The sequence below is a fragment of the Papaver somniferum genome, chromosome 9 (assembly GCF_003573695.1).
Source record: "Papaver somniferum cultivar HN1 chromosome 9, ASM357369v1, whole genome shotgun sequence".
Lineage (NCBI taxonomy): Eukaryota > Viridiplantae > Streptophyta > Magnoliopsida > Ranunculales > Papaveraceae > Papaver > Papaver somniferum.
Window position 1 is genome coordinate 194090722 of NC_039366.1, and position 72089 is coordinate 194162810.

Genomic DNA, 72089 nt, shown 5'->3' on the forward strand with positions numbered 1-72089 from the left:
AGATTCATGAAATTAGGCCAATCAATGCAATTGAAATACATTCCGCAAACAATTCAACAAAGGTCATGGTTCACATATGACTACAAGGATGTATCACTACAAGTTTTAACCATATTTATAATGCTACTTGTATTCAAGGATTATTGCTCGATAATAAACCCTAAATTAGCTATAAATATGAATATGAGTTTTACCAATTTGCAACTTGACAAAACAAATACTCAAATCATGTTGCAATGCGTCAATCATGCAACTATATTTCTCGAGATTTGAACGATAAATATGATACATAACTAATTCATTAAACCCAAAATCATGACATGTGAAATCAACTTAATCCATAACCAAAAGAAAATTAGCTACTCATATTCATGGAGTTCATAACAAGAAGAAAAAAAAAAGATTTTCATGTTTCTAAACCCTAGAAAAAAGTGGTAGTAAAGATTATATTCCAATCCAACTCTCTGTTTAAACCCTATATAAGCCAATAACTTCACTTATCCCGACTTACGAATCCAGACCATATTTCCTACAAAACTCACGGTAGCCATCTCATGTTTTCTTACTAAAAATCTATCCCAATAAAAGCCCATGGCCCAATTAGTATTTGCTTGTCGGTTCCTAAGAACTTGTATGCTTGAATTGGGAGTTTTGAACAAATAACCATGATTGGATATAGCATAGTATGCGTACTTGTATGCTAACTATTGCAAGTTATTCCAAGTCCGGGAACAATGGTATGCATACGTGTATGCGTACTGATTGGTTTAGTGGAGGTCCAGGAACTAAGTACGCATACCGGTACGCGTACTGGCGTGAGGTTCAAGTTCCGGGTCTTAACTGAGTTTGGTGGTATGCGTACTTGTTTGTGTACTGGCGAACCCAAACTTAGTATGGCCTTATGTTCTAAAATCGGTTTGTTCATGAACTAATACATTTATATAATAAGGAATGCAATCTTTTGCAAACCGTGGCTATAAATTTTCATGAATTGATTCGAGTGAATCAAAATCGATTTTGCTTCAATTGTGTTTTGTATACTTCTATGAAAATATAAACAGCTGAACAACTCTAGATCTAGTTTCATTTGAGTCATTTGAACTAGTTATGGTTAAGATGAATGTGCTTGATATGAAAGTGTTCATATAACTTACTTCGATTAACTATTGTTGTGCCAAGAAAGGTGTACACGTTTAGGTACAGTTACCCATATCTAAATGAAGTCACTTTTCATTTGTGTGTAACAAGCTAAGTTCCATTTAACGTTTGAAAGATATTAGCTTGAGTCTAATCAGGTTTTCATCTAATGGTGAATATTGAATGCTTTGTTACCAAGGTAACATTGATTGCAAACCCTGATCTGAAGACTATATAAGGGAGAACTCTAGCAACTAGGAAACCTAATCCCCACACCTCTTGTGTGATACTAGTTACGACTAAAGTGGATTCTCCTTTAACCTTAGGTTATTCCAAAACCATGTAGGTTAACGACTTAAAGACTTTATTGGGATTGTGAAGCCAGACCCAACTAATTTATCTGTAGTTGTGTGTTCTGATGTAGCTTTTTTCTACCGTGATTGAGTATTATCTTCTTTAAGATCGGCTCGAGATTTAATCTCTGATAGGAAAGATAAAAAAACATCTTTGTCTCATCGTTTGTGATTCCTAAACCGATCTATAAAAAATCTCCAATTAGTAAATGCACATTACTATTTTTTTTATTCTAGAGTTATACATTAATTGCTCGTAATAAAGCATATAAAACAAAAAACCTTAATTAAAAGATTTTTAATTTATTTCGGCACAGGATCACCTTGATTACCAAGGAATATCTTTGAACAATAAATAATAAGAGTTGTTGCTCGTGTTCACAGTATGTTGACATCTTTTCACTGCAAATCCTAATTTCATATTTACATGGATTTGCTTTCTTAGAATCGGTTATACCACACTTCCAAGAAAGTTTAGAATTGGTTTGCTAGTATTTCAAGACTATTATGTGATCGGCTATACCAAATCACAATGGTTAGTTGTGATCAAATTTACCAAGCCACATACATGGGTTCGGATCGGTTATACCAATCACTAGGATCGGTTATACCTAAATATGGTACTTATTTGTGATCGGTCACACCAACCACTAGGATCGGTTACACCAGTTACAAGGATCGGTTCCATCTACAAATGGTATCTACTTGTGGTCGGTCACACCAGTTAACAGGACTAGTTATACCAATTACAAGGATCAGCCACACAACACTTATGATCGGTCACACCAATTACTAGGTTCGGTCACACCAATAACAAGGGTTGATCATACCATCACATGGTGATTACTTAGGATCGGTTACACCAATTACCAAGACCGGTCATACAAATCATAAGTCTAGGCATTTTGATCAGTTATACCAAGATACATAACCTGAGTTAAGATCAGTTCTACTAACTCACACATATTGGTCATCGAAAGATATGCAATGAATAACCGGACCAATAAGCCTATTTATTTCCCTTTCAATTCAAGAAGCAAGTTCATGAATGTACTTCCTTTAAGCAAATGTAAAACATTGTTTCCTAGGATGAAATCTTCAGCATAACTCGTTCACATAATCATAACACTATATACAAGATTATGTCAATGTCATATCTACGAAGTTCAAAAGATAAGTATTATGCTTCCTAGTATAACTCCTTAATACTATGAGCATACCATTATGATCATTTCACATCATTAGAGTATTATGTACAGTATATACAGCTTCGCACTTATGTTTTCAATATAACACGACTTGAAAGATACATTAGGAATGAAACAGTTCAATTCAATATTAATAACCTCAAGTGGAAGGATGATGTCATTGTTGTAGTTCCTTACTTCTTCACATTCTTCAGATCTACGAGTATTACTTGTATGTCTCAACATTCCTAGGATTTCTAGTCTAACCTCAACGAAGTTGACTCTAGTATTTAATCAAGCGACTCTAGATGAGTTTTGATACTAAAATATGACAACAAACTTGGCATACCAACGCTTGGTGAGTTCAACCGAGCTATGCTTTAACAAACCTTAACATGATCAACATCATTGTTAAAAACAATTTCCACTAAGAGGAGTGGTTACTAACGTGTTTCTATGGATCACCAAAAAAATATTTAAAACTAGAAACAATGGCTACTTAGAAGACATTGCTCACAGAGTTAACTTGAACTCAATGCCTTGGTTAGTAATAGATGACCTGCACATCATTTTTAATAGTGAGGAATAAGAAGGGGGTCTTTCTTCAATAGGAAAAAATATTGAGCCCGTTATCAATCTAATTCAGACCACTGGATTAGAAGATCTAGGATTTAAAGGTAACATTTTTACTTGGAATGGTAAAAGAGGATGGGAGGCTAATATCAAGCAAAGGGTTGACATGGCATTACAAAATGTTGAATGAAATTCACTGAAACATCCCGTGAAATCTTGGCGGAAATAGGCTCAAATTATGAGCCTATTTGTCTGACTGTAAACTCCTTGCACTTTAATTTAAATCATGCTTTCAAATTTTATGATATGTCTTAAGAAACCTTCTTACATAGAGGTTATCACGCAATCTTGGGAATTAAATTATGGAATGTTTGTATTGGTTCTTCTGAGAAACATCTCTGTTTTGGGTAAAAACTTAAGTGCTTGGAAGAAAAATGTTTATGGAAAACAAACAAACAAATAAACTTTTTATCAAACAAATTGGAAATTTATCAGCCAAAACCTAAAGAGGTCGCAAACACGGTCTTAATAAACACAAAGTTATTAGAACTGAAAGCTTTGTATGGCGTTCAAAAGGAAATCTCAAAACATCAACCTATAAACAATACAATAGGCTTGGGTAAAAGAAATACAAAAAATTTGATGTTACTACTCTTAAAACAAGAAAAGGAAACAATATGAACTACATTCAGGATAAAAATGACAAGGTAGTATCCTCTAAAAACAAAATTGAAAATATTACTTTTGTGATCTTTCTTCGGAAACATCTTCACATATGGAGGATGAAATATTTGCTCATATAAAACCTTGCATTTATATGGAAGAAAGCAATGCCTTAACTGTTATCCTGACACCTGAAGAAATTTGGGTTATGGTGAAGAAACTAAAACCAAACAAGTTACCCAGGCCATATTGACTCCCGGTTAGCTTTTTAAAACACAATTGGGATAAAGTAGGCACACAAATAATTGTTGTAATTCAGGATTTTCTTTTTAATACAGACATCTCCATAATTATCTAAATAACAATTTTTTATTTTTGATTCCTAAGTTCAGAAAAACCCAAAATTTCCAGCTGACTTCAGACCAATTGGTCTGTGAAATACACCTTACAAAATTATAGCTAAGATTTTGGGAAACAGGTTCAAAAAAACTCTAGAGGAAATAATATCACCTTTACAATCATCACTTCTCCCTTCAAGACAGATTTCAGACAACATTATTGTTGCTCGTGAGATTGTTCACTCTATGAAAAAACAAAAAAAAAACGGAAACATAGGAGTTAAGATCGACATGTCAAAAGCTTTTGACAGGGAAACTGGATTTTTTTTTATCGAAATGTTAAAATTCTTTGGTTTTTCTGAACATTGGTGTGAACTAATCTTTCAATGCATTTCTTCCTCTTCTATTGCCGTTTTACTAGATGGTAACCCTGCAAAGAGTTCAAACCATTAAGGGGGATCAGATAGGAGGGTCTATTTTCCCCTTATTTGTCCATCATATGCATGGAAGTTTTGTCTTGATTGCTTTCTATGACATGAAAGTTTTTTAGATTGTTAATTCACTTAGAGTCGGAGAAAAAAGTTTAAGGATCAAATTAACACAAAAATCAACTCCTATTTCACACTTATTTTTTACCGATATCTTCTGTTTTTCACAAAAGCTAATCTAGGGAGTTGTAAGAACCTTTTAGAAGCAATAAACATGTTCAGAAAAATCTTGACTGTTTTTTAGCAAAAAAGTACACAACAAACATCACAGAATCATCTTAAGACTAATAAAACTAAAAAAGATTAACATAAAAGATACTCATCTAGGGGTTTTTCTCTTCATAGACATGTCAAAACTAAAAACCTTTGATAATATTATTGAGAAATGGAATAAAAGTCAAATCCTAGCTAGGAAAAATCTTATCTCAACCAAGTAAAATTGTTTTCAACAGATCTATTTTATCAAACATGCCAATATTTAGCATCGCCTGTTTTGTTTTACCTAAAAAATTGCAAAAAGAATTAATGACATCCAAAAAGATTTTCAGTGGGGAAATCAAAAGCTTCTTGGATATGGAAATGCATCTTGCAAGGCCTTGAACATATTAAAAAGTACAATATTTAGGAAGTGGGTGATGGAGCCTCCATAAACAGTTGGGAGGATAAATGGTTACCAAACAGGGAAGAGGTTCTGGCAAAATCAATCCCTAAAAGTACAAATTTAACACTTGTCTCAAAATTAATCAATCCTGACACAAGGAAGTGGAATCAAGTTACATTCTGGTTTTGAGAACTCTCTGGTTAATGAAATTTTGAACATTATATTATACATAGACAGAGATGGGAATTTGAAGAAAAAAAACCAACTAAGATGGTCCCTAACCAGAAATGGAGAATAATTTATATTCGGATACTTGCATGTAAATGACATTTTTCTGCAGTTTTTTGAGTTATCGTTATTGCCCATAAAATGTATTGTAATTTAACATTGAATTATCGAAGTATGAACTAGTTCAAATCTTGTGTCTTTTGGGGATTCTGATGTTGAAATGTTACCTAAGGAATATGTTTTAAAGTTGGTAAGGAATTTCTCGTTTTTTTTTTTTTTTTTTTTTTTTTTTTTTTTTTTTTTTTGCTTGTGAAGCAATTGAACAAGAAGAAGACATGTCTCAACGGTTGAAATAGGAAAATCCCCCAAATTTATTCTACTATTCTTGTTATACCATTTCCAATGAGGGATTTGTACCCTTATTTAGGGGCAATACCATCTCCTATGGGGTTGGGAATTCCTCTAAACCCTTACTCGCTACCCCATATATAGGGAATTTGATAAGGGATTAGGGGAATAAGGGAATAAAGGGAAATGTTCGCTGGTAGATAAATCATCCATCGATAGGAGAATTAAACATCGGTCAACGAAATGTCCACCGATTCAATTTCCATCAGTATATGGTTCAGTGCTCGGTATATAGTTCATCGATAATCATTGAGTGACCATTAAACTTGTATATTATTATTTTATTTTATTTTGAAACTAAAAGAAGAGATATATTGAAAGTTCAAAGGGTTACATGATTTGCTTCCTCCTGTAGTTGAACAACAATTATTCTAGGGGTGTAGTTGCAGGAAATCCTACACTACACCCCTCATATGATTTCATAATTACTCAACTCATTTTTAGACTTACACTCTTAATTTTATTGATCAATCTTTGAATGTTCTTACAAGAAAAGATAAAGGAATCAAGAATGACCTCTTCTCTAGACTTTCTCTCTCCTATTTATTTGTTTCTTACTCAAAAAGATCTCCCTCTTCTCTTTACAACTTGAACGACTATTTATAGGGAAATACATAGTGGATGACAGCTAATTTGTCCTTTATTTTCGGGTATGGTCTGCGACATTCTCGCAACCTTAAAAATGTTAATCTCGCAAGCTCTCTAATTTTCGCAGGACTATCACATCTTTCTCGTGATTCTAACTGACGTCTTTTATCGTATCATTTCTGAAATTGTTCTGCGACGCTGTTGTGTTGTGTTGTTGATAATTTCACTGAGACATTATCGTTGCGAGATTCTGATCCTACATCTTTCGTCTTCTCATATCTTCTCTGCAAAGTAGAGAATGATGTGACAAATGCCGCAGCTGTTCATCTCTTCATATAATGCATTTATCACACTATTCTTTCTTCCATCTGTTTCTTGACACGTCTTCTGTAACCGCTGCTTTTCAACCGCTCACGTCTTTTCGTCTTAATGGTGTTTATTTCTTCGAGTAAAAAAAATCTCCTTTATACACTCTTCTTACTCTTCTTTCCACTTTCTTTTTACTTTCTATTCTCTTTTTATTCTCTCATCTCAGCAACTCTGTTATTCTTCTGCAAGTTCTGCTACTGTAATTTTTTCCACTTCAATCTTCTTACTTTTTATTCATTCCCATACTCTATATTCAAATATGCCTCCAAGTGGTCATAGACATGAGAAGAATTTAAAAGATGTCCAAAAAGATCTTGCTGAGAAAGGTTTCACACTCTCTACCATTCCTGGTGAAAGTGCCAAGTCAATTCTTTATGTCAAACTTTTCTCTGATCAGTATTGTGATGATCAATCAATCATAATTTCTCTAGGTCAGATTCTCGCAGGTCTCCCCATTCCTCTTTATGACCCAGATATTCCCCTATTCTATGAAATTCTCGCTCATTCGGGATTTTCGCGAGCTATCTTCCAACTGAGTGGGGACTGCATCCGTCTGATGCTAGAGTTCGCTAACCGTGGTGCTGGTAAAGGATCTCTATATTCCAAAGAACTTAGGGATCCCAAATTCGTAGACCTAGAGATAATTGCTCAGAAATACACAGTAGCGAGTTTCTTTGAGAACTATGAACTAATCTCCATGAAGAAAGAGAATACTCGCTGGGGTATTCGCTTAAAAGGAAAGATAACATTGATGAAGCTAAATATCTCATGCAAGACATTGACTGGCATTATGGTAAGAACACAACTCCTCGCCAATCCAAAGATGATAAATGGTGTGTTTTTCCTTTAATGTTAAAAGGACCTTACATTGCTAGGTCAAATGTTCTTCCTGCGAATCTTGCTGCTTATCAACCTTGGGTTTTATCTTGGCCCGAGAAGGAGAAAGAGGTATGTTTCTTCCCGTTTAGTTCACTTTATATTTCTTTATTTGTCTTTATTCTTTTATTCGCTGACTCTTACGACATTCTGCAGATCCAAAAACTAAAGGATAGCTATAACAGGACTGGGAAGGCTAGTACTCTGTTAGATCTTCGTTCATACACAAATAAGGTAAGAAATATTCTCTTATGATCTTAAACAGTGTATTGTTGCTTCTATTTCTTATTTTTATCTGTTGTGGGAAGATTATTGCTAAAATAGAAGAATCTGCCAATGTTGCGAAGATTGGTGATAAAGGCAAAGGTGTTCTTCGCAGAGAAAAATCAACTGCTCCTCCTTCAAAGAAAAGAAAAGTTCGCTCTTCCTCTCCTTCAAATATTCCTTCTCATGAAAACTCTGAGAATGATGAGGATGATGAGAATAATGACGTCCTTGCTGAAATAGAAGAGTCTCCATCTGAATCTTCTATGGCTAAGCTCTCTGGCCTCTTTTCTGATTCTTTGCAAGGAATGGGAGATAATCAATTCGCTAACACCTGTAAATCTCTCGCTATAATTTGTGATGTCCCTTTACTGGATGGTGATAGTTCTCTTCGTGGAGTTTCTAGATCAGTGACTCCCGACTTCTTGCATTCTCTTAATAGTCTGGTATACTTTCATTATTTTATTTCTTCATTGTCATAACTCAAAATCTCTTTCTATATTAATATTTTTTATATTTTCTCGCAGGCTGGAAAAGATTCTTTCGCTGTTGCCTCAGATCTAGAGAGGAGACGCGAAAATCTTGAAAAGAAGAATCTTCAATTTCGAACAAAGAATGAAGAATTGGAAGCTGAAGTTAAAGGTCTTCGCGAGAAAAATAGACAACTAGAAATTGATTCTTCTTCGTATAAGAACATAATCTCTAGTCTTCAGCAAGCTAATAATCAGCTTTACGGTATGTTACTTTTCTCTTTTCCCTTCATTCATTCATCCTGTTGTTTTATCTTATTTAAATGATCCTTTTTGCAGACATTTATGGTCTTTCTGATGAAGCTACCCTTCTTGAGCGTCTTAATAATTCCTTAAATAGTTTCTCAAATGATAGAATTTCATCTCTTTCTCTGAATGAGCTTAGATCTAAATTTCTCCTCTTAGAAATTGACCATAGATCTAGTTTAGGCTTAGCCAACCGATTTAAGCGTCTTTTTCTTGATTCTAAAGAGAAAACCAATGAGTTAAGAACCAAAATTAGCGGTCTCATAGATGATAAGGATCGCATCTCTAATCAAGGTGCTAAGGCTTTGGCGAAATTCCAAAAGACTCTTCTTGAAGTTCAACTTGAACGAGATGAAGCTAGCCGCAAGAACATCGAGCTCTGTGAAAGGGTAAACCAAATTCGTTCTCGTCTTCTTGTAAGTAATGAGGATGAATTTGTTTGGGCTGCGAAAATCTTAGATGATGCCAGAAAAGATTTAGCTGTAAATGTTAGTCTCCAAGTTGAGCATACAACCTTGATTAGAGATATGATTTTTGACAGAGAAGGTTACTAACTGCTCTTCTTTACTAATCTTTTGATTCTTATGAATTTTCATCAAGTTAATAATTGATTGTCTTTTGCTCGCAGATTCTGAAAGTAGATATCGTGAAAAGATTGAGGAACTCGAAGCTGAAGAGGAGGAACTCGCAAAGAATCTTTCTTCTCGCAATGACAGGTATTCTAGAATAAAAAATCAAATCAAGATCACTGTTGCGAATTTTAAGAATGATGCTATGCATTTTCGCAATCAAACTATCCAAATGGTTTGTGACAATCATAATATCCCTCATTCTGATTATCCTTGTCTCTTGGAAGAGATCCCACAGAATACTCCCAGTATGATTATTTCTGATAGCGAAGCTGATGATGAAGAATCTAATGGTGATGCAGGTTCTGATGGTGATGAAGATTCTGACGCAGACGAAGAAGGGAACAAGTCTAATGAAGATAATGAAGGATCAACTAAGAAGTAGTCTTTGTTTCTTTCTTTGATTCTCTGTAATACTTGTACATTTATTCCTTCTTTCTGTATATTTGTGTTTCTTTCATTTTGGCATTCATTAAACCAATTCTTCCTTGCAACACAGTTAATCAATATAATTATTAATTTTTGAATCTTTGTGTAAATCTACCATATGGAGACAAATAAAATTTTCTAATTTCATTCATTCCCATACTTGCCTCTGTTATTTGTATCCAAATGAGAGATTTTATAAATTTTTCTTATAATGTATAATTTCGCAATCTTATGCGAAGTGAATTTTGATTCTTTTCAAAATCTTATTCATGTGTGGTCTTATTTTGCCTTCCTAATTAAAGGTCTTATTATGCCACCTCTTGTCATTGCGACAAAATCGCAGGACGTCCTTGCACTTTCATGCAAAAACCCATTGATCTTGCCTTAACTTTTTCTTTTGTATTGTGGCCTCTTCAGGAATGTTGCGACAATATGACAGGCCTAAATATTCTTGCGAAAATAAAGCCCCATGACATTGTCGTCTTGCGACAAAATCGCAGGACGTCTTCGCACTTTCATGTGAAAACCCATTGATCTCGTCTTATCTTTTTCTTTTGTATTATTGCCTCTTCAGGATTGTTGCACAAATATGACAAGCCTTAATACCCTTGAGAATAAAAAGCCTCATGACATTTGCGTCTTAAGACACTTATCAGCTCCCTAATGGAGGGTGTCGCCCTTATATCCCCCTGGTTGCCCCTTAAAGGAGGCGTACTTCTACCATACAAGGTTAGATCCTCCCATTATGTCTTAAAAACAACCAGTTGTTTTCGCAGCCTCTTATCCCTTTTACCTATAGGTCTTATGGTTACGAGACTTCACCCTGAGTGGGATTTTCTTCAGGCCGAGTGCAGTATAAGACAAGACTTGTCAAGAATGGCAAATTACGCTTCAAAAGTCCCTGGCACTCTTGACTCAACCGTGTACCTCGGCGCCTTGATCAGATCTGCACTCCTTGGGAGAGTCCTTATTACCTTAGTCGCCCAACCTAAGTCATACGCTTAAGCTGAGAATCCAAGGTGCCTCTCCCGGAAGGGCTTTATTGACCCCAAATCTCCATGACTCAGGTTCCGGTGGCGGTGTAGCCTTTCCCTGAGCCATGAAACAGGTACCCCCTTATATGACGTACTTTAGGTCTTACATTTGCCTCTTGCGAAATTGTATTCGCGAACTAGGGTGTACGCCATAAAGGTTCGCCTCTTTCTCTTTTGTCATTTTTCTCTGATTGTCTTCTGTAAAATTCATTATCTCTGCGAGAGTCTCGTACATCATCATGTTGTATTTGCATTTCGCAATCTCAATTTTGTCATTCAATAAAATGTATTCTTGAGAATTTTTCTTATTGCGAGGGTGTCGCAACAACTTAATCATTCATACATTTCCTGTTTTTATTACCTTTTCCATCCTCTGCTTTTTTATTATTTTCTACTACTGCTTCCTTGGTAGTGGTATGTTCATCATTTTGTTTGCTCTTCCTTCGCAAGATTCTATCTCAGTTTCGTAACACCTCTTTCCTTCAACCCAATCTCCCTTTATGATTCCTACACCACTGGGGTGAGGGAATTTGATGCATTGGTGGAAAGTTGAAGCTATACCTAGAATCCCGTGTAGCCAAGGTCGAACAATTTATCTCATTGTAGGGTGATTCTACATCAACGACACAGAATAAGATTTCGGAAGATATTCCCTTCAATGGAATTCGCATAGTAACCTCCCCTTTAGGCTTGTTAGCAGTACCATTAAAACCATATATCTTATATGTTGAAGGTATAAGATCATCATTTCTTCCTCCCATAGTTTTATAATTATGATAAAATATGATATTCACAGAGCTTCCAGTATTGATTAGAATTCTATTAATTGCCCATGAATCTTCAGCTTCATCATGCTCATCTTCTTTCGGGTTTGGATTAATTTCTAATTTTACTACCAATGGATCATCATGCACCTCTTCACCTTCGGGAATATCTTCTGCGGTAAAAGAAATGATTTGTTTCTGCCATTCCTCTAGTGGCGAGATTTTCGCAATATTCATAATTTCTCTTCCATCGTTATCTCTTGCGAACACTCTACTCAAAACATTGTCATGAAAATCTTCGATTGTCTTATATGAATGTACGATAGAGTGACAGAATAGATTATTTGCTTTTGCACCAACTTCTATGAAGAATGTTTCCTTCTTTTTCATCGTGTTTACTTTGTGATGCTCTGGTGGTGGTGGTAATGGTTGAGATTGTGGGTGCCCTACCAAAAAGTGGTTTAGTTTTCCTTAATCTATCATTCTCAAAATAATTCTTTTTACATTTCTGCAATCATTTGTTGTATGTCCATGAAAATGATGATAATAACAAAACTCATGGCTTCTGTGGTTTGGAGGTGGTTCCCTTCCCATGTTCCATGGTGTTGGTATATTCTTCATCAAAATTATAGCTTCCCATATTTTCTCCACACTTGCATTTAGAGGTGGCATCTTGATTTCTTCCCATACTACCGTGTGACCTCTTTGTCCTCTATTATAGTTTTGTCTTTGACCTCCATAAGTTTCTTGTGGTTGATCGAGTCTTTGAATCTTGTTATTTCCACCACGATTGTAGAAATTTCTTTCTCTTTCATACTCTTCTTGATCTCGTCCTCCCATAGCCACCAGTTTCTGTTGATTGTTACCCGTCACCTTCTCTTGTTGTACTTGCGAAGTATTCACTACTATGTTTATTAGCTTGGGTAATAAGATTGCATTCGCTGTTTGTGAGCTGTTGTTCGCAACTGGATATGATTCCATTTCATTTTGCCTTTCCTCTAGAGCAAAGTATTCTTCTTGAAGTTCTCGCAATTCAGTCATTGTGATCGTATTCTTGACTCTAAAAATTTGGACATAAAATAGGTTTGTTGCAAACATAGCATTGATAAATGATAATATAAGATATCTCTCATCTACACGGCCAGCCATTTCGAGACACATAGTTCTCCACCTTTTAGTCAGGTGCTTCAAACTTTCGCCAATCCTCTGTTTTAATCCAAACACATCTTCTATACCAGGTCGCGAAGAATTATTACTTATATATACCCCTAGGAATGTAGTTTGTAGATGATTGAAGGATGTTATTGTATTCTTTGGTAGACCTTCAAACCATTTTAACGCCTCTCCTGTTAAGCTGGATGTGAAATATTTGCACAATACGACATCATGATTTTCCCATTGGAACATGCACCTCACGTAGGCTTTAATGTGTTGAATTGCACAAGTTGTTCCATCAAAAATGCTGGTTAATGCGGGCAAATTGCATTTCGGCGATATTCCTCCTAATTGTACTTCCCTTGTAAATGCGGTTTTCGCAGCTTCTTCTATAGCTTCATCCAATTGTCTTCTGCCTACTTCTCCTATATTATTTAGCATTCCTCTCATTTCTTCTAACTCCTTAAAGATTTGTTTATTTACACCTGAATTTTGATCCATTGGTCTTTTTAATTTCGCCTCTCTTCATGTCTTTCTTCTCTCGCGAAATTTTGCATTTCTTCTTCATTATTCTCATCTCGTCTTCTTCTGCGAGTTTCTTCTTCATCTTTATCTTGAATTTGCAAATGATTATGTCTTTCATTTTCCCCTTCATGATTTTGTTCATTTCTTATTAATTCCATTCGCTGCCTTTCAGCCATCCTCTTTATTCTATCGTACTCTTCATTGATATTACCGTTATTCCGGTTTTGTGTACGCCTTTTTTCTCGATTGTCGTGATTGTTCTGGCGAATTGTCTCCTGAAGATATTGTTCTTCCATTTCCGCTCTCAATCTTTCACGTTCGCAAATTAAACGTGCTTGTTCAGCATAATATCTTTCAATTTCTTCTTCAATCGTCTGTTGATTTCTTTGAATTTCTCTTTCATGTAAAATTCTTCTTCCTTCCTCTTGATTTTCTTCGCCATCTTGGTCATTTCGTCCCTGACGTTGTCCGTTCTCTTGATTTCCACCATTTTTCCCATCATCAAAATTTTCATTTTGTGGAACGTAACGATCATCAGCTCTTTCTCTATTTTCGCGATATTCTTTATTAGGATTTGATATTTCTTCTTGAATATTGTTTCCAGCATTAATTGTGGGTGAGTTTCGCCTCATTTCTATTCTAGTCGATCTTGAATATGATTTTGTAATACTTCTTGATCTTCTATTATGTAGTCTTATATTTTCCATCCTCAATTCGTGATTTTTCCTTGTTAGATTTGCATGTTCTTCTGCTTCAGCTCTTCTTTCTTCATGTATTCTTCGTCTCAATGTTTCTAACGCTCCAATTTTCTCATCTCCATGAATCATTCCTTCATCCGCTTCTTGATTTATCTCTACCTATCTATGGTTTCTAGTTTGTTGCTCTTCTTCTACTTCTTTTGCCGAATTTGATTGCCAAGTGTGTATACTCACCCTATCATAATCTGTATTCCTCTCTTGTACTAGTGTTTGTTGAATTGGTGATTGAATTTGATTTTCTCTATTACTTCTCATTCTAGTAGATTCTCCCATTTCACTTCTTTCTCTCCCAGCAATTCTCTTGCTTCTTCTAACAGTAGTCGGTTGTTCGGATGTATTTCTTCTTCTAGCCATTTCTTCAATGTTAACAATATTGCAAGAAATTATGTAAAATTCTTAATCAATCACTCTAAACCTTCACAAATCTCAATATTAATCTTAAATTTTTTCTAGAATAATCTTCAATACTCCCTGTTTCTAGCGCCATTATGTAGTTGCAGAAAATCCTACACTACACCCCTCATATGATTTCATAATTACTCAACTCATTTTTAGACTTACACTATTAATTTTATTGATCAATCTTTGAATGTTCTTACAAGAAAAGATAAAAGAATCAAGAATGACCTCTGCTCTAGACTTTCTCTCTTCTATTTACTTGTTTCTTACTCAAAAATATCTCTCTCTTCTCTTTACAACTTGAACGACTATTTATAGGGAAATGCATAGTGGGTGACAGCTAATCTGTCCTTTATTTTCGGCTATGGTCTGCGACATTCTCGCAACCTTACAAATGTTAATCTCGCAAGCTCTCTAATTTTCGCAAGATTATCACATCTTTCTCGTGATTCTAACTGACGTCGTTTATCGTATCATTTCTGAAATTGTTCTGCGACGCTGTTGTGTTGTATTGTTGATAATTTCGCTGAGACATTATCGTTGCGAGATTCTGATCCTACAAGGGGGATTCAATAACCAAACCTTCTTAAGCCTGTTAAATCTTGATAATTTAGACAATACATCTGTTAATTTATTTTTCTCCTTTGGCATGTAAACAAATTGCCAGGAGATAAAAAACTTTAGCAAATTTTTTACGTCTCTAAGTAAATTATGAATTCTCCAGTCACAATTATAGTGATCGGTATTAACTGCTTCTTCTACCAACTGAGAGTCCAGTTCAAAACATACTTTCTCCAAATTCCTCTCCTTTGCCCATAAGATCGCCTCCCTCAGACCCCTACACTTTGCATGCTCTGTACTTGAAACTGCAGCTATATAGATGCATTTAGATCCTTTATGAGTACCTGAACCATCAAATTTAATAGTAACAAATCCTCTAGGAGGAGGTAACTAATGCACATTAGTTCTAGTTTGTCTAGATGAGTTAACTGATTGATTGTTAGATAAATCAGCAAACTAAGATATGTATTTCTCGCATCGTTGAATAATAATTTATGGTGTAGCAGAAATCCCTTTGAAAACTTTATCACATCTCTGCATCCAAATGCACCATGTTGTAATATATATTCTACATATTACTCCTTCATCTATATGACCATCTTGCAGACTTGTAAAGTGAGAGCAGATCCAATCCTTGAGAACAATATTAGGTTGAATGTGAAGACCCATTACTGCAAACTAAACCAATTTTACCAGAGAGCAGTCCAGAATACAATGAGATGAAGTTTCAAATCCCTCTCCCAGTCACGACCTTCACTCTCTCTGAACAACCTATCAGAAAGGCAGTTCAATCCTTGGTCGAACATATATGTGAACTATAGTGGAATTAGAATTAGTGTTTCTTTCATTTGGGTTCAAAACTATGTTCAAGTCTCCTATCAGGACCCAGGGCATATGCACAGAAGTACTTAAATATCTTATATACTCCTATTGTTCTGGTTGTTCATCTATATATGTAGTACCATAAACACAAGATAAAAACCAATCCCCTAAGGCTGGGGCATTATTAATGACAACATGAATCATGTTTATGGAGGAATTGATAATTTCAATCTTGAAACCATCTTTCATAACAAGATAATTCCACCTGCTCTACCAATTGAGAGAACAAAACAGTGATTAGGAAACCTTAGAGAATTTGTAAGTTGGATAATACAATCATCATTAAGTTTGGTCTCACAAAGGAAAATAAGATCTAGAGAATGTAAATTGTTTAAGTATAAGAGATGATCACGTGTCGATTTACCAAGAAATCCTTGACAATTCCAACCAATAATCTTCATAATGGCTGCACGTAAACACTAAAAAAACTTTCTACACAAGTTTTTAGTATTATGGTTATTAAATGCAGCAGTAAAAGAACTCAAGTCAAATAATTTAAAATCAAGAAACAGTGATGAATCAACAAAATTTAATGCAGACGGAAAAATATAAAAATTGAAAAGGCGAGCGAGATTTTTTACCAGTGTATTGTTGGCCTTATTCATCTCATGGGACTGCTGACTTGTACCACCTTGTTCTTCTTCAATCAAGTCATGTTCCATGCCATCAAAGTCAGAGATTGGAGGTGGATTTTCAGTAATTCCCTCTATGTTATTTTCCTGATCTTCAACCCTAGATCTTTTGTGACTTCGACTAGAATCCTCCTCTTCATTTTCAGCTTCTTTTTCCTTCTTACTAGCTTCACAGATTTTTTTTCTAAGAGTATCCAAGTCCTCAACTATCTCCACTCCGTAAGCTTTAGAGAGCTCATGAATATATTCAATATACTCTTCATTGGTAAATATTCGAATCATGAGATTATCTGCAGTATTAAGACACTCATCTTCATCATGATCAATAGTACAACATTTTGGACATAAGTTGTGCGACTGTCTTTCCCAGTGGAAACGAGTCCAAGTATGACCACCTGCTGCTGTATTCCACCAACCACCTCTGTGAAGAGGTTTTGAGAGATTAATTTTTATTCTAGCAGAAATAATTGAACCAAAAGTGGGTTTGCAGTCCGGCGGGTCTGTCGAGATTTTTGTTCCCAGCTCTGCAATAGCTTCGTGTACTACTGATACAGAATGATGCTCGAGCAGAATATGTTAGAATTGAACTGTCTAGTCTTGTTCATCAAAAATCCAATCTTTAACTATAATAACTACATCATATTTCTTAAGGTTCAAGTGAGCCTTAAGAATATTTACAAGGGCCCTTCCTCAAAATAGCATTCATAACCTCTTATGAGTTAAACTTGAATAGAAAATGTTACTGCCTAGCCGTCTTATCTCCTAAATTCTATATCTATTCCATAGGGTTTTGGCTTTTTTTCTTATTAAATCAGTTTCAACAGTATCAATGATAAACAACTTACCAATTAAAATAGTGTTTAGTTTCTCAGAAGCTTCAGAGATGGCTGATTTGGCTCCAACATATCTTCTCATCTATCTAGCACAGATGTCTCTAATTCTTGTGTCTTGCATCGAAGAGGTAATAACAGAGATTTGAGGATTTGAAGGAGATGCCGTGGTTGAAAGGAAAGAAATGAGGAGCAAACTTTGAATATAATGAATGGAATTGAGGCCTAGGTTTTGATTTATAAAAGAAGAAAAAATATCTTTAGAATAACTAATTTTAGTCAAAGAGAGATGTTTTTTTGACATGTAAACAAGGTAACAAGATTTTTGCAGTTGATTGAGGATGATTAATAACATTAAATTGGTTAGAATTTGACTGCATGGTTTTCGGCTTTAATTATGTCTTCCAAAATTTTCGCTTCTTCAAAGGGTGAAAGTTTGAAATTCAAAAACTCCATTAGTTTGACTTTGCTCAGGTCATCCGAGTTAAACTAGGTTGATAAGAAGATAACATCTTACATGATAAAGAGAGACATACTGTTTGAATCCAGCCTGACTTTGATGGCTTGCAATACTGCTTTTGACGATGACATTAATACATTCAGTGACTGTAACAATAGTGTTATCAGAAGAAGCATGTTGGATAAGAAGGTCCAATACTGAATGTTCCTCATGATTATGATAAATAAAGAGGCACCGTAAAATTTAGCAAATCATGAAATTAAAGAGTGAAGTCTATATAAACATGAAGGAGAGAAAGAAAGAAACAAAAATTAATAAGAAAAAGGTAACAATATAGAATTAACTGTGAAGAAAATAAGAGAAAACTAATCACACATGTCAAGTATAAAATCACAAAATGTGAAAAGGAATGAAGAAAACAATCAGAAATTCATGAAGATGGAGGAGAAAATTGAAGAAAAAATGGGGAAAATCTTAGAATGAGTTAACTCAGTTCTCGCCCGATTTGCAGAGCATTCTCTCTCCTGGATTTAACTTCTTAAACTTGTATATTTAAATGCCCATATCTATAATACAAAACAGAATGGGCTTTTGAGCTTAGACAGGCGGATAACATTTTGAGAGATAAACAGGTGATCCGACCATCCCAGTCTCACCCTAGCCAAAGACATCTAGCGGCTGTAGTGTTTGTAACCTCCTTCCATTAGGAACCTAAATTTATTGACATTTAATTAATTGATCACCTCATAACCCAAAAGATTAATTGAAATATTAAATTCAAAAAAGGTTAATGGTTTAAAATATAAAAATTTACAATATTTTAGTCAGTTCCTATACCAACACAATATATTAGTTGGTTTTAGTGGTGGCAAGGTGAATATGATGAGAAGTGATATACATATTTATACTATTACATTTGGTTGTTGGATTTTTGGTCATGTATATGGCTAATTTTAATAGGTTCACATGTACATTATTTTGTCTTGAAACAAAATAGATCTCTCTCGGAATTGAACGATTAAAAGGCTGGAAGAAAATTCACATCAGTCGTTACGACACTAGTTATTTCTTAAAAAATAACAATTAAAGAAACACTACATTTTAGAAGTGCATGGTTCTTATTGATTTAGCGATAAAGCACCATATCAAATGCATTAAAAAATAAAATTGGTATGACTGAACTAACATAAGTTCACAACACCATAAGATTCACGAACACGATTCATCAAAATTCCAGTCGTCATTAATAATATTATCACCAATAATTATTTAGTCCCATGCCGTGCCGTTACGGCACGGATTATTTCTAGTTCACTACGAAATAAAAAATTTTTTTAATAATAATTTCATATTTATTGGATAAGGATTATTACATGAAACTAGTTGGAAGCCTGACAAGCTAAGCTCCAACGACATACTACTACATTAATTGAACAGGTTGTCGTGTTAACCTACCAGCGATCCGGGAGGGGGCTGAGATTGTGTCACAAGGAGGACAAGCTAACACTACGTTCCATGTTAATTCATGCAATATTATGCCATTGGAGACTCGAACCTGGGACCCCCTGAAACTCATAAAACTTTAGAAAACGGAGATGACCAGCGGAACTAGGGGCCGTTCTTTAAATTATTAGAAAATGAAACTACTAAATTATAAAAGTATCATATACTAAATGGATAAAATAAGAAGATGTGTTAAGGTTTCTCGTGAATGAAGTAAGCGATCGGGAAACTGATTCGTGATTGAGTTTCCATCAAGGGAACACCCTTAAGACTCAGTCTTTCTCTACCGTTTTACACGTCATATAAATTCGCTGCACCTCGAATTTTAAGGGAATTCCCTCTTTACTTGTTGGAGATGGTCTCAAGAGGCATCACTTATGATATAATAATTTTATTGACCTTCAAGATAAGCTCCGTCAGAACATAAAGAGGTAAAAACTGAAATTTCCATTAGGATTTGTTTACAAGGTCCTTTCACATATGAGATACTCTTAACAGTGGGTGATGTATATGATTTTTGATTATTACTAGAACCGTTTTTTTGGGACTACTCAAAAATGGTGGGGTATTACTCTCCATTTTTCTGAGTAGATATTAGAAGTAATAATGAGTCACCCCTCATCTAATTTTTCTTCTAATACCAAATTTATCCTTGATAATTAAATTAGTGTAATGATTAGTGAGTTAATTAATGATTAGTGAGATTAAATTAATGATTTGATTTTAAAAAAAAAAAATTATAGAGAGGGAGAAGAAGAAGATGAAGATGATAATGAAGATGAGGGTTTTGGAAGAAGAAAATTTAGATCTTTTACTTTAAGAGGCACAACAAGAGTATGATGCTTTGGGTACTCACGGATACTTCAAATTTAGTTAATGGTGCTTGAATTGGCCAAAACATTCCTAAAAATGAACAATTTACAAATTGATTTCGGTTCCGTTAACAAAGTTCGGTTACAGCATTTGAAGAACAGGTAGCCGAACTCATTCTGCAAGTGTAGTTCTGTTAATGTTTCTAAAAACACAGGTAGCCGAACTCAGCTTAATGGAGTTTTTTCTTTCAAAGAAAAGTTCGATTAGGAGAAAAAAATTGCGACGTAACCGAACTCAATATATAGGTTTTCAGAGAAAAGTTCGGTTAGGAGAAAAAATTGCGACGTAAAAAAATTTGCGACGTAACCGAACTTTTCTCTGAAAGAAAAAACCTCCATTAAAGTTGAGTTCGGCTAGTTCGACAAAGTTTTTCAGATAATTCCTAGCCGAACTTTTATCTGCAGCTTCCATTTTCAACTCATTTTGATGATAACTTCTCATTTTTTCAAAGGAAAACGAATGAAAAGTAATGGGTTTGTTATAATTTTGATTTTGATTTTATTTTGTTAATGATTTAAATTAAACTATATAGAGGTGGCGGGGTGGTGATTTGAGGTGGTGGTGGTGGTCGGTGGTGGTTGGTGGTGGTGAGCGGCGGTGGTGATGGGTAGAGGTGGTTATATATATATATATGTGGTGATGGTGTTGGGAAGAGGTGATTATATATATAGGTGAAGAGTCGGTTAGTCATTTCTACATTTTAGGACACCCCTTATAAGTGTAGGATAGACATTCCTATCACAAAGCAATTCCCACCATTTTTTTTGAGTAGTCCCCAAAAAAAAAATGGTTCTATTACTAGTCTTTGCTGATCTTTAACAGTCTCTTACACATCATTTATTTTCTTTGTTTAATCTGGAGCTGCGTCAGTCTGGATATTGATATCTTTGACCAATTGTTATTTGCGTTTTTGGTAGGACAAAAGCCCGGCAGATGAATGCATCATTTTCTATGTTTCTAAGTTCTATCTTCAATTTCTAACTTGTACTGCTGACTTTTTAGGATTAGGAATTTAGGATTAGCATATTATCTTGACTTTCCATTGCCTCTCCCTGGTTTTTACCTACGCCTCTGATACGCCATTCACAAGTTGACACGCGTTTGCTTTTCGTTTTTTGCCTTTTTTATTGTTTGTTACTGAGATGCTAATTGACTTTGCAAATTCTGAGCTTGCACATTTAGTTATCTCAATTGAAATCAGGTTCTCAATTTGACTCAATTTACTACTGATGCATTAATAACATCATCATTATGGTTTGTTAATTGGTTATGCAAAGATATCATCTGATCATTTTAATTGCTTTCCAGTGCTTGGCAAGATAGACGTTAGTGCTATTAAGGTACATGCAATTATTGATTACTGCATATATTTTTTACACCCTGTAATTTTAATGGAGGAGAATCTGAATTTAATTTTCTGATTTTTGTAGGTGAAGCGCAACAAACATTTTTACCACATATCAGACTCCATACTTGTGAAACTTGTATTTGAGAGAGTCAAGGGAACGTGGTTCCTTTATGTGGATGCTGCTGGGGAGAAATCTGAAGATCAGATTGCCCATGACCCAATTGGAGAGTCAATGAAAGAGATTGATCATGGCAAGAACCAGCTGCACAGCAAACAAGCAGTTGTACCCGAAAACTTGTTAGTAGAGAAACCATTGTTCAATAATGAACATGTCACAAATGCTGGTTTAGCAGTCAGACCTGTGTAAAGAAGAAGAAGAAGAATCCTGATTTGAAGCGTAAGTTATCGGAAGCTGCACAGCAAACAGTTGTACCCAATTGGAGAGTCAATGAAAGAGATTGATCATGGCAAGAACCAGCTGCACAGCAAACAGTTGTACCCGAAAACTTGTCACAAATGGTTGATGACCTTAATATATGTTTGTTATCACTTCAACTGGTTCGAGTTTATGAAGATTTTCTTTTTGAATTAAACTTCTTGTGAAGATGATGATATCATTAATTTTGTTTTTGTTGGGAAAAGAATTCCAGCATGACAGGTGAACAACTTGCGGCACCTTCAAGTCCAAGAGATGGGGAGGACCTTTCTATCACACGTGAACGCCCTAAGGTGCACTGCTCTTCACCATTCTGCATGTTGTCATCACGATGGCTCTCTTTTTCTCTAATTAAATTTTGTGCTTACCAGTTTAAGGAATAGTTTTTGACATAACAACTTTTATTCCATGCATCCAGTAGAGTATGCCCCCTTGACTTCGGCAATGAATCTGCTATATAACTTTTGGGCTGATACGATTTGTTTTACCGTGCAGCCAAATCATCTCAAAATGCGGACTATGATGGGTGTGTTTGTACCATGCTTGCAGAATATTTTAGGAATCATATATATACTACATTCGGTTTTCCTGGTAATCAATCTCTACTTCTGTGACTCTTTTAGTCCTGTTATCTGCATGTGCAGGCTTAACTCTATCACTTTACTATCTCCTGATACCTCATGAACAGATTTTAGGTTTACCCGTGAACTTCTTCCAACTGAATTTGTAAGTCAGTCCAAAAGATATGAACAGTGTGTGCTGATGCACTCTTTTGGATTCAAATCTCAATTTAAGTGTAGAGTGAAATGATAGAAACTCATAGTTTAGTATGTGGAATTAGAAAAGATCATGACTGTTTTACGGTTACTACTTTTGTTAATTAGGATTAGTGATTGTAAACGTGTTAATTTCGATCTTGTCGAGTTCTTTAGGTGGATGGTTTGGCTACCGTCGAAAGAACCTATTGTCACGAATCTATCAATTATTAATTTTTATCTGTAAATGTATGACCAATTATCTTACCCTTGAGATAGCAAATAGAGCTCCTCGAAAACTCCCATAAATGTGGATTCTTATGATTCTAGAAGCTAGTAATCGTAGCAGAGTTATACTCACAACATAGGATGTTTCCCCTTCTTTATCCTTAGTTGCAACTTGATAGCACTCTAAGATCTGCCTTGGTACGGCTTCAGGTACTGTGAGCCTGAACCACGGCAGACTTGTGAGTCTTAAGTAACTCCGAGTGCTAAAGTTTTCTACCAACTACCTTTTTCAATTAGCCTACGTGTCCTTTTTTTCAGCTTCTAGTAAGTTCTCTTCTTATTCATCCATCAAAATATTTTTGCTATTCTTTTACCATTACAATAATCTTCTTCCGTTCTAGTTATAACAGGTGGAAATAATGAGTGATTTTGAACCTACTGTTTGCAGGATTGTTGGTATGGCACGCATATGGGAGCCACTATTGCTGGTTTCTTTTTGTGGCCTGTGTACTTTTTTGACGTCCATATCATTAAGTGCAATAGCTACTAATGGCGTAATAAAGGTAGTGATAGTGTTACATATGCTGTTATGAGTGATAAACTGCAACTTTTGATGCACTTGAAGACAGAAACAGTTGCAATGAGTTTTGTCACTAACCTAGTAGTAGTATGTAAAGTGACCATACAAACATTTATTGGAATTTTGGATGGTGGGGTGGTTCTAATGTTGTGAAAGAGTGTGAAAGAGTTCAGTGGCAATGGCTATGTTGTCATGGATAGCATAGTTGGGTACGAAGGCACTTTGATATGGACTTATCATGAATTGTAATAGGGGTCTGAGCCGGCTGACAAGAATTTTGGCTATGACTTTGTATACCACATTGCATAGGCCGATCGGTCTAAAGTAGCAGATGCCCATGCAGTTATTATAAGCCTAATTTCAATACTGAGGTTATGAGCAGTTTTCTTGTTGCCTTCAAATATCATTTTATTTAGAGACCAATAAAATTGCCTAAACCTTCCATCCCATTGCAAGCAGCTGAACAGATTGTGGAAGGGACCATAGTCTTGATAAACTGGTAAAGTGGACCTCGAAAGAGCTTGTGAATAAACAAGATTTAAAAGTAGATGATGATCAATAGTCTCCTCTGACACAGAACACATTTGACAAACAATATTTCTATGGATTCCTCTTCTTGCCAAATTATCAATAGTAAGGATCTAATTACGGTGAGCAAGGCATCATAATGTTATTATATCATTTCGGCGAGTTTTGTTTAGACCAAGTTACACAACCTCTTTTCTTTATATCAAATTTCAATCTTAACATGGACTCTTCTAACAATTATTCGAGTTGACAAGAAAAGCTAAAATCATAGAAAAACTAAATAACTACATAAAAAAGATGAGAGCATTGTAATAGAGGAAAACTCTAATCTTGAGGATATGTCAGCCTATGCACGTCAGACAGGAACGCCGACCAAATCAAACTTGCAGCTTATTATTTGTAAGTAGAAGTGATTATTTGCTTTAGATGTGCCCCTTCTTTTAGGTAAGGAATCTAAACTTTCCTGACCTGGATGTTGTGAGTTGATTGGAATCGCCAAATTGGTTGCTTGCCACTTTGAACAAGAGCCACCTCTTCCCCTTCCTTAACCATGCCTTGCTTCTGAGGACAAGAAACAGCATACTAATTGTTAGACACGCATTAAGTAATACTTCAGCTGGTATTTCTAAACTAGCTAAACCAGGAAAGCCGTTGGAGAAAGATATAAAATGGTCCAGTTACCTGTAACAAAGTTAAAGCATTCCCAAAGGTTTCCTCGGCATCGTCCGAGAAGTTCATGTATATGGGACATATCCCCTGATAAAGAGCCAGTCTTTGTCTGACTCTTTCCCTGCGCACCCACAGTGGAATCAAGTTTAACTAGAATTATAAGATAGCATTAAGTAGAATTATTGTGGAAGAGCTCTACTCGATTAAAAAGATATAGTGGAAGAGTATCTTTGTGATGGAGAATAAATGCATGAGACTTACTCGTTTGTAAAAGCGAATATAGTGCCAGAGGGTCGATAGTGGCTCAATAAAATAGCCATAAAACCACTCCTGGTGAAGACGACGATTGAGGTGCCAAGAGTGTTGGACATCATTGTTGCATGATACGCAAACATTTCACTCATATGATTCTGCAGAATAAAAAATGTAGGTTAATTGGGTCAAAGGAAAGACTAGAAAAGCCGCATCACATCTGGAGTTCCTCTGAATAGCTAACTAAACAGTGTAAAGCACCTTGAAGGCCCGGCCAAGATTAGGAGGTGCTTCGCTACCAACCATGGTTGCCTCAGTCCTTAAAGAAACAGTGTGCATAACCTTGACAGCTTTCAATGGAAACCTGCACGAGTTTGAAAACTTTCATCATTACCCCAACTAAGATTATACTACAACAAACAATCAATAGGAATAGATCAAAAAAAATTAACACATCAGCAGAAAATCAAGCTCGTATATGCAAGTTAACTGTCAAAGATCTGTACATTTCTGACTTTCTTCAGACATTGGGAAAACAAATGAGTTGAATCTGGATAAACTGTAGGATACGGAGCAATCATTTTTTTATGTTTAAGTTGAATCTGGATAAACAGTGTCCGTAATTTACATTTTAGGCTTAGGGTGCAACTTATATATCCACAGGGAGGAAAAATCTAGAGAAAAACTTAACATACTAAACATCAAAAAATATAACATTTCTTTGTAAAGATAATGAAATTTTGGTGTTGATTAGGTTATTTGCCACACATTATAAGAATAAAAACCTACTTTCCATGAGCAGTTTCTCCAGACAACATAACTGCATCAGCTCCCTCGCGAACTGCAATCGCAATGTCTGAGACCTCGGCTCGAGTAGGTGTGGGATGAACAATCATGCTTTCCAGCATATTTGTTGCTACAATAACAGCTTTGCCCTGGTTACGGCACTGCCTAATAATCTCTTCCTGCATGGAGAAATAGTTGTATTACCAGTAAGGCAAAACACCATTTGGTACTAATAATAATGTTTTCCCATTAGTCAACTTGCACTTTTCTTGCAAATGATGATATCATCCATCTTATATGAGAAATAGAACATACCTGCAATAAAGGAACCTCTTCAATTGGGAGCTCAGCCCCAAGATCTCCTCTAGCTACCATAGCCTACAAAGACAAAACCAACCGTTAGAACCATGAACACTATCGCTATTGAATATTATTAACTTAGAAAGATATTAAAATATTTTTCCTGTCATACATCAAAACTAACTTGTCATACAGCGATACAGGTTACACAACTATCATTAAAATCTTCGTTAATAAGGCTGTTGCAACGTGCTAGACAATATTATACATGTATATTTTGCAGTAAAGAGACTGCCTCTGTAGGAATAAAACTAGCAACTTCTTCAATATATGAAGCAAAACAGAATTAGCAATAGTAATTAGGAAATCACCATAAATAGAAATATGCAAGCATCATTTTGGCATTATAAAGATGTAATAATAGCAATGTCAAAATAAAGAAAATGCTATGAAGCCATGAAAGTTTTATAAGCGGTGTCAGAGTATATGCTAGAATCTTGTCTAGGTTGCTTCAAGTGGTTTCTTTCTGTTCAATGACAGAACAAAAACAGTTATCACGCTCGGATTGCATCAGCGGGTTAGCCCCCTGAACTGCAAAACCTTGTCAGCTTCTCCCGGGAGTGTGAAAAGGGATGATCTGAGAAAGTTTTAAAAAATTTGCTGCATTCCTCCTTTCATTCACTTAAATTTTTACTGAAACTTCGATAATATGGAAAACTGAAATAAGAAATTAATAAAAAAAACCTGCTGCCAGTGTTTTAAAAAGCGAAAGCGTAAAGCGATACGCTACCCTAGCAAAGCGTAAAGCGCTACCAGAAAGCGTAAGCGAAGTGCCGCTTCGCTAAATATGTAAATTAATAATAGTTGTAATAGGCAGTGTGTTATCCTCTTTTAACTGGACGATCAACATGAGTACCATACTTCCATGCTGTATTCTTTGTTGGTACACTTTCTAGCTGGGCCAGACATGACTAAGTATTCAAGAAGAATAGAACATCACAGAAGAAATGAAGAGGAAGAAGAAACGGCTAAACAAGTGGCTGAACAAATATTGTTTTTAAGGTTCTAAAGTATTATATAAAGCTGTAAAAAGGCTAAAAAGACGTCTAAGGCCTGTTATCGGGCTCTAAAGCCCGGAAAAAAACTGGCATACTAAACCTAACAGCAAAGCTCGAGTATTAGGGCGTTTTTTTAGCAAAGCGCAAAAAAGCGCGTATTAAAGCGTGAAGCGAAACGTTTTTTAAAACACTGCCTGCTGCAAAGCGCAACATGACACATTAATATATAATGCCTACAGTTATTCCACAGTACTGGTATAAAACTCCAGGGAAAGTCATTTCACTCACCCCATCAGATGCAGTGATTATTGAATGAAGATTAGGAATAGAGTCTGCACTTTCAATTTTTACAATCACATGTATATCTGCACCACAGCCTGAAAACATACCAAAAGCTCTGTGACTTTTACATTAAAACGAGGATTCTCATCGAAGGCAGCTTAGTTTTGATCACTCAAGCGAATAAGTAAGTGTAAATGTTCTTGGACTTTACCTTTTAGATAATCCTTCAATTCATGGACCACTTTTGCATCTTTCACAAATGAAACCGCATAAAAATCTACTTTGTTGTCAACTCCAAACTTGATATCATCCCAGTCTTTGTCTACAGCAAAGCAATTGAAACAGGTGTCAGCATTTTCAAAAGAACAGGCTTTCATTGAGACATAGCACGGTTTGTTGTATCAAACTCCTACCAGTGATTGATGGCAGCGTAGCACTTTTCCCTCGAACATTCAGATGCCGCCTAGACTTCAGATCTCCACCGTCAACGACTTCACATTTCACTGAGTCTTCTGTCTTGCCCTTCACCACAAATGACATCATCCCACCTAATGAAACAAATAAAGCACCACTTAGGGTATGTAATAAGTGTAAAAAAAAATCATGATTTAGGAGTTATTATGATGTCAATTGGTCATTGCAGAAGCCTTGGGTTCCAACTTCCAACATCAAATAATGGGAGCACTGTACTTTATAAAGCCTGTTAACAGCAGTATACTGTTTACGACCTTTGCGCCTTTTAATCGTGACAATCTCAAGGATTCTAAAGAAGAAGAAAATATGTAACAAATCAAAAAAAAAACACTATGTTTGCACTGAAAGAGACACCATCATAGTATATGAGAAACAAATATGAATAAACACATGGCCATATCTATAGGACAAAGGAAATAATGATTTTGCTGGTCGTTTGTAAATTTTGGAAATACTGTTCACACTTCACATGGATGCTCAAAATTTGAGGTGCACTACAGAAATAAGACTACATTTTAGTAAATATGAGAGAAGATGAGTTAGAAAGAGAGTTTATAGCATGTTTCTAACTACTGATTATCAAATATATATCCAAGAAAAGTTATTGCTTCGTACCATCAACAAGAAGCATATCACCAACTTCAACATCATTAACAAAATCGTCATAATTTACGCTGACACAAGTTTCAGTGCCAACCCCTCTTTTGATTGTGAATGTAAATTCTTGTCCGCTTGTTAAAGTAATTGGCTTTGGTAAGTCACCACTTCTGACCTCTGGACCCTGGTAAGAAAGAAAACAAACAATTAAATTTACAGGGACATTGATCAAGTCACTGAATAGTGTACATCATGAAATAGAATTTTTAACTCGTAAAACTGTTCTACTGTAATTAGCTACGGCAACTTACATATCTGAAGTTCTTAAGGCAAACGGACAAAATCCCAAGTCAGTTAATAACACATTTGAATGATAGAGTAAGAAAACCTGCCTTTGTGTCCAACATGATCGCGATGACATTGTCTTTAGATTGTGCATTGTATTCTTTAACTAAATCTATAACTTTTTGATGTGAGGCATGATCTCCATGGGACATATTCATGCGAGCAACATTCATACCAGCCTCAGCTAGCTTCCATATCATTTCTCGTGTATCTGTGGATGGACCAATAGTGCAGACAATCTTGGTCTTACGTTTCACTGTTGGTTGCGACCAAATGCCTACCGCTGTGTCCCCAAGCTGCTGCATATTCCTAAGCTGTTGAAATTCCTGATCTCTCTGTTCAGCAACGAACAAGATAGAGTGTAGTGAGGGTGATATAATATAGCAAAACCCCAGATTCATTTTCGAGAAAGATATACTCACACAACAGGCACATTAATTTACCAAGCACTATCTTTTACAAAATTTGCTAATTAGTATCATAAACCTGATACTAGATAATATCCACACTTCGATTCTAAAAACAAAATGCAATTCCATATACCGTTACATCATTATGACAGCCGCTTTTAACATTGTCTATGAAACATGAAAATGTCACAATTATCGCCAATGTTTAAAAGCAACCATTATAACAGTGTGAATGCCTAACAATATATGGTCTTTCTCGTTATAACAGTTTCAGAGAACAAGGACAAAGCTGGAGTCCATCTAACAAACAGATATAATGGATATTACAGCTTTTATAGTGGGCAGTTATAATGTTACAAAGGCAGTTATAAAAGTTTCCCCTGAAAAACACAGCCAAACTAACAACCATTTTATCCACACAACATATAAACACTCTAATTCATTGTTATATTTCTCAATAAAATGCCCATTACAAACAGTTCTTGTGTTGTGTGGATTGGCAAGCCATACCTAGTATGTGAACACCCTCCTCATTAGAAATGCCAACATGCAGCTAGAGTTTCACGGTGCATCACCCTTAACTCTAAGGGGTGTTGTACCGTGCTGCATGTTAGCATTTCCCGAAAACTAATTTAGAAGTTTAGTATTATTAGTTTATTACTCAAAAATAAGATGAAAACAAATATTTTTTTCTAATAAATGAAGATTAAACACATTACTTAACTAAGTAAAGTAAGATTTAGTTAGATCTTTAATGATAAGATAAGAAGGGATAAAAAAAAACTTACAGCATTGACTGGAACATCTTCAGGTGATACAGGAAGAACTTGTGTATCCAATTTAGAACTTCTTTTAGCTGCCATTACACGGTTATTCCAATGGATTGTTCTGCCATTACCAATTTGTCTGAGTTTTTTTTCCAACGGATTGTTTTGAATAGATCCAGAAGAAGAACTAGGGCATAAAAATGAACCTTCTAGAGATCTAGTTGCTACTACCACCTGTGCCATTGTAACCAAATGAGATTTCGGAAGAACTCAAACAGAGAAATGAGATTTCAGAAGAACTCAAACAGACTGTTTCCTTCACTCTCTCAATAAAACCGCCGCTAAAATTTGGCGAGAGAAAATTGTTTGTTTAAAAGGAGATGAGTCTTTCGCTTTGTTTGTATCGAGAATAAGAAAACAAGATTGTCTCTGACTTCACTCTTTTTTTTTTTAGCTCACCTATAAAAGCTTTCTTTCTTCCATTTTGTTTTTTCCTCTCCTAGTTTGTATCGAGCGAGTCGAAACCCGGTACTTTAGCCGATTCGATTATTCAAAATGTGATGGGACTTGAGTGCATAGGTGGCAAATAAAGCGCATGGGTTAGGTTCATGGGGTTCTCGGTTTGGTTTAGTCTGGGTTTGGTAATGGTTTTCTTTTCAAAAAAGCACTTCCAAAATACAAATATAATAATTATTCTTCGTATTAGCGTTTGTTAAAATATTTTTAAAGTGTTTTTAATCCAAAGTACTTCCAAAATTCTTCAACTTTTAAAAGTCGGAGGAAAGGGGCTTTTAAAAGCTCTAAAAGCATAAACTGTGGTCCCACCTAATTTTAATGCATAAATTTTATTTTATATCCCTAATATATTCTATTAATGATCAAAATTGCCCTCAACTATTTGATAATCAATTTCTTATATTCATTCATTTCATAATCTATAATTCAACGATAGATCATACAAAGCTTTTGGTTGGTATCCTAGCAACAAGCTGGGCCCCAAGTCCTTTTTGAATAACAATGCCTAATCTATAAAAAAAAAAAAACTACCCAAGCCGCTACTAGCATCATTACTTACCAGCCGATTCTTCAGACGCTTGAAGAAACCCAAAGTATCTTCACCGAGTTCCACTAAAGTGGAGAAAGCTATGACACCCAAACCATACCATGTGAAACACACTTGCCAAATATTTAGTACGTTTTCGTGAAACCGCACTAAAAATAGCTTTTCCTGGGACAAAGGAGCGAATACCATCTCCAGTGAGTGGCGAGACACCTGTGACATCCATACAAACATCTTGCCCATTTTCCCAGCTGAGGACAAGGATATCGGCAGGCTTCAAATCTCTGTCATCATCCGTCAGGAAACCAAGAGAAACTTCTTTTCGCGCAGACACATCAGCTTTGTAACAAATTTCTTATTCTCCATATAATATTTTTTTAAGATTGTTATTTTAAATCATATCACATTCTTTAAATGGTATTATTTTCACTTTGGACACGTGCTAAATATTTGGACAAATGTGTTTCACATGGGTATGGCCTTGGAGTCCTAGCCTTCTCTATTTTAGGAGAACTTGGCGAGGACACTTTGAGATTCTTCAAGCGTCTGAAGAATTGTCTTATCAGCAATGATGCTAGTTGTGGTTTGGGAAGTTTTATTTTTATAGACTAGGCATTGTTATTCAAAGGGGGGTTGGAGCCCAGTTTGTTGCTAGGTTACCAACCGAAAGTTCTGTATAATTATTTGTTTTTAGAAGTAATTAGATTAGAATTCTTTAAATATTATTTTTATATACCATTTCAATTAAAAAAATAAATAAAGATGAGCCAACATTAAATAAATGTTTGATTTTAGAATGATTTTTTTTTATCCCAAATTATATATATAATAAAAAATAGTTGCTTAAACTATATATGAATATAGAATTACATTTAAATCTCATAAAATAGAATAAAACTATATTAAAAGATTATGTATGTTTTCATCATTTGTTACAACTACAATAAGTGTACCTATATTTTACCAATCACAATTTGATCATTTTTTAAGTCCATTTTAGCTTTTAGTATATAGTTTGCCAAACAATTAAATGTTTTTTTTACACAGCACACCGCAGCACAGCAGGGCAGAAAAGTGCTTTATATAAACCACAACATTACCAAACTAACCCTTAGTCAATGACAAGTAAATTATCCCTTATCAAAACTATAGTTGGTAAATAGAACTGGCACTGTTTTAATTTGACTTACAGCTGGTAAGGAACATTATTTAAATATCCCTCAAAATCTACTTCTTTATTCAATTTTTAAAAACACCCCTACCTTCTGAAAAGTGGAAGCAACTAGCACAAGTTGCTTCCATAAGTGGCACAAGTTGCTTCCAAAAAGTGGAAGCAACTTTCTCAAGTTGACTCCAAAATACTTAACTTTTACCCCTCGGGGGTATTTGTGCAAGGTCAACCAAAATGGCGGGTATTTATAACATTCCCACAACAACAAAAATTCAGCATTTTAACAAAAAAAATCCGAGAGAGTTATTTATTTTGTTTAAATTCAGAATAGCTACATACATCACCTATCCAGTTAGAATTCCACCTTTATTTATCGGTTGTAGAGGAATTATATCATGTCCAATATTCATCTGGGTGCTTTTTGACTACGTATCTAGACCAAATGCTCTTCATTTCATCCTGGTCAATACCAATTACCTTTCTTTAAGGATCTCTAACCTCCTGGTTTGAATGTATAACTGGTCTTCTTGATAACTGGTTCTCCATTTTTATAGAAATCTCTAACCTCCAGGTTTGATTGTGTACCTGGTTTTACTACAAGTAACTGATTTCCACTTTTTTCAGGTATCTCTAACCTCTGAATTTGAATATGTAGCTGGTCTTATCATTAACTGATTACCTCTATTTTCAGGTATTTCTAACATCCAAGTTTGAATATGTACCTAGTCTTTTGGCGTGGAAGGATAATTGATGTTCGGGCTATAATCAATCTTCTATGTTTTTAACTCAAGTGCTCAATATTAACTTGGGTAGAATTATAGGGTTGAGGTACTTTCACCCATAGCACGCCCTTGTAATCCGCAACTTGTTGATGGGCTAGAAGAGCCCCTTAGTTCAAGTAGTCTGGAATTTTACTCAGATGCCCCCAAGCTACTTGTTGAAATGACATGGTAGTCTACTTGCGAACAAGGTTGCACTTGGTGTTGCGAGACGAGAGTTTTCCGTAGTCACATATGAACGAGGCTTGATGATGATCCGGAAAAATAGTGGTAGTTAATATCCCTCGTCAAGTCTAGATTATAACTTCCTTTAGTGGCCAATCCTCGTTGAGTGTTCAATATGAAGTGAAGTGATGTTTAAAATCTCATTGGGGTTCTTACTATGAAATGACGAGGGTCCCAAGTACACCACAATATTTTCGATATCAACCTATAAGTCTGGTACCTTGTGTGATCATCTATGGACAAAGTCGAGACAATAAAACAAAAAATTAATCACTTGATAATTGTTGTGGTACAAGACCGATACACTGGAGAATCAATGTCAAGTGTTTTGCATTAACGTACAATATATTTACTCTTAATTATAAATAAACAATTATAATTGCGAAAAGTAAAAGTAAAGATACAACAAGATTTTTTGTTGACGAAGATATACCCATGCAGAAAACCCCGGGACCTAGTCCTGCTTTAAATACTCTCAATATTAAGCCGCTATACAAAGACACTACCAACTTCGTATGGTTGAGACCAAGTAAACCAACCAATATCCAATTATATAACCGAAATCTCAATGGACAACTCAATATTATTTAGCAATTAACTAATATATATTTCCAAAGATATGTTTTGATTGTTGGTAAAATTTCGAAAATCTCAAAAATATTCTCTACTGTTTCGATTTGGGATCCCACATTGAGTATCAAGGAATATCTTTGAAAAATTAAGAAATAAGTTTTTAACACATGTTCAAATTACTCACTATTTCGACATCTTGAACTTTCCTATATTGCAAAACCAATTTCCAAATCACACAAACCCTAAAGTGTACATGACTTATAGAAATCGGTTTTGCCCGTTGGGACCAGTTCTACCATGATACATAAATCAAGCTAGAATCGGTTATATCTTAACTCCCAATAGAGGTAACGATCGGTTCTACCTTGATTCCCAATATAATCTAGGATCGGTTCTACCTCGATTCCCTATATAGGTTAGGATCGGTCCATACTTAAGATCTTCAATGAAAACCGAGACCATAATCCTTTTGATTTATTTTAGACTATGAAATAAGTTCATATGTCTACTTCGTTAAACTTATGTAATTAAACATAGTTTTCTAGGTATGAAATCAAACCTATGTTCACTACACAACCTAGTAACAAGTTACAAAGATTATGTCGACGTCGCAATTACAAAGTATAAAAGATAAACTTTATACTTCAGAAATCAATATACCAATATAAAGCACTTATCATTATTGATATATTGTTCCTTGAAAATTTGATCACAATATGATGATCAAGTCTATTATACTAGAGTTTCACTTATATAACTTCGCATGTTGTGTTTTCAATCAGAAACGACTTCAAAGCTAACGATATAGACACGGATACAATTCAACTCATGTATTACTAACCTAAAGTGAAAGTATGATGTTATCTTCGTTGTCGATAGGTCTTCAGAGTAATACTTGTATGTCTCAACATTTCTAGACTTCCTGGTCTAACCTAATGAAGTTGACTCTAGTAATTTAATCAAGAGACTTATGAGTTTTAATACTAAAATATGACAACCAACCTTGACATATCAACGCTTGGTGGGTTCAACCGAGCAGTGCTCTAACAAATTATATTAAGAGTTTCAAGTTATGTGCTTATTGATGTAACAAGTATTTTTGCTTGCAATACGACAAGGTCTCTTTTCTTTTCTCTTTTGTTGCATTGTGGCAAGGCTATTGCACTGTCTGCTATAACATGTTGGCATGTCTCTGGATAATATATGGTTCTTTTAGATAAACAATTTTTGTTGGTATCTCTTTTGAGATAAGAGACCCGGCGTTTGAGCATAGCTCGGTTGAACCCACCAAGCGTTGGTATGTCAAGCTTGGTTTTCATATTTTAGTGAGCCAAAACTCATTTAAAGAATCGCTTGATTATGTACTAGATTCAACTTCGTATAGGCTAGGTTGAAAGTATTAGGATATGGTACATTAAAAGTATTGCGAAGACTTGAAGAAATGAAGAAGTAAGGAGCTACAACGACAACATCATCCTTCCACTTGGGGTTAGTGATATTTGATTTGAATTGTTTCATTCCCTAACGTATCTTTCAAGTCGTGCATATTGAAAACATAACTGCGAAGCATGAATGGTTATACTCTATTTATACATAGTATTAAGGAATACAATACGAGGTTTATTGTTTAACCGTTAAACTTTGTATATAAGACATCGACATAATCGCTTGAATGCTATTGTGATTATGTATGGGTATAAGGTGAAGATTTCATCCTAGGAAATAATGTTTTACATTCGTTTAAAGGAAGTGAATTCATGAACTTGTTTCGTGAATCGAAAGGGAAATCGGTAGGCTTATTGGTATTATTATTCATTTCATATCTTTTGAACTACCAATATATGTGAACAGTATAACTGCTCATGACTTGTTTATGTTCTTGGTAAAACTATTCACAAGGCCTGACTTTTGTATAGGTATGACTTTTATTAGTGAAACCGATCTTAAGTAATCACCTGAGATGGTATGATCGATTTGCAGTAATTGGTATGACCAACTCTAGGTAAAGGGGAACCGATCCTAGTAAGAGGTGCAACCGATCACAAAGGGGAACTGATCCTTGTAAAAGGTGCAACACGTTTTTAGTAGATGGGGGAACCGATCCTATGGACATGTACAGCCGATTACAGTTAGTTACCATAAGTTGTGGGGAACCGATCCTAGTACCTAGTCAACCGAATTTTGGTAACTAGTGTGACTATGCAAAGTACTCACATGGAGGTAGAACCGAAACTTGTTTTGGTAGAACCGTGAAACCGATGATTGGTGATTGAATGTTCTTAATCAATCACATAGTTCTTAAAAGTCAGATTAACCAATTCTAAACTTGTTTGGAAGTGTGGCAAATCGGTTTCAAGAGTGTAAGTATGAAAGAGGACTTACAAAGTAAAGATGTCGACACACTTTGAACATGTGCAGTAACGCTTATCTTTTATTGTTCAAAGATATTCCTTAATAGCTAAAGAAAAAATCCCGGATCGAAAAATAAACTAAGAATCTTTTATTTAAGGTTTTTAATTTTATTTTTGGAAAAAATTAGTAATGTGCATTTACTAGTTGGAGATTTTTTAAGAGATTTTCGGTCATTATTTGGACAAAGCATTTCCAGTAATTATGGAAACCGAATTTGGAATATGTTGCATATCTTGAGAATATTTTCGGTTTTGGAAATTCTTTGGTGTCCAAACTTTCTTGGTCTATAAATATCAAAGTTTTCATTTCGAGCAAACTAATCCTCAGAGCCATCTAAACTACCTAGTTGTGTTGTTACTGGTGGAGCCGCCTATTCGGAGAGGAAATTAACCTAATCAGGCGAAATATCTTATGGTCGCGCGGTTTAAAGACTTCTTTGGGATTGAGAATCTCTATTTGTATCGTTGGTGGGAAACTAGATAATTGCGGTTTATATTTTGTTTTCGATTGATTTTATTGATTAATTGTTGTTGAACTTTGATTGCACCTAGTTTGTTTATGCTTGAAAATCTTTTCTTTTGATATAAGATTCACTCAAACTAGATCGAAGTTTCGACGAGGATCTTTAGACTGTTTGTAGATCTAAAGACGTCTTGTGATAATCTATTGTTAACAGACTCCGTACTGTGCGTGATTGATCACAAGATATTCAAGTTGATTGTGTGCATGTGCTTATTGAAGATCTAATAAGATTTGAAGACAAAGAAGACTTCGAATATTTCTGATTTGGGTTCATAATCTTTGGTGCACAATACTTGTTTCGATTAAAGAGGATCCAACTATAATCGGTTTATCCTTATGGTTGATTGGATTGATAAGTTGTGTAGATCGACATCAATAAAATTCTTTATGATCAAAAGTATTGATTGCAAAATCTTAACAATTACTTTGGTAGTTGTTGATAAGATAGATCTAAGGACCTCACAAAGGAGTTTATTGGGATAAACGAAAGAGCCTTTTGTTGAACTCACATCACTTGGTTGAAAAGAGTTGATACCAAACAGATTTGTTGTTCCTTTACTGTTTGGAATATGAACCAAAGGAATTGTTCCAAGTACGTGACTTATTACAAAATGGAGGTGTGGGAATACAGACGGAACTAGGTGACTATATGTTTAGTTGCTTGGTATTAACTATACGAAGTTGGTTTGATTTTGTATAGCGGCTTAAATCTGAGGGTATTCAATTCTGGACAAGTTCTCGGGTTTTTTTTGCATTTGTGGTTTCCTCGTTGACAAAATCTTGTTGTGCCATTTACTTTATATTTCCGCATTATAATTTTTTTATTATAATTAAATTTAATTGCACTTTGTACGTTAACAAGGCACTTGATATCAAAGAGATTTTCGGTCAATATTTTGGACAGAGCATTTCCAGGAATTATGGAAACCGAATTTGGTATATATTGCATATCTTGATAATATTTTCGGTTTTGGAAATTCCCTGGTGTCCAAACTTCCTTGTCTATAAATACTTGAAGTTTGCATTTTTAGCAAATTAATCCTTCGTGACAACAAACTTCCTCAGTTGTGTTGTTACTGGTGAAGTCGCCTATTCGGAGAGAAGAGTAACCTAATTAGGAGAAATATCTTACGACCGCTCAGTTTAAAATCTTCTTTGGGATTGAAAAGCTCTATTAGTACCGTTGGTGGGAAACTAGATAATTGCGGTCTATCTTGTGTTTTCGATTGATTTGATTGACTAATGGTGGGAAACTAGATAATTCACCTAGTTCGTTTATGCTTGAGAATTTTCTCTTCTGATATAAGATTCATTCAAACTAGATCGAAGTTTCGACAGGGATCTTTACACTGTTTGTAGATCTAAAGAAGTTTTGTATCCATCGTTAACAGACTACGTTCTATGCGTGATTGATCACAAGAGATTCAAGGTGTTGTGCGCATGATTTTATTAAAGATCTAAGAAGATTTGAAGCCAAATAAGACTTTGAAGATTTCTGATTTAGGTTCATAATCTTTGGTGTGCACAATACTTGTGTAGGTAAAAGAGGATCCAACTATAATTGGTTTATCCTTGTGGTAGATTAGATTGATTAGTTGTGTAGACCAGCATCAATACAATTCTTTGTGATTAAAAGTATTGATTGCAAAATCTTAACAATTACTTTGGTAGTTGATAATAAGATAGATCTAAGAACCTGATGAAGAAGTTTATTGATATAAACAGAAGAGCCTTTGTCGAACTCATATCACTTGGTTGAAAAGAGTTGATACCAAACAGATTTATTGTTCCTTTACTGTTTGGAATACGAACCAAAGGAATTGTTCCAAGTACGTGACATATTAAAGGTTGGAGGCGTGGAAATACAGACGGAACTAGGTGAACTATAGGTTTAGTTGCTTGGTGTCAACTATACGAAGTTGGTTTGATTTTGTATAATGGCTTAATCCTGAGATTATTCAATTGGACAAGGTCCCGGGGTTTTTCTGCATTTGCGGTTTCCTCGTTAACAAAATCTTGTTGTGTTATTTACTTTTATTTTCCGCAATTATAACTGTTGTTATTATAATTTAAAGTAAATTACACAAACGTTAATTCCTATTTACTTGATAACAATCCTATTGTGTTTGGTTAAGTCCGAACCTCTTATCAAGTAAACATACGTCGTTGTAGTATTGTATCGATATCGTATCCATAGACCATCACACGAAGTATAAATCCTTGTGCTTGACGTATATTTGGGTACCCTCGCCTTTTCATTTTTTTTCTGTGAAGTATAAATCCTTGTGCTTACATTGGTATAATGCTATATGAAATACTCCAATTAATTTTCCAATGATTATGGTGATGCCGAGATGTGATCTGCGCCTTTTAGATTGTTGTGATATATCACAACTACTCATGCATTGAGAGCTTGATAAATGACGTTCTTCGATGTTTTTTCGGGTGATGCTTCACTATATCTCAAACCCGATGAGGGGAGCATGAGTTAAATATGAAACTCATTCCTTTGAGATCTTCGTATTGTATAGTCAATTTATTTTATTTTTTTCCATCATCGCTCCTTGCGATTTTTTTCCTCCTCGCTCTTTTCCTCCTTCTTCAAAAAAGCCTTTTCGTGCAAATATTTATTTATTTTATTCTTCCTCTTTATCTCCATTTCCAAGTATGCCTTTTCGTTAAAATAATCTTTTACTTATTTTATGCTTCTTCTTCTTTTTTCCACGCTTCAGCTCCAAAAAAGCTTCTTCATGCTCAAAGACTGTTCGCGAGTTGATTCGATTTTTTATCTCCTTTGGCTTCCACTCCAGTAAAGCTTCTTTTTACAATTTTTTTTTTCATTTTCTCTCCTGCTCCAACAGATTTTCTTCATTCACTTTTTTTTTTTTTTTTTATTTTGAATGTAATTAATTCTTTGTATATTCTTCTGCAGATGACTAATGGAAATTTTGCACCAACTCATGAAGAAGCCCCCTAGACAAACATGTGTAAGTACACCCGAATGTCAATGATCGATACCCTTAAACTTATTTCCACATTCCAATGGACATATCCTGAACACTCCAGCTGGTTTGACTGGTCCTTCAATAATGCTTGGGGCACTAACATATTTTCCCAGTTCGTCGTGCAAGAAATCTTTGACAGGGTGGCTCAATTTGATGTGCGTACATATTTTATGGTGATGCATATGAAGAAAAATGGTGTCTTAATCAAAGAGTATGAGTCGGATATCTTTGACTTTGACGTTGCTAAGCTGAGGGCTGCCTTTTATCAAGGGATCGCATGGCATATTCTCACATTATTGACCAAGCAGGAATGCTAGGTATTTGTTCATAAGATGCAGATATATACTACAGTTGATCGGGATAGGGTAATTCGAGTTGCCTTTGCTAATAAGGATCATGAAATTGCATGTCTTTGGTCTAAAATAGCTCTTAAAGATCTGGAGATTGAATACCTCCAAGCTTATGTAGAGGGGTATATTTTTTCTTTTGAAGTAGTAGTTTGTTTAGCCATTCTTTTTTGTGCCTTAAGAATCTCTATTTGGAAGTCTTTTTTTTCTTTAAGAATTTGCGAGGTTTTAAATAATAATACTTCATTTTATTGTTATTATTTATTTTATTTTTTTAAATCTTAAGCCCTTTTGTGTGGATTTTTACTATGAACTCTCGTTTTCCTGAGAATGAGGTTTCATTGCCCATTCCCATGGAGCAAGGTCCTTGTTATTTTTGATCCCGCGCTAAATCGGTTTATCTTGCTCGCAAATTTGCGCAAAGTATTGACTAAGACCGTGCAAGGAATATTTTTAGAAATATTTTCTCTAATTAAATCAAAGTTGGGATCTGTGCTAGCTATGCGAGAGTTAATTTTTAACAACTCTCGCCAGTATGCCTGAAGTTTGTGTCCGTTATTAGCTATGCGAGTGTTATTACTAAAAGACTTTGGCTACTATCGAAGTGTGTATATATCATACATTTTTTATGAATCGTGCATTTGTATGTGAATTGTGTATTCGTTATAGGACTAAAAAACACGAATAATGTAAACAAATTGAGCAATCATTTAGGCTTACCTCATGAGGCGTGAATGAATCCAACATCAAAAATATGTACCGCGCAGACAATTCTGAACTATTTCCAAGTTGCTGGAGTTCCAATTTTTTAGCTCCAATTTGTCACTCAATATGACTTCCCTTCTGCTAGCTTATCTATCAGGTACGGTCCTTCCCCATATGCCCCCAGTTTTCCGACTATATTGTGATTAAAACTAGGAACGGTATGTAGGTCCAAATTGTTTAAAATTTTGCAAGTTCGAACTTGGATAAATCCAAAAGAACAGATTGTTGATTGGATCAACGAGCTGGATCACTAGTTGGATCGATGATCTAAATTGATGATTGAACTAACGACTTAGAATGCTGGGTCTAGCGAGTTAGATCATTAGGAAATATTAAGTTTGATTGATGGACCAAGGACGCGTCTAGGAAAGACCATTTGTGGGAAAAGCAGGTACGGAATTGGCGTCGTGATATGTTGGTGATGTTTTCGGCTGATTTGCTACGATTACGATGCTACGCTAATAGAGCATGATGATTGTACTGTAACTGACGCCAATAATTGACGCTCATGTAGCTAGGCATGCCACTATTGACAGTTGTCATCATTAAACGTATGTGGTGCATGCGTGTCTTTTTTATCAGTCACTACAAGATTGCATCTATAGCGTAATACATTGGAGATCATTCCCATGTAAGCCATATGAGGTGATTGGCTCCCATTTGCAGGCGACACTGAGGAAAAACAATCTTTTTTTGTTGGTTTTACTTTTGCTTTCTCTTACTTGTGTTTGTCTGAGCATTGGTTTTCGTCGTAATACTTCTTCCACTTTTGTTCGCCGAGGTAGTCCTTCCTCTTCTGCTCGTTGAGGTACTCCTCCCGCCCGCGCATGTTTTTCTGGCAACGACTAGGTCCATATCGTTGTCTCAATTTTACGAAGGTGTGATGACTTCCATAGTGAACATTTAACCGTCGATCTTCCCTTGCTACATTAATTTCTTTAAGAGCTTGCCTTTCAGACCATGTCTTCTGGCTTGACCATTCTCCATGTGTCGTCCCCATCAACCCTCATGTGAAGGTCATGCATGCCAATGCATAGTGCATCTTTAAAATGATGGGTATTATTCATTTGCGATCTTTTATCTAGCGAGGCCTTCAGAATTATGTTTTCCTTCTCCAATTCTTGCAATCTTTCACGCAGCCTCATATCTGTGGGTGTTGTTCTGGTCCCATCTGCTTGCATAATACGTGACCAAAGCCTTTATTGGCTAGAGAGTTTGGACGAGAATTTAACATGTTTAGAAATCTCTTATAGATTTGTTCTGATTTTTTCCTTCACTCAAGGGAATAGTTGTAATATGTACCCAGTGATTTCATTTACTTATCTGATGGGAAGGTTTCTCGCATAGGTGAAAAAAAGGGGGTATAACAACCTCACCAAATAATTCCAATATACTTTTAAGAGAATCAACTAGACAGTCAGACTCAATCTTAATAAAAAGTATATCAAAGAGTTATATCTAAAAAAAAATTGTGATCTCAGTCATCCTTACACTGCAGCTATAGTAGCACAAGCTTTTCTCAATAATGTCTACAAATTGCATGGGATACCTACCTCCATTACTTCTGACAGAGACAAGGTGTTTGTGTGCAACTTCTGGCAGGATTTATTCAAAATTATGGGTACTTCTCTTAACTTGAGCTCAGCATACTATCCCCAAACAGATGGCCAAACTGAGAGGGTCAACAGTTGTTTGGAAAACTATCTAAGGTGCATGACAGGGCATAATCCAAAAGGATGGAGTCAGCGACTACCCCCTAGCTTGGTAGTGGTACAACACCAATTATCACTCTAGATTGAAGATGTCTCCCTTCAAGGCACTATATGGGTATACCCCCCCCCCCACACACACACACACACACCCATACACATCTTGCTTTTCCTGTTGAAGTCACCACGTCAATAGAAGTTGTAGAGAAGTATTTGACTCAAAGGAATGATATGCTAGCTATGCTCAAGGAGTCCTTGTGTAAAGCTCGAGAGAGGTGAAGTTGTATGCTGACAAGAAAAGAACTGACAGATCATTCCAAGGGGCAGACTATGTGTATCTCAAGCTTCAACATTACAGGAAAACTTCTGTAGCTTTGAGGAGAAACCTCAAATTGTCAGCAAAGTATTATGGGCCTTTTTCAGTGATAGAGAAGATTAGAGAGATGTCCTACAAGTTACGACTACCTCTTAGCTCCAACATTCACACTATTCTTCATGTTTCCCAACTGAAAAAAAAGTTAGGTGCTGCCATCATTCCTATGCCAGCTCTGCTATCGGTAGACCAGCAAGGATGTATACAAGTGCAACCAACAACATTGTTGGGGGACAAGGTGATTGATAGAAATGGCGAGAGGATCCCGCAAGTGCTAGTACAATGGACCAACTCGACATCCATTAATACCACCTGGGAAGATAGCTCCAGCATCGCTGCTAATTTTCCAAAGTTCCATCCTTGAAGACAAAGATGAGTTGAAGAAGGGGGCATTGTCATATACCTCATTGTTGGGCTACCAATCCTGTAAGGGGCACCTAAGTGCTGGGTGTATTATCAATTAGTGTTAGAGGTTAATTAATTAGACCGTTAGTTAATTAGTTAATTAAATAACGTTGTTAGCAGTTATGGACGTGGTTGTTCCACGTACCCTTACTTTCTTTAGGGTTTAACATCTGTTTTATTAGCCTGAACTTGTAAGGGAAAGACAAGGAAGAAAGTTGAACCTAGAGAGGTCATATCGGTGTATACATAAGGGTTTTCATTTATCTCTTGTACTAAGAACAATCATTTTCTTACTTTAAAAGTTTAATGGGAAGGGGGTGGTGCATCTGGTACATTAGGAAACACTTATTACGAGATATGCGGCACTTCACATTATGTCAATTTTTTTCCCATTGTATCATCCCGTCAAGTAAAGTGATGTTTGTGTGAGTCATTTCAAAACAAACATCATGCCACAATCAAAGTGCCTTTATGGCAAAGTCCATACGAATCAATTCCAACATTTCATTGTCGGGGTCAATATGGATTCCATAATCTAAATACTAGTGATTTACAGTTCACCAAATTGACTCATTATTTTCTCTAAAATGTGATTCCTCTCGCATTCATTAGAGGCAATTTATAGATGCATTCCCATTCTCACAATGAATTTTCGTACGATAACCGTTCGCGTGATTTCGTAAGAACTTGACAAAGTGTGATTAGCTCTTAGTTATTACAGAGCTCATGTAAATTGTAATCTTTATACCAATTAGGCAACAAATATTGAGCATTTCTTTGCTTGGCTAGTACCTGTAATGATCCAATCATCACATGGTATTATATGAGGAAACAATTCAACAAGCAGTTTAATATATTTCCTTAAGAGATTCATGTAATAAGTGGTGCGTTCTTATTACGTAACAAAAGAAATTTATCTCATTTACTTTAGAGTGTTATAGTTCATGAAGATGATATGCTTTTCATCATAATGTATGAATCATCCTTTTAACTCGAGTACTTTTGAGTATATCTCAAGTGATTTAGAATATTTCAATCTCATGGAAATGATATACTTTTCATTCCATAAGGACAGACAATGAATTCAATTCTTCGCAAAAAAAAGTTCTTTGCTTTAGTTTTTTTTTTTTAAAATGTTTTAAAACTACCATACAATCAATAGTCTGGGATCAAATCATACAAAATTCAGTTGAATAAAGATAATTAATAAACTTATCAAATGTAAGTGTATTAATTGGGTAAGTTCTTATTGCCACTCAAGTTGACAAGCGGGGGTATGACCTTCTTTTAACATATAGTGAGTTTGTTGTCATTTAAACTCTCTATATCTTGTAGTTAGCTGCTACTATACGATACATGCATTCCGTCGCTTTTACCATACTCAATAGATGTTTATACCAAGTGCCCAAATCTCATTCAAATGAGTCAGAATTACATCTTTGTCTCATGCTCAGTAAATACATTTACTTTGTATTGTTACTACTTGAGTCAATATTACGAGGGTATTAAATTCCAATAAACATTCAAATTTTCGGGGGGAAATTTCATGAATGTTTCAAAAAACTTCCTTCAGAGCATTTCATCGTCTGAAATCAATATGTCGCCTTAAAACGTAGAAGTAATTCCTTCATCTTTTGAACAATGCATCATCGTTACTGGTTGAAGGTTTTCATGATGGAAGTAAAGACCTTGTAGACACAATTAACTTCTGTATCACAGGCTCTTTAATGGCACTCAAGTACTTTTGAGACTAAAAGGTCAAGATTTTAATCGAGTTGGTTTAATCAAAACCCGGTCGACGAATTGGTCAAGGCTCGGTCCATTGGGTTGACTAGGTCATGGTTAACAAAAGTCCACATATATGGTCCATTATATATGAAGTACTCAGGCTCATCGATAATAAACTTGAAACTATTCGCATATAGGATTTATTGTTAACATTAAGGTTGGAAATTTCATTATCCAACTTTAGTGATCGGATAACAATTGTAACAATATCCGATGATGATGATGTAAATTTTACAGAAGATTCATCAAAATATTTCGCTAAAAATAACAAAATTTCATGGTAATCCAACGGCTAGATAAAAAGATATACATGACACTGTATTACTGTTCCAATTCACGTTTCTGTGAACATAGCTGGAAATATCACGCACTTTGGAGTATTTCCCATGGTTGGATCTTTATGAAATTTATACAGTAGCCCCATAAAAAAATGTACAAAACATACCAAAATATTGCATAATCTAACGGTTGAAATTCTCAAAATTTAGGTTTTTCGACGCTGTTAAAAATTGGAATTTTCCGAACGTACACAATAGTATTAAAAACAGGTTTTGGAGATTGCATCATATTCCGATTTGATTAAAATTTTAACACAGTAAGTAATACCTAATCGGGTTGAATATATTGAAATTTCATGAAAATCAAACAAAATCTCTATGATTTATAATCATACGTTTGTGAAACCATAATATATATTATGAAAACAAAATATCTTCGTTCAAAAGAAATACCTGGTAACACATCCTAAACAAATAGGATCAAAACCACACTAATCTTCAAGAAATAATCCATAACTAATATTGAGCGAAGAAAGAAACAAAAAACGCTAGTTGGTAGAGCCGTGTTTGATAACATTTTGGAGTAATAATCACAGGAAAACACAAAGAGACGGAGAATTTCTTATTGATAAGAGAAGGATTATCAATATTCTATATATACATGGAAAGACAAATCCTAAATACCTAGTTAGGCCGCACATCAATGGGTCACAGGTCCTACAACAAAATCAAATGACTCCCATATCGGCCAATATCGAGTTCATCTAGAAATTTCTCAAAGTATTTTATTCAGGGTATCATGATCAAGCCAACGATATTACTAGTGTGACGTGGGAAGCAAAAACATGTAAATCCGTTTACATTTGATTTTACTACTTATTGCTTGAGACGCACTTTATTCGTCAAGTTAGGCAATCACTCTGTATTAGATTGTTGTTCTTCTCCTAGTGAAGACTTTCTTATAACAATGTTCCCTTAAAAATAATGTAAGCACATTCGCCGGTCAAACAAAAAATAAGGGAATGATGAATGGACTTGTGCTAGCCAGCGTACAAGAAAAGGCCAGGAAAGGGACCCTACAGTTTAACTTCATTTCAAGAAAAAAGAAAAAAAAGAACTTGAGATGAGATAATATGATCAGAAATTTTGCTGGCTTTGAGATTAATCTGAACAAGCTAAAAAGAAAAAATAATAAAGAACGGAGGGACATGAACTCGAGCAAACTTAGCCAAAACGTCACCGTAACAGACTCGTGATTTTTGAAGCAAACATTAAAACACACTGAACTCTGAAGTTGACACTCAAGGTGAAGCTATTAACCTTCCCATTAGACACGATACCATTTTTTTCTCTTGTAATGTTACTTAATCCCTAATGGATAATGCCTTCTGTTGGTCATCTTTTTTCTTGTTATCCTCCACATTAGAATCAGAGTTAAGTTTGACTGAGCTCTTCACATACTTATACTTAAGTGATCGTAAGTTTGGATCGACAAAATTCTTATACACTTTCAACCTCGTAGCCGTTCTTTTCTTTGGGTCGTATAACACCAAGGCCGCTGTCTTGAAATAGTCATATTGAACCTCAAGTGGAATCTCGCCATTTTGTAAACACTCGAACCTCCTGAGGTACACAAATGTTTCGGACTCAAGTTGTAATATCAGTTCCGGAATGTTGTATATTTTTGTCCACGATTCTCTCATTCTGTAATCCTTCATTACCCATACTTCGGAAACATCAGAATTACTATAAAGAATGCAGATACGCCCGTCCAACACATCAACATGTTTCCGGTTTCCAAATTTCTTCACATCCGAATATCTGGGTTGTGGAATTTCAATGGTATCCTCTTCTGCCATATCAAAAGCTAGTAACACTTCGGTATGTCGTTCTTGCAAACCAATGAAGAGGTCCATTACAGAATACCCCATTTGGTGCTTCCACATATTCCACGTCGCGAGTGATCAATAAATATGGGATATATATTCGTTTCCATTTATCCGATCGGAATGAATAGATGTGAACTTCAGACTGCTGCCTGTTTCCTGAATATCTTGAATAGATAAAAATACGTACACACTTATAATCATCACTCTTTGCATCATAACCAAATCCATGTCCTCTGTGTAGAATGCACCAATCCTCTCTCACTGGAAATTCAGGTTTTCGTAGGTATTTCAACTCTTGGGTATATGGGTTCCACAAACATGGATGCCACAACCAAAATTCATTCTCTTCACGATACATGTAAAACAAGCCATTACAAGAACCCACAATATTTGTGTTCTTAAGGACACCGAGTAGGCAACGAGTCTTCTTAAGACGTCCATCGATACCACCGGATAATGATGATGACAGTGAATCATTATCCAAAGAGTGCAGTCTTCTTTCACCGTCTATAAGCAAGAGACTGAAGCTATTCTTCTTCGAATGAATAAGTTTAGGGTTACTATTAGATTGGATGCTCCATCGTTTGCATACACACCTGTATTGCAAGAGACTTCTCAGCGGTAACTTTGAAAGGTTTTCAGTGGTGATATCTTCAGTGAGAGGCGGGAATGGTTTTCGTTTGTGTTTCCTGTTCATGTTTTCGTTTTCGTTCTTGTTCAACTTCCTCTTCTTGTCATCTCTCCTCTTATTCATGTTTTCCATTCCTGATGAAACGTTAGAACACCCAAAAAAAATTTGAACGATACACCTTGTAGAAGTCTTGGTTTCTCCCTCTTCAGTGAGTTGTGAACTCTCGCACACGATACATACGTGAAGTATTGTGTTTTTATTAGATAGTCCTATGAGAGACGATAAAATAGGTAAGGACGTAGGGTTTTGTAAATAGTCTAAAACGGTTAAACCCTATGCATTTTATCACGGGCTGAAAAAAAAAGTTCAAGCCTGGGTCCCGGGAAGGCTTTGGCCAAGCTCAATGACTACGAAAATCTTCTTTGAATGATTTTTATGAATGGTCTATCTATTGGTCTTAAACGGTTAATTCCTATGAATTATATCATGGGCTGTAAAAGAAAGTTCAAGCCTGGGTCCCTTGAAGGCTTTGGCCAAGAACCCAGTTTTAGGGCATAGGTAAAATTTTCGGGCATATTGAATAAAGACAAAGTCGGGAAAATCGAAAGGCCCCTTAATCAAATACTTTTAGTAATGGCAAATCAGCCCTTTAGTATTAGTGTTAATAATAATGATTGATGTTAATAATATTGATTAATGATTGATGTTAATGATTAGTGATAAGGATAATTAGGTTATAAAACTTTATCTTGATAAATTTGGTCGAGGAAAAAAATAGGTAATTTTTTTTTGGAGAAGGAGAAGGAGAAGGAGAAGTGAGCCAAATCCAGATGATGAATACGTCTACGAGGAACCCAGTGCTACTAATACATATGTATACTTCTATCTTATGTTTAATTTCATTTTTGTTGGTTGAAATTATCAAAAAAATGAATTTTTTTCACCCTAGTTCGCGAACCAGGTATAAGTTCGGTTGATAATTATCAGCCGAACCGCTAACTGGTTTATTACATATGACGAATAGTTTGGCTAACTGAAATGGTTAAAGTTATCGGTCGAACTCTTTTTATAACTTCCAGCCTATTTGCTAGTTAAATGTTCAGGCGTATTCCGAATTTTCATGATAGGCCCAACCTTCTCCTGATAGTTAAAGTTAAAAGTGAAGTTATGGTTCGGCTCATTAATTGAACATCGAATCAGCCGAACCTACATGGTTTATTACATATGATGAACAATTTGGCTCACTGAAATGGTTAAAGTTATCAGCCGAACTTTTTATTATAACTTCTGATAGACGCATTTATGTGTCTATTTTGATCTCAATTGTATATATTGTTAGTGCTCGATTTTGTATTTATTTGATCATTTTATGTTTTTGTAGGTGTATTTGGAGAAATAAGCTCTTGTGCGGAAAATGGCTAAATAAGTGGTATTTGCACCTCTTGGGAGAAATTACTAAAGGCACCCAGAAGATGTACTACAGGCATCTCGGAATTGTGTGGGAGACGTCCCAGAAAAGTTATATTTCCACCCCAGGTCATGTGCTAAAGTGGCCCCATAAATGGATAAGGGGCACTCAAATTGCTAAAGGGAGACCAGCCACGGATAAGGGGAGGTCTTCTTCTCCATCGTTCGAAATCAAGAAAAGGCGGGAAAATGGTGCTGTGAAAGAACTGATTTAGGGTTTGGTTTTTGAGCGAGTTTGAAGGAGATTCAATCTCAGATGTCAGTTGGGCTGAACATGATTAAGCTAAACAGGCCTGGTAAAGTGTTTTTATTCGCATAAATTTGGTTGGATCAACGGGTTTTGAGAGAACAGGCGCTGTTGAAAATACGTGAGCTTATGGGAAAGATTTGGACGAGAATTTGGTGGAATTTCTTTTGGATATGGACTGAGGATGATCCAGTGCAGTGAAACAAGGAATTTTGTCGATTCGGTCGCGTTAAAAAAAAGAAGTTTCTCGGCGTTCTTGATAAAACAGAGGCGAACATATATATCGGGTTTTTGAGAAAAGGAGATTTTCAAGGGATTTTGGACAGAAAATCAGTTAGTTACCTTATCTAAAGGGATACTGACGTGTTTGGGACCTAAACAGAGAAATCAAATCTTCGTATATTTAATACTTATCAAAAACAGGAAATAATCACGTGACTTGGCCGTGAAGATTTTGGAGAGTTTTAATCGGAATGTGGGTATATAAAAAGGTGTTTTCGAGTCCCAGAGGGGGTGTCGAGACTTTGGGGGACCAACAGAGGCACAGAGGAGAAGAAATCAGAGTTGCAGGAAACCGGGTTCTGCTGCTGCTGAAGAACATGAAGATCATAAGACTCTTCAGAACGGTCCTTTATTTTACAACAGAGAGCTCCTATCGTTCCTTGTAACAGTACTGCAACAGCTATATTTGTTAGGATTTTCTCTGTAACAGTCGTCTTTGTGAACAATGAGTTCTGTAACAATTATATCTTTTACATTCTCGCTGCTTTATTAGTTTCCTCTTGTTTTCACACTTTTAAGCTACGAACACCTATTTTGAGAATGTGAATAATATGAGGAGCTAAACCCCTTAGCTGAGGCGACGGATGAAAAGTGGTATATTTCTATTTTAATTAATTTTTGCAATCTCTTTTATGATTATTTGCATGGAACTAATATTGGAAAAGTGATTTTTATTAAATGATTGTGATTCGTTTTGATGAAGCATGCTTACTTTAAGACTTTTGATGTTTCGTGCTTGGTGTTTACAATTGTTACTTCGAAAATCTACTAGAGGCAACAAAATTAGAATCACTTCAAACGCAAAGAATTGCATGAATATTGGTTAAATTGAATCACTTAATTGGTCAATGGTGGAATCCTGAGTCTCGGTGTTTTTTATAATCTTGATAACAACATCGCCATGAGTTTTCTATTTTACTTTGAGTCTAAAACGAATCTCATCAAGTCCGAGTGAACGAAATCTTATTTACCACTTCTACAATAACATCAATTTTTGGCGCCGTTGCCGCGGACTTGTATTTAGGTTTAGGTTTTAGGTTTATTTTATTTTTAGGTTTTGTATATATATATATATAGATAGATCTTTTGTTCTTTTTTATGTTATTGGTTTTTTTTTGTTGTGCAGGATTGACTCGAAGTTAAAAGTGGAAAGTCGAACTTGCCAAAAAAGGAGAAAACTGAAGATATTATTTTTGTTAGTTTTTCTTTATTTTTTTTGACTTGTATATATCGTTTGTTTATTTTTAGCATTTTATTTAATTATATAAAAAAACACGTGCACGCACCAATTGCATCGTCAGACTACTGATTTTAGGAAAACTCGTGGATTAGTAAGTTGAACCCGTGCCTTGGGCTTTATGGGAGTTACCAGCTGAAAGTCCACAAACCTCAGCCTCGTACCTTCGGGTATATTTTGTTATGGTAACCTATCTTACCCATTTTAGTCAACCTTGCATTTGCACGTGCACAATATAATGTCGAACTGGTATTATAATAGCTAATACAATGAATATCCGACTGAGCAACATGGACATCATTCTTATTATGACCATGGTGTGAATAGTGGCTGGGAACGCCAACCATTTTCAAGGTTATGGGTCATACCAGGGTGAGCCCAATTACTATTCGCACACCCACAGTCATACGAGCAAAACAATCCCTCTATTTCTCTAGAAGAGGCTCTCAAGAATTATGCCTTATTTATGAAAGAAACATGTAACATTCTTCCAAACGTGCAGTCAACAAAGATGTCTCTAGAAGAGACTCTTAAACAATTTACTGAGAGTACAAATAGGATTGTGGAAAAATTGTCTCAAGATAGTCTTAATTTTCAATACAGTGTTTCCAATAGTACCCTTGAAAATGAGGATAGTTATTTGCATAGTCAAGATGATGAGGTTATAATTGGTAACACTACCTATTTAGATGAGTAACTACCATTTTCATGTTGTTATAATGATTATGATGAGGATAGTGTTGATGAAGAATCTGACATTAGTGATCAGGAATTTGTTACTTCAAAAGAACTTTATGATGATAGTGTTATCTCTGGTTCAAATCCCGATAATTTTAATGATTATTCACCCATTCAAAAGGACGAGGATTTGAGTAGAGATACAACTTCTTTAGATGATGTAGAATTTCCTTTCGATTACGAAACTGATATGGTTTAGAGGAACGGGTATATTTTGAGTCTAGCGATTTAGAAACAATAGACTTAGAAAAATAAATTAACCCGTCGAGATGAGTGAGGATGTACCAGACTTAGAAGAATCAATTTACCATTTTCAGAAATCAGATGACCTTGAAATTAGGGAAGTTGTGACTAGTCTTTCTAGAGACACTGAAAACTCTAAGTTTGGGGGTGATTATCATTCTCCGTGTGCTTTAACTCTTAGAAAGGTCCCTCACTTGGGACTTGACATATGTGCCTCAACCATTTTCAAAGATTATCTTCATACACGTTTTCCTGAACCTAGTGATGTCCATAAAGAAGTTCAGTAGTTAGAAACCCATCCTCTGGTTGATGTGGTTTACCCAGGCTATAATACCTAGATTGATTTTGTTTTCCCACCAAAAACTTTTCTTCCAAATGTGGGAACATATAAGTTTCAAATGTGTCAGTTATTAAGTTCTGCGACTAAACCTAAACACTCTAGGAAAAAATAGTTACGACACATTTTCTTAAGAATGACCACCATTTTCACTGCGGTCAACTGTTTGACTCGAATATGATTGACTATGAGGATCCTCAATTATTCAGGTTATTATTATGTGCTTCTAAATTGTTATTTGAGTTTTTGCAGACTTTACAACCTGATATTTCGGATCTTACTTATAAGGAGGTGCAGCCCATGAAAATATTTTATTTAGACCCCTTTATTGAACCTGAACCTGAACCACAGCTAGATTTACTTGTCTTAAACAGGAAACTAGACAAGGGTGTATTATGGTTATTCACTTTCTTGGTTTGTTGCAATTTCCTTTTGTCTATGATAGCAATTTTTGATGCAAACGACCCACAATTGTTCCGGCTATTGCTATATGATTCGAGGTGATTAATTCTTTCTTAGTCTGGCTGAAGACGTTAAACTTAGCACTTGTTGGGAGGTAAACCAGTCTCATGCAACACTGTTATATCTTTCCTTAACTCTTTTGCTTCAAATGGTAACAATTTCTCCTTGTTCATGCTTTTAATTTCATCTTTAGAACATTGAGGACAATGTTAGATTTAAGTTTGGGGGTATGGGAGAAACTTTTTAGTTTTATTGTTAAACTCCAGAGCCTAGAATTATGCTTATTAAGGATGACACTAACCAATCTAAGTGGATGGAAGCATCTTGGTTGCAGGAGTTGAGTAACCAATCTGATTAGATGAAAACATCTAAAGATTCTATTCATAAAAGCACAGAGCTCAGGTGTTAGAAAAAAAAAGAAGGTAGTTTCGCTATATCTCGTCGAATCCTTTTCACTTTTGTTTTTCTTTTATTTTAAATATGTTTCTAAGTGATTAGGTGGGGCTCACGAATCAAGTTGTTACCACTGCTAGGGTGAAATAGAGTGATTGAGATACAAAAAAAATTAAATAAAAATAAAAATAAAAATTGAGACCAGACTATCAGACCAACCGGAATAAAATCAATAAATTCGACCACTGGTACCCTTGTATATGCCAGTTGAGTTGACCTAGAGTTAGGATTATCGACCACTGGTTCCCTTGTATATGCCAGTGTGTTGATATTAGTCCAGACCAATATCTCAGTCCATTAGGTTAGGTTTATTTTGGCAGTGGCCTTCAGACAGATATGAGAAACACCATTCACCTAGTCAACATCAAAACCATCTATGTTTTTCTCTATATCCATCTCTTAATCTATCCATGTGATTGGTTGACTCCGTTTATGATGTCCAAAAACTATCTGAGTAGAGCTCTGTCACTTATATATGAAACTTTAGTATGCTTGAGTGCAAACTCGTGTACAACAATTGGAATTTCGCATAAGGGTACTTCCTCCTGTAGTCAATAAGTATGCCAACCAAGGAGATTCTTTAGTGCCTTCCAAGGTTCTGCACAGATAGCTAGGGTGTGGAGTAAAGGTTTTCTGGGTATATCTCTTGTAAGCCCTCCCGAGACTATAACTCGGCCACTAGGGCCACCTAGGGGTTTAAAGGCTTGTTGCATACGCTAAATGCAACCGACGACGCCTGCGACGGTGAGTTAGGATTTTATTTGATTTTTATTTGATTTGCTCGAGGACTAGCAAATAATAAGTTTGGAGGTATTTGATAGACACATTTATGTGTCTATTTTGATCTCAATTGTATATATTGTTAGTGCTCGATTTTGTATTTATTTGATCATTTTATGTTTTTGTAGGTGTTTTTGAAGAAATAAGCTCTTATGCGGAAAATGGCTAAATAAGTGGTATTTGCACCTCTTGGGAGAAATTACTAAAGGCACCCAGAAGATGTACTACAAGCATCCCGGAATTGTGTGGGAGACGTCCCAGAAAAGTTATATTTCAACCCCAGAAAATCACTATTTCCACCCCATGTCATGTGCTAAAGGGGCCCCATAAATGGATAAGGGGCACTCAAATTGCTAAAGGGAGACCAGCCACGGATAAGGGGAGGTCTTCTTCTCCATCGTTTGAAATCAAGAAAAGGCGGGAAAATGGTGTTGTGAAAGAACAGATTTAGGGTTTGGTTTTTGAGCGAGTTTGAAGGAGATTCAATCTCAGATGTCAGTTGGGATGAACATGATTAAGCTAAACAGGCTTGGTAAAGTGTTTTTATTCGCATAAATTTGGTTGGATCACCGGGTTTTGAGATAACAGGCGTTGTTGAAAATACGTGAGCTTATGGGAAATATTTGGACGAGAATTTGGTGGAATTTCTTTTGGATATGGACTGAGGATGATCCAGTGCAGTGAAACAAGGAATTTTGTCAATTCAGTCGCGTTAAAAAGAAGAAGTTTCTCGGCGTTCTTGATAAAACAGAGGCGAACATATATATCGGGTTTTTGAGAAAAGGAGATTTTCAAGGGATTTTGGACAGAAAATCAGTTGGTTACCTTATCTAAAGGGATACTGACGTGTTTGGGACCTAAACAGAGAAATCAAATCTTCGTATATTTAATACTTACCAAAAACAGGAAATAATCACGTGACTTGGCCGTGAAGATTTTGGAGAGTTTTAATCGGAATGTGGGTATATAAAAAGGTGTTTTCGAGTCCCAGAGGGGGTGTCGAGACTTTGGGGGACCAACAGAGGCACAGAGGAGAAGAAATCAGAGTTGCAGGAAACCGGGTTCTGCTGCTGCTGAAGAACACGAAGATCATAAGACTCTTCAGAACGGTCCTTTATTTTACAGAGAGCTCCTATCGTTCCTTGTAACAGTACTGCAACAGCTATATTTGTTAGGATTTTCTCTGTAACAGTCGGCTTTGTGAACAATGAGTTCTGTAACAATTATATCTTTTACATTCTCGCTGCTTTATTAGTTTCCTCTTGTTTTCACACTTTTAAGCTACGAACACCTATTTTGAGAATGTGAATAATATGAGGAGCTAAACCCCTTAGCTGAGGCGACGGATGAAAAGTGGTATATTTCTATTTTAATTAATTTTTGCAATCTCTTTTATGATTATTTGCATGAAACTAATATTAGAAAACTGATTTTTATTGAATGATTGTGATTCGTTTTGATGAAGCATGCTTACTTTAAGACTTTTGATGTTTCGTTCTTGGTGTTTACAATTGTTACTTCGAAAATCTACTAGAGGCAACAAAATTAGAATCACTTCAAACGCAAAGAATTGCATGAATATTGGTTAAACTGAATCACTTAATTGGTCAATGGTGGAATCCTGAGTCTCGGTGTTTTTTATAATCTTGATAACAACATCGCCTTGAGTTTTCTATTTTACTTTGAGTCTAAAACGAATCTCATCAAGTCCGAGTGAACGAAATCTTATTTACCACTTCTACAATAACATCATTTTTTGGCGTCGTTGCCGCGGACTTGTATTTAGGTTTAGGTTTTAGGTTTATTTTATTTTTAGGTTTTGTATATATATATAGATCTTTTGTTCTTTTTTACGTCTTTGTTTTTTTTTGTTGTGCAGGATTGACTCGAAGTTAAAAGTGGAAAGTCAAACTTGCCAAAGAAAGAGAAAACCGAAGATATTATTTTTGTTAGTTTTTCTTTCTTTTTTTTTTTTTGACTTGTATATATCGTTTGTTTATTTTTAGCATTTTATTTAATTATATAAAAAAACACGTGCACGCACCAATTGCATCATCAGACTGCCGATTTTTGGAAAACTCGTGGATTAGTAAGTTGAACCCGTTCCTTGGGCTTTATGGGAGTTACCAGCTGAAAGTCCACAAACCTCAGCCTCGTACCTTCGGGTATATTTTGTTATGGTAACCTAGCTTACCCATTTTAGTCAACCTTGCATTTGCACGTGCACAATATAATGTCGAACTGGTATTTATAATAGCCAATACAATGAATATCCGACTGAGCAACATGGACATCATTCTTATAATGACCATGGTGTGAATAGTGGCTAGGAACGCCAACCTTTTCAAGGTTATGGGTCATACCAGGGTGAGCCCAATTACTATTCGCTCACCCACAGTCATATGAGCAAAACAATCCCTCTATTTCTCTAGAAGAGGCTCTCAAGAGTTATACCTTATTTGTGAAAGAAACCTGTAACATTCTTCCAGACGAGCAGTCAACAAAGATGTCGCTAGAAGAGACTCTTAAACAATTTACTGAGAGTACAAATAGGATTGTGGAAAAATTGGCTCAAGATAGTCTTAATTTTAAAGTACAGTGTTTTCCAATAGTACCCTTGAAAATGAGGATAGTTATTTGCATAGTTAAGATGATGAGGTTATAATTGGTAACACTACCTATTTAGATGAGGTTCAACCATTTTCATGTTGTTATAATGATTATGATGAGGATAGTGTTGATGAAGAATCTGACAAGTGATCAGGAATTTGTTATTTCAAAAGAACTTTATGATGATAGTGTTATTTCTGGTTCAAATCCCGACAATTTTAATGATTATTCACCTATTCAAAAGGACGAGGATTTGACTAGAGATACCACTTCTTTAGATGATGTAGAATTTCCTTTTGATTATGAAGCTGATGATGGTTTAGAGGAACGGGAATATTTTGAGTCTAACGATTTAGAAACAATAGACTTAGTAAAAGAAAATGAACCCGTCAAGGTGAGTGAGGATGTACCAGACTTAGAAGAATCAATTTACCATTTTCAGGAATCAGATGACCTTGAAATTGGGGAAGTTGTGACTAGTCTTTCTAGATACACTGAAAACTCCAAGTTTGGGGGTGATTATCATTCTCCATGTGCTTTATATTAGAGCATAGGTCGGTCGACCTCGCATGCGTTTCTATATCAAGCATGTTTGTCAATGTTAGTGATCAAAACTATGAGTCTTTATATCTAGGTTACTGTAGATGGGGGGAAACGATTTGCTGGTTTTTACGGAATTGAGGAGACGACCGTACGGAGGAGACTCCTTGAACCGAGCGAAATGTTCAACCTCACACAGATGCACTGCAAGAATGGAGTGCTTTGAATTCGAGAAATCAATCTGTAGTACTCCGGTTTAAACCAAGAAAATGGTCGTTCCAGAGTAAATTCGGTCACAAGAGAGGATGGGTTGATCTGTGGGAGGGAAACTGAGAAATGTGTGGAATCAATGGTAATCAAAGATTGTAGGTGTGTTGTGAATTCTGAATAAGATAAGTTCTGAATGATTGAATTTGCTCTGTTGAGAGTAATTGCTCAAATGATGAGTTGTTAATCTCGTGTTGTCTGTGAGACGTGAGATTCTTCGTTGTTTCAATCATGATTTCAGAGACTTATTTATATTGCTGGAATTGTAGACACCATGATCCCATGAAGTGTGACAGTTGATGGAATCAAAGAGTGGGGAAATGGAAATAGTGTTTGAAACCAGTTGCTCATCGTGCGGAGACTTGGTCGATTTTCCATCCACTACTTTGTTAACTCCTTCAACTGATGATAGACGCATTTATGTGTCTATTTTGATCTCAATTCTCCATATTGTTAGTGCTTGATTTTGTGCTTATTTTGCTATTTTATGTAATTGTAGGTGTTTTTGGAGAAATGGACCTTTGCGTCGAAATTGGCTCGAAAAGTGGTTTTTGTGCTCGTGGGAGAAAATTACTAAGGGGCACCTTAATTACTAAGGGTACCATATGATTAAAGACACCCATGCTTCTGGTTCAGGGCACCCTAGTGGATCTGCTAAAGGGACCCTCGGTTTGGTTAGGGGGAGTCGTTGTCTTCTCCAGATTTTGGCGGGAAATTATGGTTTGAAAATTCCAGTTACTGCGTACTTCACTGTATTGGGTTCTGGAAATTGTATCTCGGATTTCTTTGTGGATTTGGGTACATACAGGCCTAGTTGGATGAACCATGGATGGTTGGTGGTTTGGGTTTGAAGAAAACCACGAATATTTTGTTTCTCGTGAAAACAGGGTGCCAAGAATATCCAGGTGATTTTGCTGCAAATACGTTGAGAACAAGTGAGACTTTCCTTGTTTGACCTGAGTCTATATTTGGAATAGTTTTGTTTGAATCAAAAACGTGTAAACATGCTTGGGAGAAAAATCAGAAGTTGCATCACTTCGGAGATAAAACAGGGAGAGAAATTATTTACGGGAACTTGGTTGAATATTTGGAAAGTACTTGGAATTAGAGAAGGGATATCATCCCTTGGATTCGTTTCTGCATGTTTGGAGATATATGTGAAGCCGTAAGAGAAATAAAAATAAAGAATTGAAGCCGTGACTTCCGGTGAAAGAGAAGAAGATATTCTCGGATTTATCTAGCCTGTGGGTATAAAAGAGCTTTGGTGAGTTTCAGAAAAAAAAATCGAGAGCTGGGGGAGCCAACAGAGGGCTCGGGAATGAAGAACAATAAGTGTAGAGAAGTTTCTCTGCTGGTGCAGGGAAGAAGGAAGAGACGAAGAACGTGACCAACAGAAACAGTCGCAGTTCTGTTGCACTAGAAAACTATCATTCTTCTACAGTCTTAGAACCTTGTAACAGTGACGTCTGTAACACCCGTGCAGTGTTGCAAATCTCCGTGTTATACAATCTCTTCAATAAAACACCTTTTTGAGCTATGGATTATTGTTTTGTGCGTGTTTTTGATATGAGGAGTTAAACCCCAACACTGGGACGACGGAGAAAGCTATATTTCATGCATGTGGTAAATTATATTTAATTCTTTTATGACTACTTGCACTATTATCATCGTTTTATGATTTCTCTTAATTGTTTGTGATGTCGTATGATGATGCATGCTTGGTCTAAGTGCTGATGCGTCATGCTAGTGACTTACAGTCAATCTTTTAAAAATCTACCTTGGAAAAGAATTAAAGTCAATATTGTTTGAGATATAATTGTTTGGAATAAATATATGAAACGCATGAATGAGTTTATGGTGGAATCCCGAGTCTCAGTACCTCTCGTTATTGTGACAAACTTTTGTATATATTATCTTTATTTTTAGTGTTTTCTTAAATCAAACCTTTACAAGCCCGAGTTGAACGAACTTTTACTACCACTTTACAACAACAATTAAAAACTACATCAACTGATTGCACGACTTGCTCACATTCCATCGTGTGTATGAACACACGTGTCGTAGACCGCCAAACCAAAACCCTAGTTAATATCCCCCAAAATGACACGATTGATGTCTCGTGAACGTGGAGTCTGCATGGCAGACGTGTATTTAATTAGTCAGTTGCTGACTTCATGGGACGATGAGTCCATGTATTTGTTGAGTTGAACATGATTCTGTAAAGTGTTCTGAGACTTATGAATTGAACGTGTCTGTTGAGACAGAGGTATAATTCTCACGTTGAGGTGAGCAAGTATTTCTAATTTGATGAATTGTTGAATATTGATAGTTGAACCAATATTCCTTGGTTTGAGCAAATATTGCTCATCTGAGCAAGTGTTGCTCATCTGATGAATTATTGGTAGCCTGACCAAAATAAAACATTAATTAGTATACTGGTAGTTGAACCGAGCATAATAAATAAGCATACTGATCATGAGATCGTCGTAAAGTTATTAGTGTTCGAGCCGGGAATCCTGATCCTTGGACTCAGAAACCCTAATTTGATCAATTGATGACCAATTGATGGTTTATTTGAGAATTAACCATGGAATGAAGGAGGACCAGCTACACGAGACAGTAGGTCGATTATGTAGCATCCATATGCTCGCGTGAGAAAAATACCAAGAAATCTTGAAGAGTTGGTGATTTGTTGATGAAAGAATGATTAAATGTTGGTTTAATCATTTACTCGAAAAATGCTCGTCCGAGCCTTAGGTGATAAAACCTAATTAATTATGGAGAGGTGAGAGACCGTTTCAAGGGGTCATGAAACCAGCCCTGGATGGTCATGGGATCGAATGACGATCACTCCATGAAATTCCAAAATTATTTGGAAGAGTTTTGGACCTAATATGTGCAATTGCGCAAATTAGGTCAAATCATGAAAATATGCGGGACTAGCTCATTGCGAGCCAAAGAGCCAACCTTGGTCGGTCAAGGTAACATGCTCGCATCGTCAACACGTCTGTGTCTCAGTCCTGGGAATTTCGATATTATCTGGCTTGCGTTTGAGCAACCATTTGAGAAAATATGACAAAATCAGGGTTTTGCTGAAACTGAGGAAACTTCATGAGATGAAGGAAAATAATTATAAAATGAAGGAATGATGAAGCGTGGGACCGCTGAGGCCAAGGCATGGCCGGTCGTCCAGTGACCACGGTCCCGTGGTGCTTTTCTTAATTTTATATTATTTTTCATGAATTTATGAAAGTATCATGAAATAAAGAAATTTGTTGAAATTAAGGAGTTTTCTTGAAGTGAAGGAGTTTCCATGGGATCAAAGAAGCAAATAATATTAAAATAATAAAAATAAGGGCGTGTGGGACCGGCTAGGGCATGGCTAGCCGGCTTGGGCCCGGTCCCACGAGTTTTCCTAATTTTTATGTATTTTCCGTGTATTTTTCCATAATTTGAAGGATTTTTCCTAATTTGAGAGAAATACCATGAAATCAAGGAGTTTCATGGAATGAAGGAAACTTTAAAATAATAATAATAAAATAAAGGGGCGTGTGGGACCGGTTAGGGCATGGCCGGCCGTCTGAGGCCCGGTCCCACGAGTTTCCCTAATTTTATATTATTTTTCATGGATTTGTGAAAATACCATGAGATGAAGGAGTTTTCATGAAATCAGGGAAATAATAATAAAATAATGAGGAACCATGAGGTGTGGGGCCGGCCGGGATCAAGGCATGGCCGGTTGGCCAACAATCACGGCCCCACAATATTTTTTCCAATTTTATATTATTTCCTTCGTGCGAAGGAAGCACCATGAAACTCAGGAGTTTCCTCAAAACGAAGGATATTTGTTCAAATGAAAGGATTTTCATAAGGTCAAGGAAAATAACAAAAAATATGATAAAATATAAAACTGGCGTGGGATTGGCCACGGCACGGCCGGCTGGTCGATGAGCCTAATCCCCTGTCGCCTTGGTCAATATTTTAATTATTTATTATTTTCTTTCCTATTTTGCATAGGTTCATCGTTTTGTCGTATTTTGAGATACTCGTTCGTGCGGTGATTGTTAGTGTATCATCGTTGAGTACACTTGGACCTTTTGAGCCGGGGCTTACTCAGAGGTAGCTCAGATGGATGTATATTGTTAGGTCCGGAAAGGTATATAAAATGATGCAATAAAAACGGGCCTACAGTAATACCGCAAGTGCACGGTCGTCAGTTGTAGCTCGTGCAAGTACGGGTCGATCCACAGAGATCGGGTGTGTTTCGGAAGTGTTTTAGCTAATTGGGTTCCTAGTTTGCTTTGGGCTTAGAAGCCTTTTGGCTTAGATTGGGCTTTGAGTACTAATGGGTTTGAATGCCCTTTGAATGAATTGGGCTTAGTGGGTTTGTTAAAAATAAAATGAACTGAGCTTGGGCTCAGTTATCTTTGAAGTGCAAATGGGCTTTGGGCCTTTGATTGAGCTTTGGGCTCAATTTCACCTTAACAGTGAAATGGTCTTTCACAGTAATTGGGCTTTGGTTATGATCTTCTGATGAGCCCAATTTGTGCTCTGGGCTTTTGGTTTTAGAAACTGGGCTTGGTTACTGAGGATTGGGCCTTAGGCTTCACTGAAGTGAATTTGGGCTCAGTTGAAGCAGCAGTCTTTGGCTTGGCCTTGGAAGGCAGCAGGAGAAGAAGTGGCAGGGCAGCAGCAGGAGCAAGAGCTGCACAGCAAGGCCAACAGCAACTGCAGCAGAACAAGCAACAGCAGCTACAGCAGCAGTGCAGCAGAAGTGGCAGCAGGGGAAGCAAGTAGTAATGCAGCAGTGCAATGCAGCAATAGAAAATGCACAGCAGTGCAGCAGCAACAGAGTTGCAGCAGCAGCTGCAGCTGCTCAAGCAGTGAAGAAAATGCAAAACAGAAAAGCAACAGAGTTGCAGGGCAGGGAAGAAACAACAAGGCAAAAGCAATACATAACAAGAAAACAAAGATAAACAGTTGAAGATGGAATTGTGGATGAGAATGAAGTAGATTATGGATGGGAACTAGGGTTTGAATTCACTCTAACTTCTACTATGTATTCTCCTATAGAAAGTTAAACACAACTATGGTATTCTTTCCAAAGCACTAATTGTCTTTCTACGGCACAACTAGTCAAAGGATTATGAATTCAGCTTGAGTTGCAGCTTATCAACAGCTCATGAACCTAACTACAAAGTATACTTGGCATACATTGTGAAAGTGAGGTGATGATGAACTAAGTTCAAGTTTTTCCTAAACCTGTTTAGCCTTCTAAAGCAATATGATCAATGTACTACACAATAAGAAATTAGGGATTCATCAAGTCCCTAGCATGATGGTTTAGAACATGACAAACATTACACTAACATTACAGGGCAGTGAGCATAACAGTGAACAACATGGTGAACTAACATGACAACATTCATATAAACAGAGAATTAAAACCAAGAACAAGAACAAATGCAATTAAAAGTAAAAGTGCAACTAACAGGAACAATTAAAATTAACAGGAGCATCACACATTAAACATTAACAGTGCAATTTAAAATTGGAATTAACCTAACCCAAATTGGGTGGAAACTTGGCTAGTCCAAGAACAGTTTTTACATCTCCTACACATCCCCTTTTATAGTTTTACAAATCCCTAAAATTTCTACAAACCCTAATGTTGATAACCCTAAATTGATTTTTGGGGAAAATCAAATTTGACATACCAATTGGATAATTTCGACCCAACCCATGCTTTGTACTGGCTTTACGCTGCTCGAAATCCCCTATTCTTCGTCTTCTTTGCACTGCAACCCTATCTTGAAGCGAAACCCTAAACCTGCCTCTCTTAATCGTAGCACCTATGTGAGAAGACGCTACGAGGGAGAGAGATAGACTAGGGGGTTCGATAGGTCTCTTGGTCGGCTGGTTGTGGAGGTGGTGATGGAAGAGACAGCGACAGAGAGGGGAGGTGGTGGAGTTGCAGAGCTCTGCAACTGTCGGGTGAAGGAGATGAAGTTTTGGGGCGATGGGTTGTTTGGGTGGATAATAGGCTTTGGTGCTAGGGTGTGAAGCGGGAGCATCTGGTTCGATGTTTGGCGAGCTGAGCTGCTGAATATGGAGATGGTAGGTAGATCGGACGGCTAAGAGAGAAGCAGTTTGTAGCGACCGTTGGATGTGGAACACAACGAAATCAACGATGCCAGATGGAGTTAGGTGTTGTAGTGTTAGGCGGAGATATCAAACTTTGATGCACAGCAAGGGAGCGACCGTTGGATTCAACTACCATCTAATCTGAAGGCTTGGAATTTCAGCGCTGTGGTGCTCGGCAGAGACTTCAGATTTTGATGCTCTATGAAGGAGCGACCGTCGGATGCTTCTGAGAACTGATCTGATGGCTTAGAACGGAGGCGCTTTTGTGTGTAGAAAATGAGGTTGTGCGCACCATTCTTCGCGGCTTCCTTGCGTAATTCCTCCTGGCTTTTCACTACTTTTCTGCTCTTTTTGCTCCGCAACTCATCCAATCTTTATTTATTACCTAAAAATGCAAAATTAAGTAAGAAAAATATTTATTCTTGAAAACAATGAAAATACAGAATATGGGATAAAATGTAGAATTACTGCACAAAAGATGAGTTAAAATGCCAACAAAAAGGGATAAATATATACAATATTTGGCACTCATCAAATACCCCCAAACCTGAATTTTACTTGTCCTCAAGTAAAACAAAACTAAGGAAATCCTAACTATACCACTGTCGCTGGTCTCTCGAATGCATTTAGCGTATGCACTAAGCCTTTTAAACCACTAAGTGTCCCTAGTGGACGAGTTGAAGTCTCGTGAAGGTTTACCAGAGGTGTGCCTACAAAACCTAAGGACAAAATATGAGCTCAGATTCCATCAAATATGACATGTGCAAAACAGTTTAAGCTCACAGCAAAATGGAGATGTCAATCTAGCTATCGAAGGCACAATCCTAGCACTGATAACAAATAAGGACATGTGATAAGAGTGTAAAGTGTATCTACACATGTGTAAAGAAAGATCTGAAGTCATGACTACTAATCACCAAGAGATAGTTTCTCAGGCTAAGAACTGAGGTCGAAATCTAGCTAGCTGTCCGGACTTTACGAGAATTGTGAATGAGTTGGAGGTATTTCACAATTACTCGCGTTGTACATCAATGGCATACACCCTTCCTTGCTTATTACAATAAAACAACAAAAGATGACTATTTACATGACTCTTATTTACATTGACTATTCTCTTTTTATTTTTGGAACAAGAGATGATGGAATTGATAAATACTTGATTTTTTTTTTGATTTTTTGATTTTTTTTTTTTTTTTTTACAAGGAAATACTTTTGATACAAATATAAAAGGAAACAAAAAATTACATGACACTTTGCAAGAGGTAGCCCTTTTTGATGCACCCAGTTAAATTCGATGGTTGTCTTTCTTAATGTAACCTCCACCTTCTATCCCAACCAACCAAAGAACAAGCTAGTCCAGTTTCGTTCAGTATTCTAAAGTGATTGGCAATCGTAACTTCCTATCCAACACCTTGAAGATCGAGGCCATACATGTATTGGTAGATCGTGCGCGTGCAAATTTCTTATCACTATGTGAATTGTGCTAGAATCAGGGTGCCTAAATATCTAGACTAAGACTCCTAATAAAAATACATATTTGCACAAGAGTCAACATTTCAAGGTAAATGAGCTCCATTTTATGATTTTTTTTCAATTTTTTAATTTTTTTTTTTGAATTTTGATTTTTTTAATTTTTTTTTGGAATTTTTCAATTTTTTCAAAAAGAAGAAGGAGTTTGTTTTCAATTATAGCATATTATCGTGGTATCTACTCTATACCCCCAAACCTAAACTAAACATTGTCCTCAATGTTTCAAAATATGGAAAGAATTAAAATGCATCATATGGAAAGGGACATGCTGAGTAGAGTAAAAGGAGAGAGAATACCCGATTTCGGCGAAAGCAGAATTAAAACTCCGTTATTCAAGGCAAAAATCCAACATATTTCAGCCGAGATCATATTGGATTAGCAAAATATATACAAAAGGAACAAAAGGGTTTTTAAGAAATTTTAACTACTGGATTATATACAAAAAATTCACCATACACTAACAATCTAAAGAGTTGAGGATCAACCCAAAAGACGAAGTGTAGACATTTCAACAGCTTCACACAATAATAACAGGAAAGAAACGCAAGTGAAACTGTGAAACAAAATGAGCTACCCCCAAACCTGGATTTTACAGAAGATATAGTTTTGAAAACAAAATCGCGCAGTTTTGAGGGTTCATCATGCAAAAGGTCTAGCTCGAAATGAACTGTGCTAGGGACGGGCAAACATGCAATTTCCAACTGTGGTTCCTCAAATGTTTTATATTTGGATGAAAAATAGTCCAAGAGGACTTGGGAAGCACACAGTTCCAAACCTAGGTTAGGAATTTTCAGAAAAATTGGTTTGACAATATGGGTACAAACCAAATCTAGGTTGGGTGGAAGGCCAACAGATTGTGACTCATGTAGGAGAATAGGTATATCATTATCAATCAAATCAAAATCTCCTAAATCATCTACACATGTCACATCATGCTCACAATCATCAATCACATTGGCAAGTTCACACTCAGAATCATCAACATCATCAACAAATTTATTCTCATGTATCGGCAAATCAGGAGAAATATCACAATGTGACCTAGGTAGAGAATCAGACACATCAAATATATTTTCATGCATATTAGTGTCTACAGGAGATTCAACTATTCCTATGTCATGCTCATCTTCACAGAATAATTGTACGAATCCCATGTCAATATCAAAATCATATGAATTACAATGAGTATTAGAAAGGACAACATTCATGAAGGTCGAGGGCGAGAAGCCATATGTTATTGAACCAACAGGTTCCACAATATTTTCATGTTCTTCTAACATATCATCATAATCATCATAATCATCATCATGGTAGCATGCATATTGGTCCTCATTAACAGTGGTGGTGTCATTAGTCGATTCATGTTCCTCTAAATTAGGTTCATATTCAACATTATTTACATGAATGGGACTAGACACTTCATTAGGGACAACATACATTTCCTCATGAATTTCCTCCTTTTGTCGGTGAAGCAAAATCTGATCTAAATGTGCATGAATTCGTGCTGTAGATCTATCATAGTCTTGCTTACAGAGTCTTAAAGCTTCTGTGGTGGAGTCTAAATTCATGGGAGTACAAAATTCTTCATGTTCAAACTGTGGTGAATGGTACATGTGTGCATGGTCATTAGGGTCTACAAAATATTGATCGCAACCCTCAAAGGATTGATTATGGTCCCAATGACTACCATTCTCACAATTCATGGGCATTTCATACATTGGATTTTCTCTTGATGGCCTAAAATTATGCAAAATATGACAATGCTCAACAGGGTGGTCTAAACTACCACATGCGGGACATGCATAGATTTCAGGTTGCCTAAGAAAATTAGATGTGACAGAGTCCTCATGTGATTGTATTTCTAAAGCTGTGATTCGAGCTTCTATTTGATCCATAAGTGATGATTGGGTGAGTGAGGCACTAGCAAAATGTTCATTTTCACGTTGTGGCGAATGATGCATGTATGAATAGTCATTAGGGTTCATGTATTGCGGCTCGGGACTTTGAAAATGTCCATAATAATTCCTATGACTATTGACATCATGGTCCGTGGAAGGTTCATAACGTGAAGTTTGTCCATAAGCAAGTTCCCTAAGAGTTTTATTTCCATCTCCAGGAGCAGACCAAAATCCAGACATGATTGGCTCAAGAGCTAAGTAACTATGTTACAAAGCCCAAAATTTGGTTTTTAAAGGGTTTGGATTTTTGGGAAAATTTTGGTTTTGGTGGGAGACATTGGAAAAAGAAAATTTGGTTTAAAAATGGGAGCAAAGTGGGAAAATTTGGTTTAAAATGGGAGCAAAAGAATTTTTTTTTTTTTTTTAAAATAAAATTAAGAAAATAAAATTTGGTTTTTGAAATGGGAGCAAGCCCACTGTGCAAGCCTCTAATGGAAGGAAGCTGCGGCCTACGAAAATCCAAGTTTTAATTTTGAAAGTTTAATTTGGCCCAGTTGGTTAAGGCCCGACGTTTGTTTTAAAACTTTGGTTTCGAGGTCCACTTACAAGTCCACAATCAGTTATAAGCTCAGCTGGGTTTAAACCCAGAGTCCAAAATACAAGTCCAATGGAAAAATTTAAACAAGCCCACACAAAATAAATACAAGCCCACAAATTAAACAACAAGCCCAAAAATAAATTATTACAAACCCAAAATAGAAAAATAAAAAGCCCAAAAAATTGGGTTAATTATTACAAGCCCACAATTAAAAAAATTTGGAAGCCCACAGGTTGGGTTCTCTCAATTGAATGGGTTTAGGCTTACCTTTTTAGCACAGCCCAGCTGCTCTGATATTGTTGCAAAAACCCAGTTGGGTTTTGGTTCTTTTCCTTGGTGGCGTCCCAGCAGAGGAAAAACAGGTTCAAAATCAGCAGGTCCAACAGCAAATGAAATGAAGCAGATGCAGACGCAAATGCTATGAAATGAAATACAAAATAGCTAAGAAAAACACAGATAAAACACAGCACCGATCCCCGGCAGCGGCGCCAAAAACTTGTTAGGTCCGGAAAGGTATATAAAATGATGCAATAAAAACGGGCCTACAGTAATACCGCAAGTGCACGGTCGTCAGTTGTAGCTCGTGCAAGTACGGGTCGATCCACAGAGATCGGGTGTGTTTCGGAAGTGTTTTAGCTAATTGGGTTCCTAGTTTGCTTTGGGCTTAGAAGCCTTTTGGCTTAGATTGGGCTTTGAGTACTAATGGGTTTGAATGCCCTTTGAATGAATTGGGCTTAGTGGGTTTGTTAAAAATAAAATGAACTGAGCTTGGGCTCAGTTATCTTTGAAGTGCAAATGGGCTTTGGGCCTTTGATTGAGCTTTGGGCTCAATTTCACCTTAACAGTGAAATGGTCTTTCACAGTAATTGGGCTTTGGTTATGATCTTCTGATGAGCCCAATTTGTGCTCTGGGCTTTTGGTTTTAGAAACTGGGCTTGGTTACTGAGGATTGGGCCTTAGGCTTCACTGAAGTGAATTTGGGCTCAGTTGAAGCAGCAGTCTTTGGCTTGGCCTTGGAAGGCAGCAGGAGAAGAAGTGGCAGGGCAGCAGCAGGAGCAAGAGCTGCACAGCAAGGCCAACAGCAACTGCAGCAGAACAAGCAACAGCAGCTACAGCAGCAGTGCAGCAGAAGTGGCAGCAGGGGAAGCAAGTAGTAATGCAGCAGTGCAATGCAGCAATAGAAAATGCACAGCAGTGCAGCAGCAACAGAGTTGCAGCAGCAGCTGCAGCTGCTCAAGCAGTGAAGAAAATGCAAAACAGAAAAGCAATAGAGTTGCAGGGCAGGGAAGAAACAACAAGGCAAAAGCAATACATAACAAGAAAACAAAGATAAACAGTTGAAGATGGAATTGTGGATGAGAATGAAGTAGATTATGGATGGGAACTAGGGTTTGAATTCACTCTAACTTCTACTATGTATTCTCCTATAGAAAGTTAAACACAACTATGGTATTCTTTCCAAAGCACTAATTGTCTTTCTACGGCACAACTAGTCAAAGGATTATGAATTCAGCTTGAGTTGCAGCTTATCAACAGCTCATGAACCTAACTACAAAGTATACTTGGCATACATTGTGAAAGTGAGGTGATGATGAACTAAGTTCAAGTTTTTCCTAAACCTGTTTAGCCTTCTAAAGCAATATGATCAATGTACTACACAATAAGAAATTAGGGATTCATCAAGTCCCTAGCATGATGGTTTAGAACATGACAAACATTACACTAACATTACAGGGCAGTGAGCATAACAGTGAACAACATGGTGAACTAACATGACAACATTCATATAAACAGAGAATTAAAACCAAGAACAAGAACAAATGCAATTAAAAGTAAAAGTGCAACTAACATGAACAATTAAAATTAACAGGAGCATCACACATTAAACATTAACAGTGCAATTTAAAATTGGAATTAACCTAACCCAAATTGGGTGGAAACTTGGCTAGTCCAAGAACAGTTTTTACATCTCCTACACATCCCCTTTTATAGTTTTACAAATCCCTAAAATTTCTACAAACCCTAATGTTGATAACCCTAAATTGATTTTTGGGGAAAATCAAATTTGACATACCAATTGGATAATTTCGACCCAACCCATGCTTTGTACTGGCTTTACGCTGCTCGAAATCCCCTATTCTTCGTCTTCTTTGCACTGCAACCCTATCTTGAAGCGAAACCCTAAACCTGCCTCTCTTAATCGTAGCACCTATGTGAGAAGACGCTACGAGGGAGAGAGATAGACTAGGGGGTTCGATAGGTCTCTTGGTCGGCTGGTTGTGGAGGTGGTGATGGAAGAGACAGCGGCAGAGAGGGGAGGTGGTGGAGTTGCAGAGCTCTGCAACTGTCGGGTGAAGGAGATGAAGTTTTGGGGCGATGGGTTGTTTGGGTGGATAATAGGATTTGGTGCTAGGGTGTGAAGCGGGAGCATCTGGTTCGATGTTTGGCGAGCTGAGCTGCTGAATATGGAGATGGTAGGTAGATCGGACGGCTAAGAGAGAAGCAGTTTGTAGCGACCGTTGGATGTGGAACACAACGAAATCAACGATGCCAGATGGAGTTAGGTGTTGTAGTGTTAGGCGGAGATATCAAACTTTGATGCACAGCAAGGGAGCGACCGTTGGATTCAACTACCATCTAATCTGAAGGCTTGGAATTTCAGCGCTGTGGTGCTCGGCAGAGACTTCAGATTTTGATGCTCTATGAAGGAGCGACCGTCGGATGCTTTTGAGAACTGATCTGATGGCTTAGAACGGAGGCGCTTTTGTGTGTAGAAAATGAGGTTGTGCGCATCATTCTTCGCGGCTTCCTTGCGTAATTTCTCCCGGCTTTTCACTACTTTTCTGCTCTTTTCGCTCCACGACTCATCCGAACTTTATTTATTACCTAAAAATGCAAAATTAATTAATAAAAATATTTATTCTTGAAAACAATGAAAATACAGAATATGGGATAAAATGTAGAATTAATGCACAAAAGATGAGTTAAAATGCCAACAAAAAGGGATAAATATATACAATATTTGGCACTCATCATATATGCATCTTTTGCAGGTTCTTTCTTCAACCTCGTCAAAGTTTGAAATTCCTTCAAGTACTCTGATGATGGAATGTCTGTCAAATCTTCTGGATCAGAACTTTCTTCGTTGGAGATACGTGTAACCAAAGGCGCTTTGTAAGTACCCTTCTTTTCAACGTGGATCCACGCTCTTCTGAAGGACATGTCATATTCTGGATCTTCCTGATTATGTGAAACTTGGTTTCTGTCCAGTGTTGAACTTATGTTCACTTTGAGAGTGATGTAGCCATAAGTATTCCGAGCGCTCCTTCAAGGTCTCTGATTGAGATGGGAGCATGAGTAGCTTTTTGTCAACTGATGCCTGAGGCTCTGAGGTTTTCAGTAGAATGATGTTGATGGTGGTGCCGGCATCGATCAACGTTCTTCTAAATTCGTTTCTTCGACTGTGGTAAGCAGTCCCCAGTCGTACATCTCTTGGTTTGTGGCTGGAGGCTCAAGAAGTATTTCCGGAATGGACTTCTTGACACGATGTGGTTCAGTGTTGTGAACATGTCTCTCTTTTGTGCCTTCGACGGATAGATCAATTCACGTTCGACCAAGGATTGAACTGCCTCTTTGATAGGTTGTTCATAGAGTGTAAAGGTTATGATTGGGAGAGGATTCTTGTGTACTCCTCCAGTGCCCAGTTGAAGCTATTGTGGATCAACCTTCTCTTTGGTGACGTGCTTCAAAATATTGCAGTTACTTGTCGAATGATTGATAAATCTATGAAGATGACAGTACCTTGGGTTCTTCATGTTGGCTCTCTATGATGAGCAACAGTTTGATTGCACCGTCTTGAAACTAGACTTCCAGTAACTCGATCACTCTTTCATGAGAAGTTTGAGTCTGTCCGATCATTTTCCCGTTCGTTGATGCCAGGTCGAGGTTTGTGCAAGATTGGTTATCCTTTCGTGATGCTTTTGTATGAAGAGGTGTTGGATGTCGCATGTTTGAGCAGAAGCTTTCCTTTTTCTTCATTGAACAAAAACGTTCATGGAAGGTTGGAAATCGTACTGTTTGTTGATCAGGCGTCGGCTGCTCCGAGGTTCCCCGACCTTGTAGACTTTGCTCAGTAAAGCAGGTGTAGTAGTCGCTAATCGTTTTGGTTGTCTCATGAAGTTCTGAGAAAGTGTGGAACCAGAGGTTTTCCAGCAAGGCTCTGTAGA

The 72089-nt window shown here is 36.4% G+C and overlaps 3 protein-coding genes and 1 long non-coding RNA gene across 4 annotated transcripts; 1 reads left to right on the forward strand and 3 right to left on the reverse strand.

Moving 5' to 3' along the window:
* Window positions 1-15291: 15291 nt before the first annotated feature.
* On the reverse strand, window positions 15292-17532 carry LOC113313040. Its single transcript, XM_026561767.1, has 3 exons — window positions 17463-17532; window positions 16567-17159; window positions 15292-15414 (listed from the first exon to the last, which is right to left on the reverse strand). The coding sequence occupies exons 1-3, from the start codon at window positions 17530-17532 to the stop codon at window positions 15373-15375; spliced, it is 705 nt and encodes a 234-aa protein (XP_026417552.1). The 3' UTR covers window positions 15292-15372.
* A 3928-nt stretch (window positions 17533-21460) lies between these two features.
* Window positions 21461-23965, forward strand: LOC113308255. Its single transcript, XR_003339610.1, has 4 exons — window positions 21461-21623; window positions 21714-22360; window positions 22563-22658; window positions 23499-23965. It is a non-coding gene; the product is annotated as an uncharacterized LOC113308255 (long non-coding RNA).
* A 372-nt stretch (window positions 23966-24337) lies between these two features.
* Window positions 24338-30541, reverse strand: LOC113313747 (plastidial pyruvate kinase 2-like). Its single transcript, XM_026562539.1, has 12 exons — window positions 30120-30541; window positions 28969-29256; window positions 28595-28760; window positions 27919-28053; window positions 27717-27827; window positions 27512-27600; window positions 26181-26243; window positions 25869-26044; window positions 25341-25443; window positions 25089-25237; window positions 24840-24948; window positions 24338-24719 (listed from the first exon to the last, which is right to left on the reverse strand). Exons 1-12 carry the CDS (start codon window positions 30339-30341, stop codon window positions 24612-24614), a joined length of 1719 nt encoding a protein of 572 aa, XP_026418324.1. The 5' UTR covers window positions 30342-30541; the 3' UTR covers window positions 24338-24611.
* Window positions 30542-47370: 16829 nt separating this feature from the next.
* On the reverse strand, window positions 47371-48153 carry LOC113313041 (F-box/kelch-repeat protein At3g23880-like). The gene has a single exon (XM_026561768.1). The coding sequence runs from the start codon at window positions 48151-48153 to the stop codon at window positions 47371-47373; it is 783 nt and encodes a 260-aa protein (XP_026417553.1).
* Between the last annotated feature and the right edge of the window lie 23936 nt (window positions 48154-72089).

Coding starts and splice junctions, on each gene's coding strand:
- LOC113313041 (XM_026561768.1), bottom strand. CDS start 48,153: ATGAATAAGAGGAGAGATGACAAGAAGAGGAAGTTGAACAAGAACGAA.
- LOC113313747 (XM_026562539.1), bottom strand. CDS start 30,341: ATGGCACAGGTGGTAGTAGCAACTAGATCTCTAGAAGGTTCATTTTTA. Junction 27,828..27,918: donor TACGCTGCCATCAATCACTG/GTAGGAGTTTGA, acceptor GCTTTGCTGTAG/ACAAAGACTGGGATGATATC. Junction 26,244..27,511: donor TAATCACTGCATCTGATGGG/GTGAGTGAAATG, acceptor TTGTCTTTGTAG/GCTATGGTAGCTAGAGGAGA.
- LOC113313040 (XM_026561767.1), bottom strand. CDS start 17,532: ATGAGAAGATATGTTGGAGCCAAATCAGCCATCTCTGAAGCTTCTGAG. Junction 17,160..17,462: donor ACTAAACACTATTTTAATTG/GTAAGTTGTTTA, acceptor CTGTATCAGTAG/TACACGAAGCTATTGCAGAG. Junction 15,415..16,566: donor ATAAGGCCAACAATACACTG/GTAAAAAATCTC, acceptor GCATCTATATAG/CTGCAGTTTCAAGTACAGAG.